The sequence below is a fragment of the Cibotium barometz genome, chromosome 1 (genome assembly GCF_041138505.1).
Source record: "Cibotium barometz isolate CiBa-2024 chromosome 1, ASM4113850v1, whole genome shotgun sequence".
NCBI lineage: Eukaryota > Viridiplantae > Streptophyta > Polypodiopsida > Cyatheales > Cibotiaceae > Cibotium > Cibotium barometz.
In genome coordinates this window covers 37,879,609-37,951,697 of record NC_141046.1, presented here as the reverse complement: position 1 = coordinate 37,951,697, position 72,089 = coordinate 37,879,609, and the positions used below count along the sequence as shown (strand labels likewise).

Genomic DNA, 72,089 nt, shown 5'->3' with positions numbered 1-72,089 from the left:
AACAAAATCTACATCAACTCCTTGCGTTGTATTGATTTCTCAAAGAGACACTTTCATTTGACAAAATAACACAAGAACAATACACCTAACAACACCTATGATGATAAAATAGGTCCAAATCACTACAACGCGATAGAGGCACATCAGACCTAATCGTCATACCCTCCTCGCGCTATAGTGATTTCTTGCACAGAGCATTTCATTTCACAAATTAGGCCATGGAAATAAGTCATAGATAACATACACGACACAGAACAATGTATAGGACAAGAAAGGATGTCCAAAATACTATAACGCGATATGGCTACATCAAAAAAAAATCGTAATTCATTCTTCGCGTCGTGGTGACTTGTCAGACATTGCCTTTCATTTGACCCAATATCTAATGAATGTAGGTAAAACATGATATATATGATTGAATATAACATTTAAGACCAAGAGTGATTGCTTGAAATCTCACCAAAGAATTACGCAAGAAAAATGTTAAAGTGATGGACGCTTGCTTGATAAATCAAAGAGATGGCGTAGATGAGGCACATCGGAGGAATACATGCAGTTGAAGGAGGCAGAACAAAACGGGGGAGTGAAAGACAAGGACACTTGACATTTATCAAGGAGATGAGTACCACATTTACCGAGGACAAGCACAACACACGTGCGAAAGAGCATATCCACACGTGCGAAGGACGTGGGGCCATACTCATGATGATTACGATCAATCATTTTTTGACACGTGTCATCAAACATGCGCAAAGCACATGGTGTGCCATTATGCATGTCCTGCCACGTGTACAGAACGTTAGTTTCCATGGATAAAGGTGACCAACATTCATTATTCGTTGCTTCTTGCTCTCGTGCAATTTTTCTCGCCAGCAGTCATCACCTTCACGTTGCTTCTTGCTTCCTACTACAGTCAACTTTGTTGGTTGCTTCTTGCTCTCCCAGTGAATTTCGTGGTATGTTTTCAAATATTTCATGTTTCAATTTGGTCGAAGTTGTATAATTGTTTTATAAATATTCCATCAAAGATTGCTGCTTTTAGATTTTTAAGAATTTAATTTATTTCTCCCAAATATTTCATCAAATCACTACAACGCGAAGAGGGGAGTCGGTGAGAACTCTCCCATCCATATCGCATTATAGTGATTTGTCCTACTGTCATTCTTGTAGTGATTTTTCTTACAATCGTCATTGCCTTTGAAATATTGCATCAAATCACTGTAACGTGAAGAGAGGGCTCCTAGGGAATTCTCCCACACGTATCGTGTTGCAGTGATTTTGGCACATTTTTCCTTGCAATTTCATTTTCTCACTAATATTTCATCAAATTACTACAACGCGACTAGAGATGTCGGTGAGATTTCTCCAATACTTATCGCGTTCTACTGATCTTGCCTAATCCTTTATTATCTTACACAGAACTTTCGTCGTCTCCTGACATATTTCCTGGCTTGTAGATGGAACCTTTCGGAAGATTGAGGTTGAGTCTAATGCTGGCCTTCAAGAAACCCCAAATGAAAAGTTGTTCAACTTCCTTTATAAAGTTCAACAGCATCATCGCCATCCTGAAATCTCACGCATGTTTAATTTTAATTTCTCCATCGAAGACATGATCGTTTCTGCTCGTTCGTATCTTGAGGAGAAAGGGTAGCAATTTCAGCAGACCACTTTGAGTGGTACAATCATGTTTGACGGCGTCCAGGTACGTGCACGTGAATGATATTGTGCCTTCAATAACCCCGAGACAAAAGTTAAACAGGGATGTTTTAAAGGTGCCAAATGAAAAGAAGAAGACACACAGTAAGTGCCCCATTCACAATCGCAAGTGTCATCTCGTTGCTTACCACTATGGATTTATCTGCTACCTGCATGTACTACTTGAGGATGAAGAAGTTACAAATGAAGAAATTGAGGAGAAGCCAGAGGAGCCTCCAAGAGCAAAAGATGAAGTTCAAGAGATTGCGGAGGAGATAAACTTGGCTGCGGAGAGGGACTTAAGTGAGCAGTTGGATATTGACATGCTTAGAAGAGGGACTTAAGTGAGCAGTTGGATATTGACATGCTTAGAAGAGAAGACACCTTAGTGGTTTACAGGTGTCTTCTCTTAGAAGAGGGACTTAAGTGAGCAGTTGGATATTGACATGCTTAGAAGAGAAGACACCTTAGTGGTTTACAGGTGATGAGCAGCCCTCTATGATAGAGGAAGTACGAGACATTCCAACCCCACTACTACCCACATTTCCTATTGGTGACAAAGAATATTTGTTAATTACAAATATTCAGCTGTCTTTGACATAAGGGAAGCCTATTGTCTGGCCATCATTGCATAGAATCTTGAGGAAGATGAAGATTTTGTGGATCCAAATTTGGACAAGTATCTCTTATTGGATTCAAATGTCAAGGAAAGTGAGTTCCATTTTGCTGCCAACACATTATCTCTATGATGTACAAGGATGCAAAAAGCTCTGAATCCAACCTTCCCCACTGGGGAATTTGAGGCTATTCAACAAAGACTTAATATTTCACACATGAGAAGGGAAGGGGCGTCCTCATTGGCGGTCCATGACACTAACTCAACAATCAATATATGGACAGATGATTTACTTATTAATGAGACAAAAATCAGAAGGTGTGTTTACTTGTTAATTACTTTTTATCGTGCTGAGTAGCTTATTCTATTTGTTGTGTTGGCTCATCGACAATATTGTTTTGCAGTTGGTTGTATTTGAGGATGAGTTTCTCGAGCATGGAGCAGGCAAACGGGTGGGAGGACTCGGAATGGACTCAGCACACTGGGAGAGTACATAAACCGACGATTGAAGTTTCCACAATTCATTATATTCCACAAGAAATTCTCAAAAGACAATGCAGAATTTCCTTTGTTTGCAATCAAGACATTATCCAGATACCTTGGGGCATATCCCGTCAAGTGGAATGCAGACAAAGTCTGCTTTTAGAGAAGCAGTTTAACATTGCGAATCTTTGGGCAGGGGCCCTGGAGTCTATGCACTAAGGAAACTTAACCCCTATACTGCTTATGGATTGGCGTGTGGGATTAAGGATCCCAATATGCTAAGTGATTATGGCAAAAGGGAGCTTCTCAGATTCATAAAATCGAGGGTTCCTCCAGTTTGCCAGGATGTTGCAGAGCCATCTTCAAAAAGGGAAAGGCTTCATGCACCCTAGGATGTTAGTGAGCAGGTTAAGGAGTAGTACTATATTCCTATCTCTTGTAATAATATTCTCTCTCGTGTAATGTCATGACAGTTTTACATATGATCATTTCTAAATTTGAAATGTTAATCATGGATCTATGGGTATCCAAATCTTCCCATTTCTTTGTTTTGTTCCTCGCCATTATGCAAGCTTAATACTTGCATTAGATCTCCTCCATATATCTTGTTTTCTTTCTTTATTCACAAGTTTTACTTCTTGATTAATTTGGGATGCTTTGAACTGCTGCTTCTTTTTGGCTTTGTGTACAAGCTTCCTATATGTCCACTAATGTAATTCCTCTAAGCTGTTAGCTTTTTCTGCTCCTCCACCATGTCTTGTATGATTGAAATACCCAAAGCATGCTTGATAATGTGTTTTCTCCATTCCTTGGGTTGACCATATTGATAAACTACCATACTTCTTTGCAAACCAAGGGGTATGATGGTGTATAATATGCTTCAAGAGAATTAAGCAGGGACTTTTTGAAGTGGCACCCTTTGACATATTGTGCATACATTTCAGAGTTTTAAGATCACCCGCCATATGCCACTCCACCTTATATTGTCCCATGCCTTCCACATCCAAGATTTTGCCATTTCTCTACTCGGTTGATGATCTCGGGTATCAATGTCTTAGGAAATACCCAATGCAGAACATTAAAATTCTCTGATTCTACTTGCAATACATAAGAAACATAGGAATGCAACCCCCATTAGTGTTTTCTATATGTAATTCTTTTTTCACAAACATATCCGAGTCTAATAAATTTTACCTCAAACAATCACAACGACAGTATATTGTTTTCAGATTGAACACTAAACCATCTAGGATCATCTTTTAGAATAGATGTATCAAGTGCCATGTTCATCAGTGTGATGGTAACCCTTTCTAACTTTCTCTCCTTCACAATTTGACACTCATCAAGCTTTAGCACAAATTTTAGGACAACATCATATTCTTCAGGAGTAACTTCAAACAATTGAACAGCATATGATTGTAAGGCCTCCAAGTCGTAGAAAATATTATTGTATCTATTGTAGACCACATCTCCTGTTGGTGCAGCATAGGTGTCTTCAATATGAAATGGGGTTTCTAATGCTTGCAGTACCTCTTCATTTACTTGTTTACGCATTTTTTTTATCAAAGAAGGATTTGGCAATAATGATCCTTTCATACTAGAATCCTTCATCTTTTCCTGCAAAGTCTTACAAATGGTTGAGTACCCTCTGTGTGATATACCAGCCTCATCAAGTATTGCTTGGATGTCCTGTGGATTGAGTTTATTCTCTTTGAAAAAGTCATCTATTTTCTTTTCTGAGACCTTCTTATATTTCTTCTCGTTCACAGTGCTTCTACATGCTGGCGATCTAAAAGAAGACTTAAATCTTTATCAGGGTGCAATAATGATGTGATATCATATTGAAATACAGAAATTGATATACATGAACATATGCAATAATGATTGCTATTCATAAAATATCACAATAGAAACAATAATCTAGTTAATAGAAAGGAGCTTACTTGATTGCATGTATTCTCTTCTTGATGCCACCACCTCCTAGCTTCATTTGCTCAATATCCCTTAGTTTTTTTGTCATCTACGGAGACCTAATGAGGTTTGCTTATGTCTTAATTCAAACATTTGTTTTTCAAGCCCTAAAATGGTTTCCTTATTGCTTAATAACTTCTGCACGCAATGCTCCATGGTTTTCTCTTCAAATGAATGTTCTCCTTCTCAAACAATCTCTTTCTAATTTAAGAACATTGCTTGTTGCTTCCAAATGATGTGTATATCCTAGGAGCCCATTATAGCCATCTCCAACAAAGTTAAGCAGAGATGTCGTATTCCTAAAAGGGTCTTTTGGATATAACCTCCCATCAATCCATAAATCTATGTTTTTCTTCCCTTGCATCCTCAACATTTATTTAGAAGCAGTACACAAAGTATTAGGTTTATTTTTCTTACTTAGAGGTTCATATTCATGTTCAAGCTCGATGTGCAAGTTGTAAATGTCTCTTTTCTCTATATTCCTCCTTACTCTTGATCCCTCTGCCATCCTCTTGATTCTCTCTGTGTTCCTCCTTGCTCTTGATTATTAGAAAAATCTGAATGGAAAGAGAAAGGTGCCAAAATAGTAAAAAGAAGTAAAGAGTAACTAATTTATAAGAAAAACCTTGATTTTGAAGGTACCAATGCCTGCAAACTTTGATATGTAAAACCTTCGAAATTTGAGGTAAAGTTTCTTATTGCAAGGAGGGAAGTCGAAAACCTTCGAAATTTGAGATGAAATTTCTTACAAGGGAACTCAAACTATTTTTGGTTCAAATTTCAAGAAATATTCTATTTCGGCTTGTACGTAGAGATTTTGAGATATAAGCCATTAAACTTGGAGGATTAGCCAATTCATTGTTAACGTAGTACATATAGTACATGAACAAATTGAAGACTTTGAGAACTGGCAATATTCTATCATTTAATAATAGAAATATATCTTTTATATCTCAAGAAAATGCTAAGAGAAAATACGCCAAAATCAATTTCATCTTATTTTTAGGCTTTTTGGATTATCTCTCTCTAAGCTTAGTTGGCACTTCTTAAAGGGCCCAAAGTTGAGTCCAAAATTCCGCTAATGAGCACTTCCATCATCCTGAAAACCCAAATTAGACTTTGCAGGCTTCTTTGCTAGTTTAGGAGAAACCTCCTCAAGGACAATATCCCCCTCTCCTAGATATGTGACCTCCTTGACTGCATACAACAATATTCATATCTAATATAAGCTAACAAACATGATAGGGAAAGCAACAAATGAGAAGACTACCAATGTACAGAGCACATGTCAACTGGTTCAAGGGTCTTCACATGCACAGCCTTGTTGATAGATTGCCTCCTTGTGTTAGTCATCCCCATCGTCTTACCATCTCCCACTACACTTCCATGAGAATATGTGACTAAAAAACGTCAAGAAAATAGATTAATCTTCAAATCCTTCAAAACAACAACATATCAAAACATATTAGTTCACATTCACATGCGTTGGCATGACCACATCCACAGCACTCACTAAACCCAGAAATGCCTATACTCTCCCACCATTCCACACGCGGAGCTAACAAAAAAGTCCAAGCCAGGATACGAGTGCTTCCATTAGCCTTATTCTGTAGCTCTGACACGCAAAGCTGAAATTCAATCTTTCTTTTTCCAAAGTTCTCTCTTCTTTGGCTTCCAAAGTAACCTGCCATAATCAAAGAAACATGAAATTTGTATGCACATCAGTATTAGCACCATAGAGTGCACCATAATCAAAGAAACATGAAATTTGTATGCACATCAGTATTAGCACCATGTGATTGAATCAAGCATATGTGCAAAGCTTCAAACTACCATGCAGAAGTAGTGAAGCACATCATTAAGCTAATGTGCTATGCTTTAAAGCACCATGCCCATTGAAACAAGCATTTATGCAGTGCTTCAAAGCACCATCTAGTATATCATCTTACATGTGCAGTGCCATTAAAAGCACCATGCAGATTAAATGAAGCATATGTGTAGTGCTTCAAAGAACCATGCAGTAGGGAAGCATATGTGCAGTAGTGCTCCAAAGCACCCTACAAATTGAGTCAAGCATATCATTGAGCTCATGTGATGTGCTTTAAAGCAACATGCTCATTAAAACAAGCATGTGTGCAGTGCTTTCAGAGCACTATCCAGCACATTCTCTTGCATGTGTAGTGCTTCAAAGCACCATGCACATTGTCAAGCATATGTGCAGTAGTGCTTCAAAGCACAATGCATATTGAGTCAAGCACATCATCTTGCATTATGCAGTGCTTCAAAGCACCATGCAGAAAGAAGCAAGCATATGTGTAGTGTTACAAAGCATCATGTAGATTGTATCAAGCACATCATTGAGCTCATGTGTTGTGCTTGAGAGCACTATGCACATAGAATCAAGCATTTGTGCAAGGCTTCAAAGCACCATCCAGCAGATTGACTCAGGCATGCAATGCTTCAAAGCACCATGTAGATTGAGTAAAGCACATCACTGAGGTCATGTGTTGTGCTTTAAAGCACCATGCTCTATCCAGCATTGCTTCAAAGCACTATCTAGCACATCATCTTGCATGTGTAGTGCTTCAAAGCACCAAATCAAACATTTGTGCAGCAGTGCTTCAAAGCTCAATGCATATTGATCATCTTGCAAGTGCAGTCTAAAGTGACATTCGCTTCTTCGATCTGACACCAAATCTGATATCTTCTAGCCCATGGAGACCACCATTTCATTAAGGGGATCTTCTTCTTCCTTTGATAAGGTGGCACACTTTTGTACAACAACCACCATAACTTGCACTTGGTTGCTATAGGTAGTCGGAGAGCAAGGAATTGACCCCATGGTGGAAGTACCCTGCAATCTCTTCAGAACCCTATTCTCCTTGAGCTGCCACCTATCCATCTTCCAAATGATTGTGCTTCTGCAACCAATTCATTGCTTCCTCTGCAAAGTGAGCCCAATTTATTTGTTCCGGTGTAACATTCGACCGCTCAAGTGCAAACCCCTTTGCAAAGTAGACACCCAACTCACCATTCTTACGAAGCTCCTGGTAGACATTCCAATGGAGGAGCATTAAATCCTCGTGGTACTCTTTTCTAACTTCATCATGCTTGATTTTCTGTCCAGGGCCAAGAATTGGACATGTAAACGTGACATTGGTCCAATCAGCTTGTGAAATCTCTCGAATCTATCGTGGGTCCCTTACCGACAGTTGACAGATCATGGATAGCTACAAAATCTACAGATGTCTTGCAAAATGTTCTCTGCAATGGATCAGCAATGGGAAGCCTCTTCTTGTGTGACCAGCCTGAGATGACTTGGTAGGCTTAGGCATCTTCTAAAAGAGGTATCCCTTGCTAAGTAACCCCTTGCAGTGCCTCTCTCTCTCTTTCTAGCTGAAAAAACATAGTGCATGTAGGAGAAATGGCCTGAAATGTTAGAGGGAGCTTGGAAGGAAGCATGCAGGGTGGGAAAAGCTTACCTCTACCTGTGAAAAACAAAACATGAAAAACTGAGTGGCACCCTACTCCATTGATGACAGTTACAAAGGTTCAGAGGTGCCCACGTCTTCAAATGAATGCCCCATCACTTTTTCCTAAGCCTGAAAGGCGCTTTTAAAATGTATCCTATAGTCTAGAAAAATGGCCTTTGTCAAAAAAAATTAAATTCTATCAGCCTTTTAAAAGGAAAAATAAAACCTTCAAAAGGTGCTGGATTTCCATGCTTGAAAGCCAAAATAGCATGACACCTTTCCTTGCTTTGACCCTCATGTATTGGATTTTTATCAGTGTCACAGACACAATGATAGGACACATACAAGATGCTAACACTTTAGCAGTTGCATGGCAGAACCTCGTGTAAATGTTCCAAACTAATATAAATGCAAGGAAGCTAAGATAAAACAAGTGCTGCATATTGTGGAAAAGAAAAGCATGTCTATCACAATGAGTATACTTTAAAGATCAAGGGCATTGTTGAATCCCTTGGTTCTATCAATGTAAAAGATGATGATTTGATGAGTCTCCATTTGAATTGGCAAAGATTATAAGCCATTCAAGACTTCCATTGCAATCAAAGAGAATGTTTCCAACTTTCAGGACTTGGTGTCTATGCTGATGATCATAGAAGAAAAGTCTCTAGGTGAGGACTCTTCTTCACAAAGCAAGAACACATCAGAACATGTCTTCTACTCTAATTCGGGTAGAGGTAGAGGTAGAGGTAGAGGTCATGGTCAAGGCTAAGGTGGTGGCCAACAAGGAAATCAAAATTCTACACAACAACAGTCCAATGATTTGCAGCACCAGCAATCATACACAGGCAGAAGAGGTGAGTCTAGAGGCAAGGGGAGCCAAAGAGGCCGAGGTGGTTGGAAAAGAAATCAGAGTGCTATTATTGTGGCAAAACAAGGCACATGCTGCTATAAAAAGCAGAATGATATTAAAAGTGGAAAGTTGCAGTAAGGCAACTATGCATCATCTAGTAAACAGGATGGTGATGATAAAGTGAGAAGATGTTTTTGATGCAGCACATGCTCAGTTCCACAACAAGAGATGTGTTAGGATCTCAAGATATATGGTATGTAGATTCTAGTGCCTCTAACCACATGACCAATCATGTGGTGAGTGGTTTAGAGATATGCAAAAAAATGAAAAAACTAGGTTATGTAGGAACATGTGATAATATTGCGCATCTCATTGCACATGTTGGTAAAGTGCCATTGTCTGCGGGCAGGATGGCAAAACGAAGTACTTGGCAGATGTATTTCATGTTCTAAATATTATAAAGAACATGGTTTCTATTAGACATATGATTGAGCAGGGTATGCAAGTGAGGTTTAATCCTCAAGGATGTTTTGTGGAAGACTTTAAAAATTAGTGTCGCTTGGTTGAAAAGGGTAATAGAAATTGCAAGATGTTTACTTTGGATGCGAACATGCCTGAGGTAAAGGCAACCATGTTACATGGAACACGTGTCATTGCAGATATTGATATATGGCACAAGCGCATTGGTCCTATGAATATACAACAACTGAAGTCTATGTAGGTTCCAAATATTGTTGTAGGTTTGCCAAAGTTTAAGGTTGATGGTATGCATAAAGTATGTGAAGCATGCCAACCTGGTAAGCATACCAAACATGCTTTCCGACATGAAAAGCATATCAGTGCAAGGCCATGTTATACATTCAGATGTATGGGGACCAACCACCAAGACTACAACAATTGCAAGTTGTAGGTATTATGTTACATTCATTGATGACCACACTAGGAAAGTGTGGGTTTACTACATGAAGGAGAAAAGTGAGGTGATTTCTCACTTTCAGAGATTTAAATTCTTGTCAAGAAGGAAAAAGGCATACAAATAAAGTGACTAAGATCAGATGGTGAGGGAGAATATTCATCTAATAAGTTCATTGATTTCTTGAGAAAGCAGGGAATAAAGAGACAGTTTACACGCCTGTACACTCCGCAACAAAATGGTGCTGCAGAAAGAAGAAATTGGCACATTGCAGAAGTGATACATGTCTTGATGGCTAAAAAGAATATGCCACATTATTTTTGGGTAGAAGATTAAGAATAGGACACCCACTGCAGGCAGCTGTTCATGGTATGAAGCCTGAATAGAAGTTTACAGGAATAAGACCGGATGTGTCTCACTTGAAAGTATTTGGGTGTATTGCATATGAGCATATTCTTGATGAAGTAAGAACAAAGTTGGATCTAAAGGAAGAGAAATGCATCTTTACTTGGTTATGCTATGGAGCAGAAGGGTTATAGATGTTATAACCCTACCACTTGTGAGATACGAGTAAGCAGAGATGTTGTCTTTGACGAGATGAGTAGCTGGTATGCATCAAAGGTGAACAGAAGATGCAGATGTAAGAAGTTTTGATGTTGCATCACATGTAGAGTAGCAAACATCGGTACTTAGTAGAGGACCTGGAGAGTCCTCTAGCAGTGGATTAGATGTTAGTTCATGGTCAGGCAAGTTGAGGACAGATGTAGGTACACATGTATCACGCAAAGGAAAGGAAAAGATAGATCAACCTTTTATTCCTGATCTATCAGGCAGGTCACTTATATATGTGGATAGTGATTCTAGCGACTCTGAGCACAACCTTATTGAGGAGCTTGGCATTTTGTCTGTAGTTACTCCTGGAGAACTAGGGCTGTTTTGAGGACACTTGGCAGTGATCCAGGGCTATTAAGGTTAGATACCCTGTTGATAGGTTGAGATATGATGGATATACAACCCATCATAATGCTTACATGGTTAAAGCAATACAAGAGTTAGAGCCCACTTGTTTTGAGCAGGCACTTGGAAATAAGAAATGGGAAGATGCCATGAATGAGGAAATGGAAGCATTGGATGGAAATGCAACATAAGAGTTAGTGCCATTGCCTAAGGAAAAGTAGGTATAAGGCAAGATTGGTTGCCAAGGGCTATGCATAGACTTATAGCACTGACTATGAGGAGACATTCAGCCCAATTGCAAGAACGGCAACTGTGAGAGCTAGCATTACCTTCTTGCATGGTAATTTGCAAGAAGAAGTATACATGATGCAGCCACTAGGTTATGAGAGTGATGCACACCCAAATTTTGTGTGCAGGTTACACAAAGCCTTGTATGGCTTGAAGCAGGCACCTAGAGCATGGTCAAACAAGATAAGAGTTAGTGCCATTGCCTAAGGAAAAGAAGGTAATTGGATGTGAGTGGGTGTATAAGGTCAAGCATAACGTTGATGGTTCATTGATGAGTGGGTATAAGGCAAGATTGGTTGCCAAGGGCTATGCACAGACTTATGGCATTGACTATGAGGAGACATTCAGCCCAATTGCAAGAACGGCAACTGTGAGAGCTAGCATTACCTTCTTGCATGGTAATTTGCAAGAAGAAGTATACATGATGAGAGAGTGATGCACACCCAGATTTTGTTTGCAGGTTACACAAAGCCTTGTATGGCTTGAAGCAGGCACCCAGAGCATGGTCAAACAAGATCAAGGAGTATCTTGTTACCATTGGATTTCAGATATCCAATGTAGATTTTTTGGCTTTATGTGAAACAACTAGATAAAGGGATCATGCTATTAGTCATCTATATTGTGGATGCCTTGATTATCACTGATGATAGTGATGTTGGCATACATGATGTCAAGAGGCTTTTGAAGCATAAGTTTGAGATGAAGGATTTGGGTGAGCCGCGGTATTTTTTGGCCATAGAGGTGGTGAGATCACCTCTTGGACATGTCCAAGTATGGTATGACAGGTTGTAAGCCTATTTTAGTCCCATTGGAGCAGATTACAAAGCTTTTCACAAATACAGGTGAGCTTTTGGAGGACCCCACTACGTACATGTGAGCTTTTGGAGGACCCTACTACGTACAGGCGAGATTTTGGAGGACCCCACTATGTATAGGCGCATAGTGGGTAGCTTAATCTACATGACCATTACTAGGCCAGAGTTGAGCTATGTTGTTGGACTTGTAAGTCAGTTTATGAAGGCCCCTAGGAAGCCACGCTTGGATGTGGCTAGATGGATGCTTAGGTACATAAAGTCCACACTTGATTATGGACTTTTCTATCAGGCTCATATACAGATACAACTACATGGGTACACAAATGTTGAGTGGGCTGGTAGTGTTGCAAACATGAGTTCAACTAGTGATTTTATGTTGTCATTTGGGAGTGTTGTGGTGAGTTAGAGCAGTAAGAATAGTTGCTTATTGAGTACAGAGGCAGAGTACATGGGTGCTGCTATGGCAGCTTGTGAGGTAGCTTGGTTTTAAAAGCTACTTGGTGATATGGGTCAGCCTATAGATAGGGCAGTTGTCATATATTGTGACAACATGAGTAGCATACGGTTGTCTAGTAACCCAATATACCATGATAAAACAAAGCACATTGAGGTACACACTATCACTTTGTGAGGGAGAAGGTTCTAGAGCAGGTGATGTAGATATGGTTTATGTCAGCATAGAGGATCGGGTGGCTGACATCTTCACGAAGGCATTGGGCCACAGAGAAGCTCCACATATTTAGGAGCTTACTTAGCGTGCAGTGCGCGTGGAGTTGAGCTTGAGGAGGAGTGTTGAGATATCGAGCTCAACTATGTTGGAATTAGGGTTGCAGGAATGCACACACAACTTCAAGAAGATGAGGAAGCTTGAGCACAACACAGTAGTGTATTATGAGTGCCAAAAATGAAAGATAACAAGCCCTAGAAGATAATGGGCGTATATACAATGCACGGGGGAAAAAACCTCCTAGTGAGGGAAAAAGTGCCCCGGCGGTCCTAAGTGTGTTCACACACATCACTACTATAATATGGTAACAAATCCCCCCTGGAGTGATGCGGTGAACAAGAGCTAGCACTCATGTATAGGGAAGTGTCTAGCTATGTGGACGAATCCACAAAAGGGAGTAAGCCCAAAGCTTTGCGAAAAGCTTCAAACTTCTCACGAGGCAGAGCCTTTGTGAAAAGGTCTGTAAGGTTATCCTGTGTTGGCACATAAGCCAAACTGATCTCTCCTGCAGAGAGTCTCTCCCTGACATAATGGTAGTGCACCTCAATGTGCTTCGTACGAGCATGGAACACTGGGTTCCGCGCAACTGCCAATGCGCTCTGACTGTCAGTGAAGATGGTGGTGGCAGATGGCTGCCCAACACCCAAATCAGCCATAAGGCGTCTGAGCCACACACACTCAACCGTAGCTGTGAAAGCTGCCCTGTACTCAGCTTCACAACTAGAAGTGGCCACAGTAGGCTGCTTCTTGCTCAACCATGATATGCATGAGCTTCCAAGCATGAAGCAAAAACCACTCGTGGACACGCGTGTGTCATAACAACCAGCCCAGTCAGAATCTGAAAAAGCATGTAAATCTGGCGGCAATGATCCCCCCTTGGGATAAAACAACCCAAGATGCCGAGTACCACTCAAATAGCGAAAGATACGCTTCACTGCCTGCCAATGCTTAATGCCTGGGCTATGCATAAATCTGCTCACCTGTGAGACTGCAAACTGAATGTCTGGCCTCGTAATGCATACATAAATGAGGCAACCAACAGCTGTCTGATAGAGTGTGACATCAAAGTGATCTCCAGCATCATGAAGACTCAACTTCAAACCTGTCTCCATAGGAGTAGCAATAGGCTTGCAGTCTTCAAGGCCAAATCTCCGCAACAATGTTTCAATATACTTTGTCTGACACAAAGCAATACCTCCATCACACTGTTTAAATTGTATCCCCAAATAATGATGCAAATGCCCCAAATCTGACATCTCAAAAGAGGCATTCAAATCAGCCTTAAAATCAGCAATATGACTCTCATTTGGTCCTGTGAGCAGCATGTCATCGACATAGAGAGCAATGATTAGATGTACACCATCCACACGTTTAGCATACAAAGTGCTTTCTGTTGGACTATTCTGAAACCCATGTGCAGTTAAATATGCATGTATTTTTTCATACCAAGCTCGTGGAGCTTGCTTTAAACCATATAAAGCCTTTTTTAACCTGCACACTTTGTTTTCCTGCCCTCTTTGAACAAAACCACGAGGCTGCGATACATACACCTCCTCATGCAAATCTCCATTTAAGAACGCAGTCTTTATGTCCAGCTGATGTACATTCCAACCATTATGAGCTGCTAATGCACAGATGCTACGAACAGTGGTCATACGACATGTGGGAGCAAAAGTCTCATCAAAATCAATGCCCTTCTCTTGAGCATAACCTTTTGCAACAAGCCTAGCCTTATGGCGATCCACTGTGCCATCAGGCTTACGCTTCAATTTGTATACCCACTTAGTGCCAATGGCCTTCTTGCCAGGAGGCAAGTCACATAAAGACCATGTACCATTCTTCATAATAGCATCGTATTCTGCTTGCATAGCAGCCATCCAATTTTCTGAACTTTGTGCCTCATCAAATGAAACAGGCTCACTTTCATCGCACATACTAGAAACAGCCAATGCATAACAATCTGACGCATAAGAGGCACCATGAGAGCCAGAACGAGTGCGACTAGACAAAGGGGCATCCAACTTGCTGTCACGCAAAGTCTGCACCAGCCATCTAGGCATATTCCTAGAGCCCTCAATCTCTTGTCTCTCATCCTCAAGTGCATCATGCACATCTGCATCAGATATAGGCTGATCTGTGCCATCATTTAAAACCTGCATAGGCTGAAAAACTGCCTCATGAGGTATTGCACTTGACTGTGCACCACTGAAAAGAGGCAACAATGTATCATAGACATCACGTGAGCTGATATCTGTCTCCTTAGTACATGAAACCAAGGGCTGAACTGCATCTTCCACAAATACAACATCACGGCTAACCAAAATGCGCTTTGTCTGTGGATGATACAAACGATAGCCTTTGCTCTCAGCACTATATCCAACAAAAATACATTTGACAGCTTTGTCATCCAATTTTCTGCGATGTTGCACAGGCACTAATGCATATGCCAGGCAACCAAAAACACGTAAATGGCCAACAGATGGCTTGCGGCCATGCCAAGCCTCATATGGAGTGACAACCTGTAATGCTTTGGTGGGACACCTGTTTAGTACATAAGTGGCACACATGACAGCCTCAAGCCAAAAACCATGTGGTAGACTTTGACTCTTAACCATACATCTTGCCATTTCCATGAGAGACCTGTTTTTTCTCTCAGCCACACCATTTTGCTGTGGTGTATACGGCACTGTACATTGGTGTTTTATCCCACGCTCAGCCAGAAATGCATTAAATTCTGAAGACATATACTCCCCCCCTCGATCTGAACGGAGGGTGCCCATTTTACTTTCTGACACATTTTCAGCCATAACCAAAAACTGTTTGAAGCACAAAAACACTTCGGACTTTGCCTTCAAAGGATATACCCATGCATGCCTGGTAAAATCATCAATGAAAGTCACGAAGTAAAGGTAGTTTCCAAATGATGGAGTTTGCATGGGACCACAAACATCACTGTGAACAAGCTGCAATCTGCGTTCAGCTCTCACTGATCCATCTTTGGGAAAGGAAGCACGCTGCATTTTACCCAATATGCAGCCCTCACAAACATGCTTGACAGGTGCCTCAAGCTTAGGCAAAGAAGACACCATTTCAGATTTCTGCAGGCGCAGCAAACTTGCAAAATTCAGATGACCAAAACGTGCATGCCACAGTTTTGCATTTGAAATAGCCTGCGTATCCATAATAGCACATGCTGAATCCTCTACACATTTGCCATCCATATTGAGCTTATACAGCCCTCGACATAGTGAACCAGATGCTACAATGATGTCACCACAAGAGAGATCATGAACAGTACATCTGTCATCCACAAATTTTACAACCAAACCTGTTTTGGCAAATGCGGAGACTGACAGCAGATTCTTTTTGATCCCTGGCACATACAATGCATCAAAAAGTGTAAAGGTGTTGCCATTTGCAACATTCAGCACAATCTGTCCAACTCCTTTAACGGGATAAGAGGAGTTATTGGCACAAGTGACAGTATTCCCTGTGGGAGCAGACTCAAGGAAAGTGAATAAACTGCGCTGCGAGGTTATATGCTTAGTGGCACCACTGTCAAAGTACCATACATCTGAATCTACTGCAGACATACATGTGTCATGCAAAGATGGGTCATAACTGCACTGCGCATTGAATGCCCATTCTGTATCTAGCACAACATTAGCAGATTCATTGTTAGAAGGAGAGGCATCTGCAACAGCCATACCAGCCTCTTTCTTCTTAGCCTCTTTCGCAGCCAGCTTAGGACACGCTTTGATGACATGATCATTTCCCTTACAGTACTTGCAAAATGTCTTCTGTTTGTCACCCTTCTTCTCATCTTTGTCTTCCTTCTTTGGTTGCGCAGCATTTGCAGATTTCTGCTTACTAGAAGAAAAGCCAGCTTTACCTTTCCCGCTTCTCTGACTAGCAACGAAAGCTTGATCTGCGACACGCATAATATTCCTGTTTTGCCTTGACTGGTCTTCTTGCAACAAAACAGAAACTAACTCCTCAAATGATAAGGCATTGGGATTGCCTTTCATCATCAAGCGAAGAGTGGAAGCAAAACCCTGATAAGAATCTGGTAGACCATTCAAAACAGTCTGCACAAGTGAACTGTCTGACAGGATTTCATCTGCAGAAATGAGCTGCTCTTTGAAATCCTTGATCTTTGTCAAAAAGCTATCCATAGAATCACCTTCGTTCATATGCTCACTCTCCAACTGTTTTCGGAGGTAAGCAACACGAGCCTCATTTCTTGCCTGATACAATGTGGCAAGTACATCCCAAGCATCCTTAGAAGTCCTGCAGGAGCGAATATGTGGGATAATGGTACGTTTGACAGACAGCGCAATCAAGGCATGAGCCTGCGCATCTCTACCATCCCAACGAATCTGCTCTGCTGAAAGTGGTGGTTCTCGAACAGCTGCTACAGCACTTGTGCCTGCACCATCATCAACAGTACCTGTTTCTGATGTGTTTGCAGCATTCCCAGCCACAATAGGACGTGCATCAATACCCTGCACAATGTTCCATAACCCCTTTGCTACCAATACATGTCGCATCATATATGCCCACAATGGATAGTTGGTGCCATCCAACTTATCCTCAGCAGCCAACATGCGGAATACATCATTGTTGTCAGCCATGGCCAATGACTGTACTACTAGATGTAAATGCTGTCTGTAAGAGGTAAACCTGTATAAAATCGACCTGTGCTATGTAGCACAGCCCAAAACAGACGAATGGGCACCTGTCCTGCAGATTTTAATCTTGACAGAAAATCTGCACAGTAGGACGATTTTGCCTGCGCAGTACTTGGAATGCAAAAACGGAGGGCGAAATGACCTCAGATCAAAATTCCGAAATGACCTCAGATCATATACTAACCTGCAGACGCTCGTGAAACCTCGTCGCAATCGGAGGAGATGAAGCGGCAGGTGCCGGTGATGCTGCCCGGGAGGAGGAAGCCTGCTCTGATACCAATTGTTGGAATTAGGGTTGCAGGAATGCACACACAACTTCAAGAAGATGAGGAAGCTTGAGCACAACACAGTAGTGTATTATGAGTGCCAAAAATGAAAGATAACAAGCCCTAGAAGATAATGGGCGTATATACAATGCACGGGGGAAAAAACCTCCTAGTGAGGGAAAAAGTGCCCCGGCGGTCCTAAGTGTGTTCACACACATCACTACTATAATATGGTAACAAACTAGTGCTATGTGGAAGACATTGATGACACGCCTGGGTGATAGCTTCAGCACTTATGCCACTAGAATGGTTGGTGAGATTATGGTTGATATGTCTCCAATGGATGACAGGCTATGTGGCCACCACTTTGGAGAACTAGAGCTATGGCATAGTTATAGCGCCAGATCATACGGTTAGATTTCCACTATGGACCAACCATTATATATTATTGTGGGAAAGTAATTTCCCTTTATGTATGCTCTTATCTTTTAGTTATATGGTTGTAGAAAAGATAAGAAGATGAAAGAAAATTCAGCCATCCATCTCTCTCGTGTCTTGCACTCTCTTGTGTGTGTATGTTTGCTTGCAAAGGAACTCAAGCTCGCTATGTCTTCCCCACATTCTCTTTAAGCTCCAATGCTCTTATTATTCTCGTTTATTTGGATTGCACCATTGGGTTCCGGGGTTTTAATTTCTATATGTATTAATCTTAAGCAAGCTTTGGGGGTTGTTTTGGGGGTAATAATAGATCTTCTTCCAATTCCCCATCAGAGGATGTGCAGGCACATCAAGTGGTTGATCCAAATGCCTATGACCCTATGAAACTTTCTTACCATGTGAGGAGGAGAAATGGGAGTATCATTGAGGATAGCAAGGGGAAGCATGTCATGGCATGCATGCATCATCTGGTAAATCTTGAGTTCAGACATATTGGGGAATTGATTGGAGAAATCAAGATAATGCAAAAAAGTAATACATTCTAAGTGTATTCAAGACATAATTTCATGTGCCACATCCCGACCTACAATTTAATGACCTTAAGATGCTGGATCATATATGACGACATGTGAGTCGTAGGAAATCATTGATTGCTAAGGCCATCAATCGTGGTGGCCTCAAGCTGGAAGGCAAAAAGGACATGCCGAGAAAACCCCGATCTATGCAAGAAACAAAGAGAAGCAGCCCAAGTATGACAACATAAAATATGGGCTTCTCATCTTGGATCGGGTGTGGAAGGCCATCTTTCTTTGCTCAATTTGTAAGTATTTGAAACCCTTAACAGTTTGTGTTCAAAACTTTGTTTTCAAAGAATTAAAGCTTATATAAATTGGTCTTTTTTAATGTGTGTTTAATGTAGGAAAATGTGGTGGGCGGTTCTCCTTCTCATGTGAGGAGTACAACTACTTATTGTAATGGGATGTCGGCTATGTTTTAATGGTTGCGTCAACAGGGTGTCGCTTTGAACTATGATGCTATGCCTGATATAAGTTACTTGTTTGAACAAGTTTTAAAAGTTCAAATTCTTTTGGTTTTAGAAGATTTTAGAAATTTATCTAATTTGTATTTTAATATTACTTAGTCTTATGTGATATAAGAAGATGAAGAAGAGGCAATATGCGAGGAGGACGAGGAGGATGAGTAGAGACCGGTCACCTTTGTCTTTTTGTATTCCCTGTTATGTAACTCCGGACCGTGTAGCTCGCCTTTTATGGCATTTTGGCAATTTCGATGTAACTCGCCTTCTATGGCATCTTTGACAAAGAAGATTTTCGGAGTTGCTATATTTCAAATTTTTTTCATATGTCGATATGTTTGTGTGTACAAATTAGATCCGTCTTCAATATATTTAATTAAAAATAAAATGGGATAGATTGGGGATAATGCTGTAATCTGCCCCCCCAAAAAAATTTATTTTCAGCGTCGTCGAGCGGCAAAAATAGTGGCGCTGTTATTTTTTAATGTCGCCACTTTAGCAATGATTATAGCGTCGTTTGTTTTTTTAATAGCACCACTCAACAAGACTAATAGCACGGGATATAATGGTGCTTATACCATGGGATATAGCAGTGCTTATAGCATGGATGATAACAACGCTTATAGTGTGGATGATAACGGCACTCATACCATGGGATATAGTAGCACTTATAGCGTGGATCATAACGGCAAATATAGCATCTAAAAAATAGTGGCACTTATGCCCCGACACTTTTCTAGTTCTTTTTATAAAAGCCATGCAAGAAACGCCTCTACCCCCTCTTTTTGTTGTAGTAAGAGCTCTTACACTATATGCATTTTGAGAGCTTCGTACATGCATGAAGAAGCTCTCATAATGCATTGAGCTCTTCTCTCTTATGCATGAAGCTGATTTGCTTGCATAGAGTGTAAGAGTGTAAGAGCTCTTACACTATATGCATGAAGAAGCTCTCATAATGCATTGAGCTCTTCTCTCATAATGCATTGAGCTCTTCTCTCTTATGCATTGAGCTCTTATGCATGAAGCTGATTTGCTTGCATAGAGTGTAAGAGCTCTTACACTATATGCATTTTGAGAGATTCATGCATAGATTTATTACATGAAGAAGCTCTCATAATGCATTGAGCTCTTATACATGAAGCTCACTATACATAGAGCTCTCACATGCACAGATTTATTACATGCATGAGCTCAATGTATAAGAGTTCTTATGTGCATAGAGCTCTCCATGATTACAAAGCTCTCACATGCATGAGCGCTCTCACATGCATGAGCAATGCATGCATGAGCTCACAATGAATAAGAGCTCACATGTAAGATCTCAATAGAAAATGTGGCCATGGGACTAAGAAGGTGATACAAGTGGTCAAAACACACCACGACGAGTTAACATTGATAATGACCTAAACATAATTGTTCTCTAAGTCCTCATCTCTCTGTGTAGTATGGGTCTAGTAGTTGGAGTCGGTATACATGGGGGATTAGTGGTCAAAACACACCACAACCAGTAAACATTGATACTAGCCTAGACGTAACCGCGCTGTCTAAGCCCTCATCTCTGATGGGTCTAGTAGTTGGAGTCAAAACACACCACAACCAGTAAACATTGATACTACCCTAGACGTAACCGCGCTGTCTAAGCCCTCATCTTTGAGTAATATGGGTCTAGTAGTTGGAGTCAAAACACACCACAACCAGTAAACATTGATACTACCCTAGACGTAACCGCGTTGTCTAAGCCCTCATCTTTGAGTAATATGGGTCTAGTAGTTGGAGTCAAAACACACCACAACCAGTAAACATTGATACTACCCTAGACGTAACCGCGCTGTCTAAGCCCTCATCTTTGAGTAATATGGGTCTAGTAGTTGGAGTCCGTACACAAGGGATTGGTCAAATGGCATCTCAACCTTTGCCTCCCTACCTATGACCACATCGATAGTTCCATCTTGCTATTGCCAACTTTGGCAATCCTCTCCCACCCCTTCTCATGTTTTCCTATCCTTTCCCTTTCCCCTTCCTCTCACTTCCGCATCCTCACACCCTATCTTCTCCCACCCTGTTTCCCCTATATGATTAATTCGTCAGGTTCTGGAATCCCCCTTGAGTTTGTTGCTTTTGTGGTAGGCAGAGCAGCTAGGATTCATATGCAAGGCCCTGTCACAACTCATTAGCTCCGATTGATTACTTAGGTGTCCTCGATTTTTGTTGCATTTGCAGACAGATGTTTTGTAGACGATGGGGCTCCTCATAGCCTGTCCCATGAGGCCTACACCTTAGGCCAACCCCATGATCTACCAGAACCCACCCCTCTCCATCAATACTCTCCATAGTGTTATGACAGGACCAACCCTGCAGCCCCTAGCCTCCCCACAGTTAGTACGATCAGCATAACAAGGTTGCACACCGTTTTAGCAGCAGCCAATAGTGAGAGTTGTCCAATAGAAGAGGGGGCCTTGAGGCACAATAGTACCTACTGGTTATTGTAACATAGGACTAGGATCTTGGTGAGGCAAGGTGGCCCCACCCATCTTATAAGAGGTCACTACAAGGGTCATTGCAAGGGTCACTACAAGGGTCACTTAGAAGGTTACTACAGCGTCACTACAAAGGGTCTCACTACAAGGTTACGGGGCCCTAGCAACAACAAAGTGTTACCGATATGAGCTACACCCATAGTAGCAACACATTTAACAAAAAATTACATTCCAATGTTGCTTTTTATTTAAGAATTTGGGAGTTGCTTAGCTACACTTTGTCACAAGCATATGCAATAGCTTTGTACTTCAAATTCCATACTACCTTTTTTTCCCAAGAATCTCTCGTCCTCTTCAGCCCCATTGTATAAAAACCCACACCCACTTTCTTGGCATGTTTGGTTGATGACACTTGTTTGCATTTTGGCATTGCCCCATGGATCCTAGCATTCCATTTGTTGGTTTTGCTTAGGCAGGAGGATTCAAACGAGTATGTTTTGGAGGATGCCATGGCCTCTATCACGCCAATGCTAGTACTGCTCAAATTTGTGATTTGATCGAGTCTATGCACGCTAGAGGTCTACCACAACAGGGAGATGGTGCTCAAATCTAGAAAAGATTAGGGATTACTTAAGCCTTAAACAAGGTTATAGGCCATGATTAATGGCTGATGAAGATGTACTCATATATAAAAAGGCACTCTTCTAATGGATTAAATATCTGAGCTTTGAGGTAAACCTCTTGCCTTGTCATTATCTCATCATTATATCTTATAAGTATGCTTCGCTTTTGTCATTGACTTTGTCATCTCTTTCTTGATTTCTAATATGCTAAGATGATTAGTTTAATTCATTTCTACACCCTAATCAACTCTAAATGCAAATGTCAAGTGGGTGCCGGGGTCGAAAACCTAATATTAAACCTTATTAGTGGAAGGCCAAAGGTTGAACCATAATCAATACATTATCAAAGTTGTTACTTTAGACTTTGAATGTCTATTGAAAGGTTTGTGGTCACTAGAGAGAGAGAGAGAGAGAGAGAGAGAGAGAGAGAGAGAGACAGAGAGAGAACCATGTTCTAACTCAAAAGAGAAGCATGCATGCAATACTTGAGAAAAAAAACTGACATTTGGATAATTAGTTTTTTCTTGGCAAACAAAAAAAAATTTCAAAAACCTTAACTATTACATATTAACCATGGACAACCAACTTCGCACAAGGAGAAAAAAAAATAAATCATGAATTTTTAAAAAATAAAAAAAATCCCATCAATTTGATCCTTTGGATTTCGGCTTGCATTCCTAATTTGACCCTTTATATTCCGACTTCCATTCCTACATGTTGCTTCTTAATATCTTTTACATACCGCAGCAACGCGCGGGTTGTGTACTAGTTTTAAATTAAGGTTTGAAAAATGTTTCCCTTGTTTTAAATTATATTTTGCCAAGTAACCCTCCTCTCTTCTTTTGAAATTTCTAGATTTTAGAAAATTATGGAATAATTACTAACGTATTGACATTAAATTAGTATGAGTTAAATAGTTTGATTTCAAGAAATGTCGAAAACATGGAGTGCGGTAAAGAACAAAGTGTAACAGATGCACTGCGCGCATATGAAGCGACCAAAGCTGAAAAGCATAAACACAATCCAACAAAAGCATGAACCACTCATGATTACACAGGTGAATCCAAAGCTCAGATCAGAGAGAGAGGCCGCCGGGCGGGCCTTGGCTGCGAATGGGCTAAACTTGCTGAAAGGCTAGCCCCAAGTTCAGACCCTTGCATCCTTGTGTGTGTGTGTGTGTGTGTGTGTGTGTGTGTGTGTGTGTGTGTGTGTGTGTGAGAGAGAGAGAGAGAGAGAGAGAGAGAGAGAGAACTACGTGAGCCTACATAAAATCAAGATTTCACTGTGACGCCGCCGAGGATGTCACTTTAGTCGTCTCAATACCCAAACATTATCCATATTAAGGCACCAAAGGATACACTCTGGAAGAAAAAAATATGTACTGTACTCCTAAATATGCACTCTCAGCCTAAATCAGTGCAACTTATGGAGATTATGTATTATATAATTGCAATGTGAAGGACAGGGATCAAGAGCTTTGGGAGAACTAACGGTTTTTACTGCAAAGAACAAATTGAAGTGTGCAATATTTACGAGAATGCTTTGAGAAGATTGGGAAAAAAACTTGCAATGCCGTAGAGAAAAATTGATCTAACATTAAACTACATGCAGATGATTAAGTAGGATGCGGTGATTTGCGTGGAGGGTTCATAACTCAATTTACTTACCTATGTGTTTTTGCATAATTACAAAAGCGGAAGTGCCCGACATAATTACAATGTCCTGACTGACTGTCTAATTTCAAGTGACGATTTTAAATGTGTCATGGGGGAATGCGTGGCTAGCTACTGTGACCTGAAGTGAGAGTGAACAAAGCCGCTGCACTCTCCAACTCATCATGCTCCAACGACTGTGGATCTTTGATAGATGACTCCGCGCTGCTGGTGAAAACACTCATGCATTAACTTACACCAAGTTAATATCATAGTACAAATCACTCAATCCTTTAAAAAAAATCAGTCATATATATAACTAAGAGTTTTGCAGGAACGCAGTATTGTCACTCAAAGCCTACACCTTGAAATCATGTATCATATCCTAGGTTAAACATAGCATACTAACAGACATTTATCATTGATGACTACTGTGGTTAAGGCAGAGTTTTGATACAAGTTTCTATGTCAGAAATTCCAGTTTGGTTGCTAGTACAAGTTTCTAGGTAATGAGAACTTTCAACCTGAGCGTATTGGTGAGGCTTAGTCATAAGTTTAGCTTAGCCAAATCATTATAACAACGAGACGGAAGAAGAGCGTTACCTGGATTCATAGGTCTCAGTTTTTGGAGCTGAATCATGATAAGAGTGCTGCTGCAGATCATAATCTACAAGTGATCTGGTGTCAAAGCTCGGCCGGACTTCGATGGAGGGCTTGGACAAGAGGCCACCTGCACTAGGAGGTGCATTGGTAGTGTCCACTGCGCTTTGCATGTGGGGGGAGGTGGCCATGTACTGGTAAAGCCAGCTAGGGGTCGTTGGGGAGGCACTAGAGGTGATTTGCTGCTGCCAGCTTTGATTCATGACACCGCTTGTAGTATGATTATGATGATGATTATTATTATTAGTGGTTGTACTAATAGTAGTGAGCTGATTAGAGAAGGACTGCAGCTGCTGCTGTTGGTGCTGATTGTAATAAGCTAGGGCTTGCTGCTGTTCTAGGATGTGGACTTGTGTCCTCACATACTCCAGCTCCTCTCTCAACATCTCGGCTTGGCTTTGGAGGAGTGTGATGATACCAAAGCAGCCATGGACAGGGTCACGGTCCCTCGCATCGGCCTCATACAATATCGATTTCATCGCATCGTTTCTCTTTGATGGGTCCACCTGCTTCAATATCCTCAGGGTGTTGCTCACCCCATACAGCTTGTGCACATTCAGGAACTGCTTTGGCTGATCGGGAGGGAAATACGGTGCCAAGGGACACTCAGGTGAGCACTTCCTCCTCTGGAACTTGCAAGCTGCACAAGCCTGCATCGTGCTTGTGTTCCCTGTCATTTCTTCTCTTGAGTCCCAACTTATTATGTAAATCTCCAAGAACTGTCTAATTCATATCTCCAGCAACACTACTGCATGCATTTTACTCTCATAATCACCTGCAATACATCCAACAATCGAAGTACACCATCATGATTCAATTCATAGACCAAGGTTGGCACACATCAAAATAAGTAGTAATAATTCATCCAGAAGGTTTTTCCAATGAGTAAAATCATCATATCAACATGGTTATTGTTAAGTACCATCCTTAAACGTTGGAGCTTCCATCATTACAATGCAAGTACATTACTATCAGTAATCCATCCATAAACTCAAGTCGGCACATATTAATGAAATTCCACTTACAACTGAGAACTCATGCATAAGTTTTTCCATTCGATAACATCATGATATCGACCTGATTATTATGAAATACCGACTGCACAGATGATCTTTCAAAAATCAAAACACAATCAATCAATTGAGGAATTCAACATCGAAAAAAATAGAAATACGTTACAAATAGTTGCATCAAAATTTTCATTATATCATAGACTATGTTAAAAGCTTCATGAAAAGATAATAGAAGGAATTTTCATTATGATCCAAAAAGAAAAAAAGAACGCAACACATGAATGCATGCAATCAATTCTACAAATATTAATAATTTATTAGTGTCAGAATTATCTCATCTAATCTACCCTAGATAAGATTAAGGTGCACTTAAAGAACGGTCATAAAATATTGAATCCTACTCGCTTCATATAAGTGCTGCAATTGAAATCATAAATGATTGTTAGAATAGAAACCTACGGCAAACTGCACGGCATTGCTCTAAGTAGCCGAGAATCCTGAGGATCGAACGTGAGAAAATCATTACGTAGTCATAATAATTTATTAAGCTGTATCACAAACTGTACTTAACGCATTGTTTCAACAATATACTGCTACAATGGTCTGTTACAGCCTGCAAAAAATGAATAGAACCTCCCAAGAAATTGTTTTACTAAGTTATTACGCTGTGAGCTCATAGAAAAACTGATTATAGATCAATAATCAACGGAAACCATTACTGAGAACAGCTTAACGAAAAGTTATTAATGAAGAGAAACAATTAACGCAAAAACTCTTAAATTACCTTGCACAACTTTATAGGAAGACAGTCCGATATTTTGCCGAAAGAGAAGCTGCTCAGATCGCGAGAGGTTTTTCCCGCTAATCCTGAACGACAATATGACGCCGAACCCTAAAGTGAATTTAAAAAAGAATGTGAAGGCAGTTTACGAGCACTTAAAAAGGATTACAGAAACTACTAAAAGTTCACGCTACGTAAAAACAGTACGCTAATTTTTATTCTCTCCACCGACTTTAAAAACTCTTTATTGAAAATGGGTAGAATTCACCAAAATAGCAGCTAAAACCGGAGTCGGTTACGTGCCAAGATGGAGACGATTCACCAAAATTCTGGCTAAAATAGTAGGTTTACAAAGTTGCCGAGCATATATGTAATATATATATATAAACATACATATATATATATGTATTTAGTTAATAAATTATATATATTATTATTATTTAGGTAATATAGATATATGTGTATTTAGTTGATAAATTATTTATTATTATTATGATTCGATTTCTTTCTAGGGTTTTGCTCATATAGGTTTATAGGTTTGTAAAAATCATTTTTGTGTGTGTGTGTGTGTGTTTTCGGACAACCCAATTCGATCATTGATGACTCTAAAACCCTAGTTCCTTCGAATAGTTAAGACTAGCTAAATCTAGAAGTGCTACTTAGAAGACAAGTCTTGGTCTCTAATCTTTATTAGTTTCGCAGGAACAGCCAAATGTAGCTGGAAAATAGCAGAGTAAAAATTAGTTAGTGGTGGTGGACACGTACACTAAATAGGATTAGGATGTAAAAGGATCGCTAAATCAAGAGCTTACCTGTGGTGGTGGGTAGACATGATTTTCTAAGCCGAGATTCCTGGGAAGGTTTGATTTTCCTTAATCCAGTGATTCCAATCAGCTACAGGCTCCAGAGAACATGGTTTTTACGAGAGACTGATCAGAGCATGGGCCATTCCAAGCTGCTTGTTAATCATTGGTCCGGCTTGCCTGCCTTCCATCAGAGGTGAGGCCATCATTCCACCCCTTGCTATTCTCGGCTTCCTCGTACTTACCCAAAGGCGTCTTGGTCAATTAAAACATTTTCCCGTGTAGTAGCACCTTGATTAAATGACTTCAACCCATTTTTAAGTGTTGATTGCATATTTTTTATATATACATATATAAAAGAGCACGTCATTCATTAGACTTAGTCAAGTCCATTCTCTCTCTCTCTCTCTCTCTCTCTCTCTCTCTCTCTCTCACACGGATAAACCTCCAAAGAGCATAGGGTTGAATCCGTGGCACCAAATTGCTAGATTACTATGACTGAATGGATTATTTATTTTTGCGAAGGATTGCCAGATTAAGCCTTGTTTTAGCAACAAATCATAGCGAGGACATGTGTCGAGTAGAGGTGGAACTTCTTCATCTCTTGCACGTAGAGACGGAACTTCTACATCTCTGCACGTAGACAAGCTCTCCATCATGTACCCACGATAAAAGTAGCACACGATTACTCTATCAGACATTATCGAACAATGATAAGAGAAGATCAATTATAAAGAAGCTTGTGGAGTTATCAATGCAACCAACAATCGTCAATGAAACATAACATATCTTCAATGGATTAAGAAGTGCTTGAAGCTGAAGATGCAAGGTAGGAATAACTTGATCACACATCACATGTCACAAAACCATCACTATTGCCCTTTATTGAAGGTTGCGTATTTTTTGTCAACACTTCTTGGTGACGAAAATAATGTTTTGATTCCCCCCACAACAAGAGAAGGGGATCATAGCTGCCCAAGATAGCCACATGAAGAGGAGAGAGAGTAGTGGGAGGGGACTTGGACGGCTACATGCTAGGGTGCGCAGTTCGAGTGCGCGGCTATGCACATGGCTATAGCCTCGCGCAGCTATACATACGACTATGGCTGCGTCCATAGATGCGTGTATAGCTGCGTACTGTGAAAAAAAAATCTAAAACTTCATGAGAGAGCATTCCAGAGAGCTCACAATATCCCCTTGAGAGGTTTTTTGGTGATACAATCAAACATGGACTTTATTAGGGTGAAACTTAGCCCCGCAGATCTTCCATCAAATCCATACATGCTAATTGGTCTATCATGTCTCATTGCAAGACCAACGAAAAGATCTATCCCATTGCTAGTGGACTCGACATCATCATCATTATGCTCGAATTCGATCGCTTCCTCATCATCTTGGATAGGGACACCTTCATCTTGATTAGTTGGTGGTATCTCGCATGCTCACTATAACAAACGAAGAGCATAGCCACGTGAAGAGCAACATAAATTGCAAAGGAGAAAAAAAAGTTCACGCGACTAAAAGTGCAGCTATTGACGCGGGCGGGTACCAGCATGTGGCTACAACATCGTCAATAACAACGTGTACAACAACGTTAATAACCGCATATATAGCAGTGACATAGCCATGTGTACACCAGTGTTTATATCAGGTATATAGCCATGCACGGCTATAACCGTGTACCGTTTGCAAAAAAATACGGAGACAGAATAGGAGAGATCTCAGGGGATATGTGTCCCCACAAATCTCTCCCATTCTGTCCTCGTTTTTTTTCTAATCACATTATTTAAACACTAGTTAACGATATTTAGAACACTTAAACACTAAACACTTAAAACATAAAAAATAATTGCAATAAGCCAAAAATATCATGGATTATATTGTAAATTCTAAATTACAAAGTTCATTACACCTAAATCCTAAAGTACATTTTGTTGAGCTCGTTGCACTAAATCAATAAGCTCACCACGAGCTATTATTTCTTATGTATAAGAGATAAGACAATTCTACCTCCACTCTATGATTGCTTCAGAAAGTTTGTCTTGGGCTTTGTTGATGTCGTCTTAAGTGCAACCGCCACCTTCTTGTATACCACAAACAAGATCTGCAACATACTGCTTTCTGCGCAAAGGGCAGTGTTGTATGCATCTTCATCGCTTTGGTACATAAGCAAAGTGATTAGTAGCACATCTAAAAAATCTTTACGCAAGCTCTATGCATAAAGCTTTACGCAAGCTCGATGCATAAAGCTTTATGTAAGCTTCATGCATAGAGCTGATACAAGCTTCTTGCATATACTCATAAACATGATCTCCACATGATGTGTAAGCGTTCGGGTTCTCATCATCATCACTAAATGCTTTCCACTTCGTTCTCCATGTCTTTATCGTCCTTTTGTTGGTGATGAGATTTCGAACGCTTGTAACATCATGTAGAAAAATTAATACATAGAGCTTGCAAGAAGTTTTATGCAAGCCTATGCATAAAGCTTTATGCAAGCCTAATGCATAGAGATTTATGCAAGCCTATAAAGCCTAATGCATAGAACTTTATGCAAGCCTAATGTATAGAGCTTTATACAAGCCTAATGCATAGAGCTTTATGGAAGCCTATGCATAAAACTTGCAAGCATATGCATAGAGCTTTATGCAAGCCTATGCATAAAGCTTGCAAGTTTATGCATAGAGCTTGAAAGCCTATGCATAAAGCTCTAAGCCTATGTATAGAGCTTGCAAGAAGCTTTATGCATACGCTTGCAAGCCTATGCATAAAGCTTGCAAGCCTATGCATAGAGCTTTATGCAAGCCTATGCATAAAGCTTGCAAACCTTTGCATAGGCTTTATGAATAGATCTTGAAAGCCTATGAAGAAATCTCTAATCCTATGCATAAATCTTGCAAGTCTATGCATAAAGCTTGTAAGCTTAAACTAAACCTAAACCCGATACCCAAGGGTGTAATAAGCTTAGAACTTGCGTAAACAATTAAAAGAGAAAGAGGTCTTACCTCTTTTTGTGAAGCTAGAGAAGAGGATTAGTGCAAGACCTACAAAACATAAGATTAAACACAATGATTATACTACATCAGAATGAGGGTCTAGCAGGCAAAAATAGCGACATTTTTATAACTAGAAAGGTAGGTAGATGTCAAGCTATTTTCGCTGCAACAATGGGATCGCGCTGAGCAGTGATATTTTGCTGCTATTTTTGTTGCTCAGCAGGCGAAAGCTCTGCACATTAAAAAAAAGAGCTGGGGCACAAGACTCCCCAGTCTGTCCCAACTCTTTTTTTATTAAAACGAAGTCACAGTTTCAATTTTATGACACAAACACAAACATAATAAACACATAGATTGTGGAGAATGCAATTGAGCCCAAAAAGTTATTATATCTTACAAAGGGTTGGGCCTTTCGCCATATATACATAAAGTGTTTACAAGGAAGAGGTATCTAATTGGAATCTTCATCAAATTTCGAGTGATCATCATCGTCATCTTCCTCGTCCTCTTCACTTTCTTTGTGAGCTTCATGCTCATAATCAGGATCCTCCTCTTCATCTTTCCCTTCATCCTACATACATGCCATCAAGCGCAAGGTAAGCAAGGGCATTAAAATACAATTGGACGTAGAAAAGAGAATGGTTTAGGCTCACTTACCTCATCTTCTTGAGTCTCCAAAATGGACTCATCGAAGCGTACGCCTTGCGTACGCACGCGTATGCATCCACGTCCACAATTGCGAACGGGGGGGCTCTGTACCCATAGTCATACTCCTCCTTTGTTGGGTCTAGCCCCAATTTTTAGGACACTCTATTTTTATTGTGGAAGAGTGTCGTGCTCTCTAAAAGCACACTTTGTATATTTTTGGGAGCTATGGCCTATTTTTGATGGAAAGCTAATAATAAAAATACTCTTGTGTGGGGAAGGCCACGCACAAGGGAGGGGGGAAGATTGCACCCAGCATGGTGTTGATGGTGATGTTTTTCTTTCTCTTGCCTTATGTTTTGTTATATGCTTTAATGTTCAATTTAATTCAAGTAGTTGTTTTAATATTTGATATATTTTATGAGTTTTTTATTATTCTCTTCAAGAAGATTAAAGGATTCAGTTTCAGTGGTATCAGAGCTTTGGTGTAATTTAATTTTCTTGAAGGCGGTCAAAAGAGGTGAAAGAGACAAAAACAGGGGTGATTTTGGTAATTTTCTTGAATTTAAATTAAAGAAGAACACGTTTAGGGATTTTTGTTTATGTATGGATGAAATAAAGCTTGTTTTTAACCATTGGGTAATCAATCTCCATCAATCTATTGCCCAAAGGGTAAAACTAGGTGGAAAACCATTAGTGGGTTTTCCAAAACCATAAAACCACCTTCCTCTTCACTAATCCTCTTCTTAATCTGTCTGTACGGATTGAAAGAGCAAGCAGAGGAGCATGGAGAGCCATAATCAGAATTGCTAAACCTTCCCTTTGCTCAGTTTCTATAATCAAGAGTGGGAGGTGATGGATTATTCTTAATTTTTTTCCATTAGTAAAAGCGCATCTCTCTGTGAGAAATGAGTAAAAGCCATATATATATATATATATATATATATATATATATATTTTCCAATCTCTCTCTCCCTCCTTCGTACCCGGGCGGCAGCGACTCCTATCTCCATCCGGCCGGCGGCGAACGCTGCGAATTCAGGGAGGGGAGGAATTTTCAGATTTGCGAACTCAAGGAGGCGCAGAATTTTACTCTTGCGCTGAATTGTTTTTTTTATTTTTCTCCTTGCGCGCTGCGCGGGTAGTGTCAAGAGGAGAGGTTTGGCCTTGATGATTAAGCTTTAATAAAGCTTAATAAAACCAACATAATATTGTTGGAATTAGGGTTGCAGGAATGCACACACAACTTCAAGAAGATGAGGAAGCTTGAGCACAACACAGTAGTGTATTATGAGTGCCAAAAATGAAAGATAACAAGCCCTAGAAGATAATGGGCGTATATACAATGCACGGGGGAAAAAACCTCCTAGTGAGGGAAAAAGTGCCCCGGCGGTCCTAAGTGTGTTCACACACATCACTACTATAATATGGTAACAAATCCCCCCTGGAGTGATGCGGTGAACAAGAGCTAGCACTCATGTATAGGGAAGTGTCTAGCTATGTGGACGAATCCACAAAAGGGAGTAAGCCCAAAGCTTTGCGAAAAGCTTCGAACTTCTCACGAGGCAGAGCCTTTGTGAAAAGGTCTGCAAGGTTATCCTGCGTTGGCACATAAGCCAAACTGATCTCTCCTGCAGAGAGTCTCTCCCTGACATAATGGTAGTGCACCTCAATGTGCTTCGTACGAGCATGGAACACTGGGTTCCGCGCAACTGCCAATGCGCTCTGACTGTCAGTGAAGATGGTGGTGGCAGATGGCTGCCCAACACCCAAATCAGCCATAAGGCGTCTGAGCCACACACACTCAACCGTAGCTGTGAAAGCTGCCCTGTACTCAGCTTCACAACTAGAAGTGGCCACAGTAGGCTGCTTCTTGCTCAACCATGATATGCATGAGCTTCCAAGCATGAAGCAAAAACCACTCGTGGACACGCGTGTGTCATAACAACCAGCCCAGTCAGAATCTGAAAAAGCATGTAAATCTGGCGGCAATGATCCCCCCTTGGGATAAAACAACCCAAGATGCCGAGTACCACTCAAATAGCGAAAGATACGCTTCACTGCCTGCCAATGCTTAATGCCTGGGCTATGCATAAATCTGCTCACCTGTGAGACTGCAAACTGAATGTCTGGCCTCGTAATGCATACATAAATGAGGCAACCAACAGCTGTCTGATAGAGTGTGACATCAAAGTGATCTCCAGCATCATGAAGACTCAACTTCAAACCTGTCTCCATTGGAGTAGCAATAGGCTTGCAGTCTTCAAGGCCAAATCTCCGCAACAATGTTTCAATATACTTTGTCTGACACAAAGCAATACCTCCATCACACTGCTTAAATTGTATCCCCAAATAATGATGCAAATGCCCCAAATCTGACATCTCAAAAGAGGCATTCAAATCAGCCTTAAAATCAGCAATATGACTCTCATTTGGTCCTGTGAGCAGCATGTCATCGACATAGAGAGCAATGATTAGATGTACACCATCCACACGTTTAGCATACAAAGTGCTTTCTGTTGGACTATTCTGAAACCCATGTGCAGTCAAATATGCATGTATTTTTTCATACCAAGCTCGTGGAGCTTGCTTTAAACCATATAAAGCCTTTTTTAACCTGCACACTTTGTTTTCCTGCCCTCTTTGAACAAAACCACGAGGCTGCGATACATACACCTCCTCATGCAAATCTCCATTTAAGAACGCAGTCTTTATGTCCAGCTGATGTACATTCCAACCATTATGAGCTGCTAATGCACAGATGCTACGAACAGTGGTCATACGACATGTGGGAGCAAAAGTCTCATCAAAATCAATGCCCTTCTCTTGAGCATAACCTTTTGCAACAAGCCTAGCCTTATGGCGATCCACTGTGCCATCAGGCTTACGCTTCAATTTGTATACCCACTTAGTGCCAATGGCCTTCTTGCCAGGGGGCAAGTTACATAAAGACCATGTACCATTCTTCATAATAGCATCGTATTCTGCTTGCATAGCAGCCATCCAATTTTCTGAACTTTGTGCCTCATCAAATGAAACAGGCTCACTTTCATCGCACATACTAGAAACAGCCAATGCATAACAATCTGACGCATAAGAGGCACCATGAGAGCCAGAACGAGTGCGACTAGACAAAGGGGCATCCAACTTGCTGTCACGCAAAGTCTGCACCAGCCATCTAGGCATATTCCTAGAGCCCTCAATCTCTTGTCTCTCATCCTCAAGTGCATCATGCACATCTGCATCAGATATAGGCTGATCTGTGCCATCATTTAAAACCTGCATAGGCTGAAAAACTGCCTCATGAGGTATTGCACTTGACTGTGCACCACTGAAAAGAGGCAACAATGTATCATAGACATCACGTGAGCTGATATCTGTCTCCTTAGTACATGAAACCAAGGGCTGAACTGCATCTTCCACAAATACAACATCACGGCTAACCAAAATGCGCTTTGTCTGTGGATGATACAAACGATAGCCTTTGCTCTCAGCACTATATCCAACAAAAATACATTTGACAGCTTTGTCATCCAATTTTCTGCGATGTTGCACAGGCACTAATGCATATGCCAGGCAACCAAAAACACGTAAATGGCCAACAGATGGCTTGCGACTATGCCAAGCCTCATATGGAGTGACAACCTGTAATGCTTTGGTGGGACACCTGTTTAGTACATAAGTGGCACACATGACAGCCTCAAGCCAAAAACCATGTGGTAGACTTTGACTCTTAACCATACATCTTGCCATTTCCATGAGAGACCTGTTTTTTCTCTCAGCCACACCATTTTGCTGTGGTGTATACGGCACTGTACATTGGTGTTTTATCCCACGCTCAGCCAGAAATGCATTAAATTCTGAAGACATATACTCCCCCCCTCGATCTGAACGGAGGGTGCCCATCTTACTTTCTGACACATTTTCAGCCATAACCAAAAACTGTTTGAAGCACAAAAACACTTCGGACTTTGCCTTCAAAGGATATACCCATGCATGCCTGGTAAAATCGTCAATGAAAGTCACGAAGTAAAGGTAGTTTCCAAATGATGGAGTTTGCATGGGTCCACAAACATCACTGTGAACAAGCTGCAATCTGCGTTCAGCTCTCACTGATCCATCTTTGGGAAAGGAAGCACGCTGCATTTTACCCAATATGCAGCCCTCACAAACATGCTTGACAGGTGCCTCAAGCTTAGGCAAAGAAGACACCATTTCAGATTTCTGCAGGCGCAGCAAACTTGCAAAATTCAGATGACCAAAACGTGCATGCCACAGTTTTGCATTTGAAATAGCCTGCGTATCCATAATAGCACATGCTGAATCCTCTACACATTTGCCATCCATATTGAGCTTATACAGCCCTCGACATAGTGAACCAGATGCTACAATGATGTCACCACAAGAGAGATCATGAACAGTACATCTGTCATCCACAAATTTTACAACCAAACCTGTTTTGGCAAATGCGGAGACTGACAGCAGATTCTTTTTGATCCCTGGCACATACAATGCATCAAAAAGTGTAAAGGTGTTGCCATTTGCAACATTCAGCACAATCTGTCCAACTCCTTTAACGGGATAAGAGGAGTTATTGGCACAAGTGACAGTATTCCCTGTGGGAGCAGACTCAAGGAAAGTGAATAAACTGCGCTGCGAGGTGATATGCTTAGTGGCACCACTGTCAAAGTACCATACATCTGAATCTACTGCAGACATACATGTGTCATGCAAAGATGGGTCATAACTGCACTGCGCATTGAATGCCCATTCTGTATCTAGCACAACATTAGCAGATTCATTGTTAGAAGGAGAGGCATCTGCAACAGCCATACCAGCCTCTTTCTTCTTAGCCTCTTTCGCAGCCAGCTTAGGACACGCTTTGATGACATGATCATTTCCCTTACAGTACTTGCAAAATGTCTTCTGTTTGTCACCCTTCTTCTCATCTTTGTCTTCCTTCTTTGGTTGCGCAGCATTTGCAGATTTCTGCTTACTAGAAGAAAAGCCAGCTTTACCTTTCCCGCTTCTCTGACTAGCAACGAAAGCTTGATCTGCGACACGCATAATATTCCTGTTTTGCCTTGACTGGTCTTCTTGCAGCAAAACAGAAACTAACTCCTCAAATGATAAGGCATTGGGATTGCCTTTCATCATCAAGCGAAGAGTGGAAGCAAAACCCTGATAAGAATCTGGTAGACCATTCAAAACAGTCTGCACAAGTGAACTGTCTGACAGGATTTCATCTGCAGAAATGAGCTGCTCTTTGAAATCCTTGATCTTTGTCAAAAAGCTATCCATAGAATCACCTTCGTTCATATGCTCACTCTCCAACTGTTTTCGGAGATAAGCAACACGAGCCTCATTTCTTGCCTGATACAATGTGGCAAGTACATCCCAAGCATCCTTAGAAGTCCTGCAGGAGCGAATATGTGGGATAATGGTACGTTTGACAGACAGCGCAATCAAGGCATGAGCCTGCGCATCTCTACCATCCCAACGAATCTGCTCTGCTGAAAGTGGTGGTTCTCGAACAGCTGCTACAGCACTTGTGCCTGCACCATCATCAACAGTACCTGTTTCTGATGTGTTTGCAGCATTCCCAGCCACAATAGGACGTGCATCAATACCCTGCACAATGTTCCATAACCCCTTTGCTACCAATACATGTCGCATCATATATGCCCACAATGGATAGTTGGTGCCATCCAACTTATCCTCAGCAGCCAACATGCGGAATACATCATTGTTGTCAGCCATGGCCAATGACTGTACTACTAGATGTAAATGCTGTCTGTAAGAGGTAAACCTGTATAAAATCGACCTGTGCTATGCAGCACAGCCCAAAACAGACGAATGGGCACCTGTCCTGCAGATTTTAATCTTGACAGAAAATCTGCACAGTAGGACGATTTTGCCTGCGCAGTACTTGGAATGCAAAAACGGAGGGCGAAATGACTTCAGATCAAAATTCTGAAATGACCAAGCCCTACGGGCTCTCCCACGGCATATACTAACCTGCAGACGCTCGTGAAACCTCGTCGCAATCGGAGGAGATGAAGCGGCAGGTGCCGGTGATGCTGCCCGGGAGGAGGAAGCCTGCTCTGATACCAATTGTTGGAATTAGGGTTGCAGGAATGCACACACAACTTCAAGAAGATGAGGAAGCTTGAGCACAACACAGTAGTGTATTATGAGTGCCAAAAATGAAAGATAACAAGCCCTAGAAGATAATGGGCGTATATACAATGCACGGGGGAAAAAACCTCCTAGTGAGGGAAAAAGTGCCCCGGCGGTCCTAAGTGTGTTCACACACATCACTACTATAATATGGTAACAAATATATATATATATATATATATTAAATTTCTTGTTGCTGTAATTTTTATTTTTTTATTTTTTTAAATCTCCCTCCTTCATCACACGGGCGCTGCGTAGATGAATAAATCATTAGCAAAGCTTTATAGAGATAAAGCTTCATAATAATATATAAAAATTAATTAATTTAAAAAAAAGCTTCATATTATTACTATTATTATTTTTCATTCCTCTTCTCAAAATTTGGGTTAGCTGAGCTAATAGTTTCAAGCTGAGAAATGCTTGAAAAAGCTTTTATTATAAAGCTTTGTTAAGTTTTTTTTCAAATAAGCTTAAAGCTTTACAAATGAGATCAATAAAATGTTTTACAAAGAAACTATTTTTTTGACTATTTCCATCATATTTTATGGAAAAGGATCCCATGTACATATAGTTAGTTTGGATTTCTTCTAAAGATTTTTAGAATTTACCTCAAGAGAACTTTTGAGACTTTAGTCAAATTCTTGTGAATAATGTTGTTTTCTAAATCCTCATGAAGTTCGAATAATATAAACAGCTTGTTAGTGAAGCTATCATTAAAATGTTGCTTTAACCTACGGCTAGTTTTCTAATTTTAAAGGGTATATGGATTATTTCTTGAAAAATTGTGCATTTGTGTATTGAGCTAACTTGGCAGGACTCACATCTAGTTCGACATTCCATATGAGATAAGAAACCCTATCTTTTCTCTTGTTTTAAATTTTTTCTATTCTTTTTAATTGTCAGAAAATGGGTGAATATCCGCACCACCGTCGTACTATTCAGGAACAGCTTGATTCTCTCTATATTCTTTTGAATCAAGAACGAGAGCATCGGGACAACTTTCAAAGAAAGATTGAACGACATCTGTCTAGAATGAACAAATATATTAAGAAGAAAGTTAAAACTGTGGAAGCATCTGACATGCATAGCCCGACCAATGACATCGTATCCAAGTATTGTCAAGTGTTTCAGGTGTAAGATGTTGGGACATTATGCTAAATCTTGCCCGACTAAAAAGAAGAACCAAATTGCACAAAAGGACGCTTGACACCGAAGAGGTTAACACACTCGACACATTAACCAAAGGTGGAGGTATGTGTAAAAAATTTATTTATTGTATACAATTTCTTGTTTGCTTTTGTATCTGTTTTCTGAATATTCTTTTCTTCTAGACCTAGTTAGAAAACTTTATCTCCTGAAAAGAATTTTAGATACCGTGACCTAACTAGAAAGATCGAGACAAGATTAGCAAAAGTTATTTTCAAGATCTAGTTGTCCAAATTCAAGTAAAAATGATTGCTAGACATTTCATAGAAGATTAAGACCAATTTGAAGATTCAAGAACCAAGCAAGTTTCTCCAGTCTTTGATTCAAGTTATCAATTGCTTCACCATCGAATTTAGTGATGATGAGAAAAGTAAAGAAATAGCTCTCAAGTGACTAGAAACCAAGCTTAAGTTGTATACCAATCACAATTACGAAGTTTATACCAATTCAAGTAAAGTTTTGTTTAAATTTTCAAGTGTTCTAGTTTAAGATTCAAAGTACAAGATTCTTTCTAGACCAAGAATTGCTCTAAGTCAAAGATATATTCAACCACAAGAATTAAACCCCTTAAGAACAAGATTTATTCAAGAATTGCAATCATGATTTAACTAAAGACTAATCTCTCAATTTTTATCCATTTAAGTATTTTTAATCTAAGCCAAGATTCATTACTAGTATATCAAGTTTTGCTATCAATCAGGGCGCAAGATGTCTATCTTTTTTCAAGTTCTGATTTCAAGTTTAAGATTAAGCTTAAGATCAAAATCCCCTTTTGATTTCATTGTTTACAAGTAAGATTCACAAATTCAAGAAATTATAAACTTATTCAAAGATTAAAATTTTTGAATTTAGTTAGACAATTACAAGATTAACATCAAGAACAAATCCCCAGAATTCATCAAGTTATTGACAGTAATGTAAGTGATTATTTTTCAATTTTAAGTTGATAAGAATTTCCATTTCGAACACCATATTGGGGAATATGGGAATTTTCCACAAGTTTGGGACACGTGGTCAAAAGTTTGGATTAACCATAACTTGAACACCACTAATCCAAAATGAGCGCTTTATAGCTCTTTAGATTCCATTTTTCAAGCGCTTTCCAACGATAGGTCATATGATAGGGTTTTGAGAAACTTACAAACATGTTATCCATATCCCCTTTTTTAAGTATTCAAAAATGGGAATTGGGAAATTCCCAAATTCACTAATATGGTGTTTTCGACCTAATTCATTTTTTGGAATAAAACTTGTAATCTAATTTTGAGGATAGAGAAAAGTTATGGTAGAATGAAAGTTTCAGAGAGAATTAGCTACTCCGTCTCAAACTTCTGTTCTTAAGGTAGTAGTGTCGTGTGGAATTAATCTGTGGTATGGGACATTAGATTGGTTTCACATGGCTACACCAGTCGTATCTATGTCTTCTATCTTTCACCAGCGAGTGTTTGTATGTGGAACGTACCTCTGTGGAATAGGACACTTAGATACATTTCACATGCGTTCACTTGTTTGGTTTTATTTTCAGAAATTGTTTGATGTGATGATCTTGTCCTCCATTTGTGCCATGAAGCCATCCACTCATTGATTGCGTAACTGAGGACAGTTGATTCCCAACAGGGGGGACTGTTATGATCCATGTTAATTAAATATCTTTTGACATTCAAAAACCATCCTCAAGAAGATGCAAAATGGATGCCGAGAAATTTTTTCGAGCTTATTCTGAGATCCTTCATTCTTTTCAAACTCAGCAAACCTGCAATTGAGGACAATTGCAAACTCAAGCAAGAGGGATGTTATGAGAATATATTTTAAGTTCTCTTTAAGAATATTATTTTTCCCTCTTGAGTAATTTGGGGATGCCTAGGTTACTCTTGCGTCATGCCGGCTAGGTTAATATCGTGGGTGACACCACTAAAAATATTAATACGTGCAGTATATGACGTATGCTTGGGGCCGGCCGTCTATGATTATTTCAGTTAGGTTTGTATTGGCAGGGTGATCCCTAGAAGTACTTACGCCTGGTAGTCATGAGTTGGTTATGATTTGTGCCTGTTTAATATTTGTGGGATTAATTTAATTATTAATTGGGATTATATTTTCAGGTGAAGAAGATTACGAGGATTGATAAATAATGTTGAGGAGAATGTTTCTTATGTGCATCCCATTTATTTTTACAAGCATAGCTTGTAACCTTAGTAGTTGATTTTTTCATTTTGATACATTGAGAAAAATACATTTATAGTGTTGAATTTATTAAAACCCAAAGGCTTTACCCTAGCCCCAATTTTTAGGACACTCTATTTTATTGTGGAAGAGTGTCGTGCTCTCTAAAAGCACACTTTGTATATTTTTGGGGGCTATGGCCTATTTTTGATGGAAAGCTAATAATAAAAATACTCTTGTGTGGGGAAGGCCACGCACAAGGGGGGGGGGAGATTGCACCCACAGCATGGTGTTGATGGTGATGTTTTTCTTTCTCTTGCCTTATGTTTTGTTATATGCTTTAATGTTCAATTTAATTCAAGTAGTTGTTTTAATGTTTGATATATTTTATGAGTTTTTGATTATTCTCTTCAAGAAGATTAAAGGATTCAGTTTCAGCTCGCCTGCATATAAAATTAAAATATAAGACTAATAGAATGCATAAAAGATTAACTTTGTGTATGTGAAAAGATTTGATGGAACCATACTTGTGTCTGAGAGTAAACTGAGACCAAGCTTGCTGCCCATATCGTTCATTTATAATAGATAGCAGATTTGCCACATCAGGTTCTTGTGAGACGGATCGATCAACATTGCTGCTACATACATGCATAAGGCAACAAAACACAAATGCTGTAACAAATGCCATACTTAAGTCTTAGAAAAAAAATATACATATGATATTAGAACATCGTTAAGACCTCCTACAATACTCCTTAGACAAGCAGGGTGGACAGTGCCCCTTTCGGATGATATTTTCTGAGAACTTTCCACACGCTCCCCACTGTTAAAGCCAAAGGCAACTCCTTCCTCTTTTACAAGAGAAGTATAGTGAGAAGATCGAGGGCTCCCCCTCCACTATAACCACCTACTGACATAAGTAGCATTCTAGATGGCATATAACAATGCCCCATATCTCTATGCATAAGGCTATGCATACCCTATGCATGGCCTATGCATAGCATATGCATACCCTTATACATAGCTTATGCATCCCCTCATCTTATGTGGGCATTTACTCATTTTTGGGTATTTTCTTTTATTCATTGGATTTATCTCCTCCCCACACTTGGATTAATCCAATTGGTCCATAGGAACCTTAATTGGACCATAATCCAAAAATTTTTGAAAATCTAGACCCTTAGACTAAGGTCCTTTATACATATTTTCAATTAATTCCAATTGCACCTTGGAACGTTCTTTTTGAATTTCTGTTTCGGGGAAACCATTTTAGACACTAGGAGGATTTTTATATCCAAAAATATCTCAATTTTGGATTATCTCTCTCTAGATATTTTCTCTCTCCATGCCAAAACAGGGTAAAACAAGATCTTTCTTTTATTTTAGAGAGGAAAATAATTACAAGATTAGGAGGGGAGGTTCTTACTTGTAAGATTCCTCCCCCAACCCCCTTTTTGATGTCTAGTATCTTCCCCTGTAATCAATCCCTCTTCAGAAATATAAAGACCTTGTTTCTAACTGTTTTAACCTAGAGAGAGAAAATATTCTAGAGAGAGAATATTCATATTTTTAATATTTTTGGATAGAAAATTATCTCATCTTATTAAAATGAGTTCCCCTGAAACAGAAATTCAAAAAGAACTTTCCAATATGCAATTAGAATTTATTGGAAATGGGTATAAAGGACCTTAGTCTAAGGGTCTAGATTTTTAAAAAAATTTGGATTATGGTCCAATTAAGGTTCCTATGGGCCAATAGCATCAATCCATGTGTAGGGAGGAGATAAATCCAAATTGTAAAAGAAGATACCCAAAAATGAGTAAATGCTCACATAAGATGAAGAGTTGAAAATATACAAGGTTTATTAGTAAAAAACTATGAGCAATATTAAAAATATGAGATATTTTGGGTATAATGATTCCATTTTGAGAAAAATTGAGATATTTCATCTCTCCTCTCTCCTCATTCAAGTCTAGTTCCAAGAAGTTAGCTTAACTGACCTAAAAATGGTCAAAAAGTGACCAAACTGACTTGGAAAATTCTAGAATCAATTTGTTTGGTTAGGAGCTCAATTTTTCCTATAAATAGAAGCCTTCACTTGTTGAAAAAAATATAGTGTCTTATGCTTTGTTACTCTACTCCACCTAGGCCAAGAACTGTGAATTCTTTAATAATTCACTAGTTTTTGACACTTCTCTCTTTCTTCAATCCCCATTGGTGGCTCCATCAACATACTAAACCAATTGATTGGTTGGGGGCCTCTACCGTGAACAAAGAATCAAGCAAATTGTAAGGTAAGTATGGTGAATTTTGATCTTTTCTATAATTTCTCAATGTTTCTCTCTTCTCAACCCCTCTCAAGCTTGAGAAGCTTAATTGGTATGGTTTTTGAGATGCTATTGAAGTTAATTAATTAATGATAGTAAAGAATTACATAAATTTTTATTTATGTTTAATTCTAATGGTTTTTTCTCTCTCTCACTTAAGAAATGGTCATACTCATGACCCATTCTCAATCCAAATGAAGCTTTTCATAAAGCTTTTTCTTAATCCAAGATTAATCTATGGTTGAGAATAAATTAATAGTTTTTTTATCTATGCTTTTAGTTTATGATAATTTTGATTTAATCCATTAAGGGTTAATGATCCAATTAGGGATCATTCTAATCATTCCCTTAAAGATAACCTATCTTTTAAAATAATTGAGATTTATTAGTTATAGTAGCGGAGCTATGACAAAATTTTATAAAAATTTACACATAAAATAATTTCATTTCAAAGCATGAAAAGAGGATTTCCTACCATATTCTAGGAATTATCATCCTAGATTAATTGAAAGAATTTCATAGTAATCATATAAAAAAAATTTATATTATGCATAAAAGATAAATATATTATTATAAAAGTGTTACTTTTAACATAATTGAATTTTATGCATAGAGGTATGCATAAAAGATGAATATTTTATTATAAAAGAGTTACTTTTAGCATAATTGATTTTCATGCATAGCGGTATGCATAGGAGATGAATATTTTATTATAAAAGAGTTACTTTTAGTATAATTGATTTTCATGCATAGAGGTATGCATAGGAGATGAATATTTTATTATAAAAGAGTTACTTTTAGCATAATTGAAATTCATGCATAGAGGTATGCATAAGAGATGAATATTTTATTATAAAAGAGTAATTTTTAACATAATTGAATTTCATGCATAGAGGTATGCATAAGAGATGAGTTAGGATGTGATAAGATGAGTTAAGAAGTGATAGGATGTGTATGGGATGAGGTAAGAAGTGTATGTGATGGGATAAGATGTATATGGGTTGTGATAGGATGAGAATATGGATGTAAATGTGGATGTGTATGTATGGATGTATGTATGTAGATGTGAGTGTGAATGTGGATGTATGGATGTAAATGAGGATGTCGATGTAGATGCATGGATGGGATGTGGATGTATGCATGTAGATGTGAATGTAAGCATATAGATGTGGATGTATGGATGTGAATGAGCATGTAGATGTGGATGTATGGATGAGGATGCATGAATGTGCATGTAGATGTGGATGTGAAAATAGATGCATGGATGTAGATGTGGATGTATGGATGTGGATGTGGATATGGATATATATATGGATGTGGATATGGATATATGTATGGATGTGAATATGTGATATGTGATGTGAAGGAATCTGAAGTGATGAGATGGAAAATGATGTGATGGGATGAGTACACATATAATTGGAATGTGGAATAAGCAATGTGGATTGATGAGGGATAATGTGGAAAAATGAGAGTTAATATAGAAACTGTATTTTGTGACTGTTTGTAAATGTTGTTTGTAAATGATTGTTTTATGTCAAGAATGCTGGGAAAGCATTTTGACCATCTTGTGATTAAGGTCGTGGAGACCTAACTGATAAAGTTGCAACTGCTGACGGAGAGTCAATGGAGGACGTCTCGCGTAGCAAGGTCGGCCGAGGTCTTGACCAGCCTCGGTGTGATTAAAATGGTGAGCTTCCGGTACGGTGGATGAGGGGCCAAGGAAGCGGCCTATGAGTGAAGCGCTAGGTCACCTGCGAGACGAAGGATCCTAGAGGGTGCTGACCATATGGCGCTCGGGCTCTGGGTCGCCCAGGATACCCACGCGTGCGTCGAGGAAGATATTGGAACAAGGAGTAAGAGTTGTTTTCTGAAATCGGGCATGGATCTGGTTGACTGACCTTGTTGGTCCTCAACGGATGAGTCCATGGCTCTTTATATGGATCTGTTGGTTGATCTTGCTGATCTTCAACGAGAGTCCATCTTGATAAGTGATTATATTGCCGAGTATTATGGGCTAGGAACTATTGAAACGGCCCCTGAGTGGACAGGTGGTGAGCGTTCTAGTTGCCAATGATGCCATAGATACTCTGATGAAGGAATGATGGGAAATTGAATTAACCGGATAATTTGGAAGATGGTGATCAGTGATACTATGGTTTTATTAAAGGATTGTTTTAAAACTAGTTGAATCTGTGAAAAGGCAATTTCATAATGGGTGTGAGTGGTGTGACTAGTTTTATTTTGCATGAACTTCTGGCTAGGGGGCCTTGGAACTCTTTTCCTTGGTACCCGGGACAAAACCTAACCAAATTCTTAATTGGATCCCATCACTACAGTGGTTGGGCGGTTGGCTAACCCATGGGACTGGATGGGGTTAGGCTGGACTGATGGATCCGTAAATCGAGACTCAAATTCTGTTACTACGATAGATAAAGCAAATCCCGGATAGTAATTGTTCTATGGATAGGAATCAACGGCTGTAGCCTTTTGAGATGTTGAATTAGAGTAGGATTGTTTAGTTAAGAAAAGATTGAATGTGAAATATGAGGTACTATGAGTAAACACTTTTGTCCCATAGACTTGGTGCATATGACACCATTTTCCCTTGCTTACTATTAATGTGATTTTACATGCTAACTAAAGCACTTGAAGAATAGCAAAAAAGTAAAAGAGGGGATGGTATAGATAAGCCAGACACGCATGCAGAACACTTTCTCTCCCCTCTAGTGTTGTATCATAGAACTCACAGGACATACATACACACATAACACACATAACACACACAGGACATACATACACACATAACACACACACACACACACACACACACACACACACACAAATATCTCCCCTCCCCCAATGTTGTATCATAGAAATCACACATACACACACAAAACACTTTCTCTCCCCTCTAGTGTTGTATCATAGAACTCTACCAAATCTAGTAGTGATGAGTAGCCCTTCAGCAACAACTGATTCAAGTTCCTAATTTTGATTCAAGTTCCTAATTTTGAGCACACAAACCTGTTGGCTATTTGTAGTATTTTGTATTAAGCCAAATTGAAACGCTGGGGATACAAGGCCTACAATCATACTTTTAATGGGCATTTTGAGAGAGAGTTTAAATTATGTATGCCCATGTGAAATCTATATAATAGAGGCCAAGACTAGTATTTTTTTTAAGATTTGAAGCAACAAAGGGTTTGGATGGGAGAGCATAGCAAGCTATGTATGTCCATGAAATGTATACAATAGAGACTAAGACTAGTATTTTAAAAAGGAGGATTTGAAGCAACAGAGAGATCGGATGAGAGATCATAGCAAGCTATGCTAATTGTGGAAGTGATGTGTGGGAAAGTTGAAATGTAGGAAGAGTTCAAGACCAAGAAGAGAGCTATTCTAGTGTGCTTTTTTCATATGTAAGGGGTGGTATACCTTGCTTAACTTGGGTTTGCACCCTTTACCATTGCTCAACTTACTTATAAAATAAATGTATATATCATTTTAAACGAGGGTTGATTACTAAGGTAGTATAATTATGTATGCTAGATAAGTATATTACTACATTAAATGAAGAATGTGGTTTTTAAGTCCATTGAGTAAGTACACATGTATCTATGGCACAGTTGAGGACAACTATGATATAAGAGGAAGGGAATGTAACTATTTGGACCTTCATGCTCTTTTCTCATAATAAAACTCATGCCGGGACACATGGACACGATGATTAACACATGGAAACAAGGTTCCTAAAGTTGGAATTGGAATGCTCTTTTCTCATAATAAAACTCATGCCGGGACACACGGACAGGATAATGAACACATGGAAACAAGGTTCCTAAAGTTGAAATTGGAAAAAGCACTTATCTGGGTCAAAAAGCAAGAAAAGCAAAAGTTAAACATTGTTGACCAAAAAGCTGAGGGTCGGCTTACAAACACCATACTTATAGTCGCCGCTCTGGTAAACATTCTAACACTCAGGATGAAGGAAGAGGAAGAGATATCAAAAGTGCAGGAAGACAGCCGGAAGCTACAAGATGCCATAACATCGCGGAGGGCCAAATACGATGGACTGCAGGATTTGGCCAAACACCAGCACTTTATCGAACAGAACGATGCAGATCAAGAGGACCCTGAAGAGAGGACGCTTGCAAAGAAGCTCGCCTCCTATAATGCTCCGAAATCTCCTCTCTCCAGTCTGTCCAGCACAAGGGGTGGCTCTGCAGACGAGGGTTTCTGCTTCAAAAAGCCCCAGAGAGTCATCGACAGGGAAGACGAGTACAAGAGAAAAAGGCTCAATCGGATTATCTCGCCCACTCGCGTTGATGCCTTTGCCATTGGGGACAAAACCCCTAACCCTAGCCAAAGAACCTACGCGGATGTTATGCGAGAAGAGGCCCTCGCCAGACAGGAGCATGAGACTCGCCTCTTAATCGAGAAAAAAGAGCGTGAGGTTAAAGTTGCCTCTGCACAGTTAAGTACATCGCTTCTTGGTCATAAGCGTCCTAGTATGTGCTATCATGGCGATGACCATAATGATGCAAAAAGGATAAAGCAAGATGGTGGCCATACAAGGGTAAAATCTGGAACCAGCGAGCGTGGCAGGAGCCATGAGCAAGATGTCTGCAGTAGGCAGCATGACGGTGGAAAATTTAGGGTTTCTGAATGGGATGCACCCAACGCCACCCCCCAGCCTGCAAGATGGGATGCTGCCCTCGAAGTCACCCCCCGTCCTTCATGGAGAAACCGGTGGGACAAGACACCCATTCCAGGCACAACCCCAAGTGGTGGAGTGACCCCTGGAATGGGGTGGGATATCACGCCACGCCACTGCAGCATGCTCACAACATCGACCCCAAAGAAGCAGAGGTGTAGATGGGACGAAACCCCGGCTGTCATGATGAGTGGTGCAACAACACACATGTCAGGTGGTGGTATCACCCCTGCAGGCGGGATAGGGCTCGCTACACCCACACTATCATTCCAATTGGCCATAGAAAATTACAAACTAATGAGATTGGAAAAGGAAATCGACCAGCGGAATCAGCCACTCTCTGATGAGGAGCTAGATTCCATTATCCCACAAAGCGGATACAAGCTACTAGAGCCACCTGCCTCCTATGTGCCCATCAGAACACCGGCTAGAAAGCTCCTAGCCACCCCAACACCGGTGGGGACACCATTTTATGAGATTCCCGATGAAAATAGGTATCAACAGTTTGACGTGCTCAGACAAACACCGAAGAATCTGCCTTTCATGAAACCCGAAGATTATCAGTTCTTTGGGTCTCTTCTCTCGGAGGAAGACGATGGGAACCTGTCAGCAGAAGAGCACAAGGAACGCAAGATTCAAAAGCTGCTTTTCAAGGTGAAGAGTGGTAATCCCTCACAAAGGAAATCTACTATGCGGCAGCTGACCGACAAAGCCAGAGACTTTGGTGCTGGTCCTCTTTTTCATCAGATTCTGCCAGTGCTCACTTCCCCTACTATTGAGGATCAAGAAAGGCATCTTCTTGTCAGGGTTATAAACAGGGTGCTGTACAAACTGGACGGTTTGGTAGGGCCATACGTGCACAAAATCATTGTGGTTATTCAGCCTATGTTACTTGATGAGGACTACTATGCACGTGTGGAGGGGAGGGAGATCATCTCAAATCTTAGCAAAGCAGCTGGGCTAGCAGCCATGATTGTTGCGATGAAACCCGATATAGATCATGTGGAGGAGTATGTTCGGAATGTTACGGCAAGGGCTTTTAGTGTGGTTGCCTCATCTTTGGGCATCCCAGCACTGCTGCCTTTCCTTAAAGCCGTCTGCATTAGTAAAAAATCATGGCAAGCTCGACACACAGGTATCAAGATTGTGCAGCAAATTGCTATCCTGATGGGATGTGCCGTTCTTCCACATTTGAGCTCATTAGTGAAAGCTATTGAGCACGGTCTGGAAGATGCAGACAGGAAGGTGAAGACTATAACAGCCCTTGCAGTTGCTGCGCTTGCAGAAGCAGCGGCCCCATATGGCATAGAGAGTTTTTCTCCGGTTCTGAAGCCACTTTTGACAAATGTGAAGTTACTCAGAGGAAAGGTCCTTGCTGCTTTTCTAAAGGCAATAGGATTCATCATTCCTCTCATGGAAGCAGAGCATGCTAATCTCTATACAAGTAATGTGATGCCATATTTAATCAGAGAGTTCAAGTCTCCGGATGAAGAGATGAAGAAGATAGTGCTGCAAGTGATCAAGCAGTGCGTAAGCATGGGGGGGATCAATGCAGAATACATCAGGGATGAGATTCTCCCAGAGTTCTTTCAAAATTTCTGGACCAGAAGGATGGCCTTGGACCAAAGGAACTATAAAGAGGTTGTGGAGACCACAGTGGAGATTTCCAATAAAGTAGGTGCAGCTCATATTGTTGAAAGGCTTGTGGAAGACCTGAGAGATGATAGTGAAGGCTACCGGAGAATGGTGATGGAGACTATACAGAAAGTGGTTTCAAACCTTGGGACTTCCAGCATAGGTTTCCGTCTGGAAGAGTTACTGATTGACGGAATCTTGTATACCTTTCAGGAGCAAAAGAGTGATAGTGCTCATGTGATGCTTAATGTTTTTGGTGAGGTGGTGAATGCTTTGGGCCTGCGTGCCAAGCCCTATTTGCCCCAGATATGTGGAACCATCAAGTGGCGGCTGAACAACAAGGACTCAAAAGTCAGGGAACAAGCTGCTGATCTTATTTCTAGGATTGCACCTATCATGAAACAATGTGGGGAGGAGAATTTGATGGGTCATCTTGGTGTGGTGCTATACGAGTACTTGGGAGAAGAGTTCCCTGAAGTTCTAGGGTCCATCTTGGGTGCCCTAAAGGCTATTGTCAATGTGATTGGAATGACACAGATGACTCCTCCAATCAAGGACTTGCTCCCTCGCCTGGCACTGATTTTAAAGAACAGGCATGAGAAAGTCCAGGAGAATTGCATAGATCTAGTTGGCCGAATCGCTGACAGAGGGTCGGAATTTGTGTCAGGCAAGCAGTGGATGAGAATATGCTTTGAGCTTTTGGACATGTTGAAGGCACATAAGAAGGGGATCAGGAGGGCCACTGTGAATACATTCGGGTACATTGCCAAAGCTATCGGTCCATGTGACGTTCTGGCCACACTTTTGAACAACTTGAAGGTGCAAGAGCGACAGAATCGAGTCTGCACCACAGTGGCTATTGCGATTGTTGCAGAATCGTGTGCCCCTTTCACCGTGATACCAGCACTCATGAATGAATACAGGGTCCCTGAATTGAATATACAGAATGGGGTGCTAAAGTCTTTCTCATTCTTGTTTGAGTATATTGGGGAGATGGGAAGGGACTACATCTACTCTGTGGCTCCTCTTCTACAAGATGCTTTCATAGACCAAGATCTGGTACACAGGCAGACTGCGGCATCAGCAGTAAAGCATATAGCACTTGGAGTTCAGGGGCTTGGTTGTGAAGATGTGCTGGTGCATCTCCTCAACTTTGTGTGGCCCAATATCTTTGAAACTTCTCCACATGTGATCAATGCTGTCACAGAAGCTATCGAGGCAATGCGAGTGGCCTTGGGAGCTGCAGTCATTTTCAATTACTGTCTGCAAGGCCTTTTCCATCCAGCACGAAAGGTTCGGGAAGCTTACTGGAAAATCTACAACTCCTTGTACGTAGGTTCCCAAGATAGTTTGGTAGCATTTTATCCAAATCTAGAGCTTGAAAGTAGCAGGACTCAGCTGGCAGTGTTTGTCTAAATGCTGCGACTGAGTAACCTGATTGCTACATGGTATCAGATATGTACATTTATAAGATACTTAATTTAATGCTCTTTTCAGTAAGTTGTCTAGCAATATTGACTCCTTTCTAGGAACAATTATGGGTAGAAATACGAGTTTTCTGCATATGTGATTTTCTGTTATGAATCCTGCTCTCACTGTTGATGGGAGTTTTGATTGGATTCATGACGTTTTACATGTAAGCTTGCTCTGGGTTCACCATACATATAACTTGAGTTCGAGGGGTATTTAAAAATCTTCTCCCGTAAATTTTGAGATCATAAATAGAGAATAAACTATTTTTCTTGTTGGGAAAACCTCATCGGACTGGGATACATCTCAAGCTCCAGGGCTTGTCTTATTAACACGCTAGAAAGGATACCAGGCCTGCCGTCCCGGCACTTTTTGGGGCTCCGACAGGTTCCAACACTTTTTTTTCAAATTCCACGCTATATGAGACATTAACATACTTATTTTCGACAACGCTAGAGCACCGAGGTGGTCTAATGTAGTGGTAAGGTCGTAGGCTTGGTAGAGGCAGGTTTATGTGTCGAATCTTGCTCAGGGAGTTTAAACCTTTTACATCACTCGTGTTAAGAGTGTGCTTGCATGCTCTATGTGTGTGTGTGTGTGTGTGTGTGTGCGTGCATGCGTGCGTGTGTACGTGGTAGAGTGTGCTCGCATGCTCTATGTGTGTGTGTGTTTGTGCATGCGTGTATGTGTGTGTGTGTGTAAGAGTGAGTATGTATGTGTGCGCGCACGCGCTAGAGAGAGTGTAGGAGAGAGAGTGATGGCCGGAAACTGGAACCAGCAAAGATGGTTGACTGCCGGAAAAGGAGGGTTGAAAAAGAAGGGGCCCTCCGAAATAGAATAGGACAAACTCTGGAGCTTGAGATCTATCCACGGCCCACATCAATGGGCACCTCCACTTCTCTAGATGCGACGGGAGGATGCACAGAATGAACCTTTCACTTGTATTGCCAGATTCTACATGGACAAGTGCACTTGCAGTGGCAGAGGCATGATTGGCATTACTACAGGCACCACTCTCTCATATCAGGACCCATTCTCCTTTACCTAAAGGATCCCTGGAGTCCAAAGAGGCAGCAGTGTCACCATTTGGTCCCTTCATCAGTCTTGATCAATGTTTCACGCACTAAGCGGAACCAAGGTATGAACGGGGATTTTCCACAGAAGAAAGCTAGAGCATTTTACTCGCATCGTTTGGCCTGAAAGATGGCCATACAGCATGAGCAGCATGGGATTTTATTCAATAAAGTGGCTTATAATGTTTATAAGTCGGTGTGTTCACACATCATTAAAGTTTGGCCGGACATATTATTATTTGGGCGTGGATTTATGGACATGCGGGACAGCTTGTAGCCCAAAAAGTCAATAAAAGCCTAGGCGCTCACCTTTTATGAGATATTTTTAAAGATGGCAAGTTTGGTCATTTATAGAGTGATTGGCTAAATAAAGCACAAATTTGGATATTTTTAGCAGCGAAGGCCACTTTTGGCAAAAGGAAAAGGAAAAGGAAAAGCCCTATTTTTGTAGGCCGACACTATCAAAAGGGGCTGGGAGGGCAAGGAGGAAAAGGGGCTGGCTGCTCTTAGAGAGATGCACTCAAGTACAGGGCAGCATCAGTAGAGTGTTTTCTCTTCTTGCTTCTCTCTTTGAGCTGGCCGACAGCCGTGGGGCTACTGTTTCTTCTGGCTGCCTACAGGTTCAGAATGATCTCTCTTTTTCTCTCTCTCGACTGGCTGCAGAGCTGCAGGTCGTACAGCAGCAGCGCTTCTTCTTCTTCTGCTGCTGGCTGTCCTCAACCTGCCGACAACAGAAGTGGCCGTACAGCTCTGAGCCTTCATCCTGCAGTTTGCTCTCCCAAGCTGGTCGTACAGAATGCTTCTCTCTCTACACAAGTCGTGTAGTGTTGAGTTATTTCCTTGGATTCCCTTGCACGGAACAGTCTATGATGAAGATGACTGGTCAAATACAAGGATTGTTTGGGGGCAGTTTTGGTGATTGTTTGGGACTGATTTGAGGCTTTGATTTGGTCTGGCTTTTGAGTAGAGCTTGGTCAGAGTCTCTTACATGCTATGTGAAAAAGCTAATCTATATCTGGGAAGCAGATTTGAAGGCTGTTTTGGGACAGATTTTCGTGTTGTTTTTACCTTGACTCTGGATAGTTTATTTGGGCAAGATTTGTGCTGATGCTTTGTGGAAAATCCGGTGCTGATTGCACCCGCACCTTGGTATCTTGTAAAAGCTTCTCTGTGAATAAAGTTGTTCCTATGGTGGGCCAGCTGTTCCGGCTCAGTGCGGTGTTATTGTATTTTATATTGTTCTTTCGTTGGGATATCATGCTCTGTGTATTTGAAGTGTTGGTCTATTGTTCCAGGACCCCCTCCCCCCCCCCCCCCCCATCGTGTGACAAGCAGAGTGTCCGCGTCCCAGAGAACTTGGTTCAAGCTCCCCAAACTGGCACGCAGATCAAGAGATCTCAGGAGCTCTCTCTTTCAGGCAGGGCTCAACTGCATTGGATCTCAACCTTGGTCTTGATAAGATCACCTATTTCTTCCAAAGGGCAGCCCAGGACACAGCTCATCTTGTTCCAGGAGCAGCCGCAGAGCCTTCACAAAAGCCTTGCCTCTCTTTAGTGCCTCCAAGAGCAGACCCCGGGTGCCTGGCTGCAGTCCTAGATGAAGACAACCTGCACAGAGATTCTGAGGAGAGGAGGGTGGAGTTCCGCTATCATGCCCGAGCATCTTTCTGGACCCAGGTAAGCGACAACCACTCCAGGTTTTTTAATCTATCAAGCCCCCACCATCACAATTCACAAAGACGGGATCCACAAGTTGAGGAGTTTAGCTGGTACCATCAAGTCAAACCTGCCCCAGGCCGGTTTCATTCAGCATAGGGGCATCCTGGATAACATCTTCACCTGCTTGGAGGCAACCACCACAGCTCGTATTCACTAGGAGGATATGGCAGTGCTACTCTTGGATTTGAAAAAAGCCTAAGAAAGAATAGATTGGGTGATGAGCAGCTTTCTGGCCTTCACAGCCTTCGTCTCTCCCCATCAGGTCCCACGAGGAGCTTCTTCACTATGAGTTTGCAGATGACACAACCGCCTACCTTTCAAGAGCAGAAGGGAATCTTTAGATATTTGGGCTTGCCATTGAGGACTTCTCTCTAGCTTCAAGTGCTCAAATCAACTGGCACAAGTCATGTGGTTTTGGGTTGGATCTTCACCCACCATGAATTGGCACCCAATCGAGTCTTTTCAGTGGATTTCCAAGAGCACCCTGGTCAAATATTTGGGATGTCAAGTGGAGATAGATATCTCGCCTGAGCAATAGCTTGCCCCTCTTCTTTTGAGCATTCAGAAGAAACTCCTCTCCGGCTATCCCTCACTAGCCACGTGGTTGTGGCCAACCAGGAGGTGCTCATGGCTACCATGTGGTTCTTGGAAACCAAGAGTTGCCCACACTGCCTATGATGTATCCCATACTACACCACGTGAGAGCTTGGCGGCTGGCCAACAAATATGCCCAGTGTGTCCCTTCCTCAAGGGCTGCTAGTACCCTCTGAGCCACACACATCCGCATGGGCTTGCCGAGGATCTGGCATGCTAAGGCAGGTCCCGCTCTGCCTAACCAGCCCTCCAATCTTCCACAAAAGACAAGCTTGGGGGAGTTGAAGATAGGAGGGGTCTCTTTAGACTATACATACCCTTTCATGTTCCACACTGCCTTTGCATGCGGGATAACTTGGCATCCCTTTTTCCATCTTGCAATTCCCCACTACTCATGCAAAATTTGCACCTCCAACACCCCCTCTAATCGAGCACGGAGGTAAGTGGCCCAGGACCATGAATCGGGACTCTGATACCATGTTGGCAAATACGAGTTGCCACAGCACCCATGATGTGTCCAATACCACACCACATTAGAGCTTGGCGGCTCGTGCCTAGTGTGCCCCTTCTGCGAGGGTCGCTAGCACCCTTGGAGTCACACATCCACATGGGCCTGCGGAGGCTCTCAAATGCTAAGGTAGGTCCCCACTCTGCCTAACCAGCCCTCCAATTGTCCAAAAAAAACAAGCTTGGGGGAGTTCAAGATAGGAGGGGTCCCTTTGGACTATATATGCCCTTTCGTCTTCCACATTGCCTTTGCATGTGGGATTACTTGGCATCCCTTTTTCCATCTTGTAATCGACACTACCCATGCGAGATTTGCACCTCCAGTAGTAGTACATTACTTTTTGTTGGGCATCCTTCAGGGTCATGAACTTTCTTTGGGCAAGGACAAATGGTCCACCCGTGCAGGCCAAGGTGGCTCGCAAGGTGATTATCCAAACTCGTCATCGGGGTGGCGTGGCATCATTGATCCTACTATTCAGAGCACAACCTTGTTGGGCAAGTTGGTCGTTCGAGGCCTTCAGCCAAGTGGTGAGTCCTAACAGGCTTTTCTTGTTGCAGGGATTTCGCCCCACCCCCCCCTCCCCGCTCCCCCCCTGTCGATGGCCCCTAGACCCCTAGTGTGCAATGGATCTTAACGGAGGCCCGTTCTCGTGGTCTCGGATCCTCCTTTGAGGACCACTTTGCAACCAGTTTGATCAAAGCTTGGGGACACCTCAAGCCTAGCCTCTCTCAGTTGCCTCTAATTACACACATTAGGGAAAAAGGGAGCTCATTTTGGGGCCTTTTACGGTTTGGAAAAATAAGCTCTCAACCAATGAACAGAGGGCCAACGTAACGTTGGAAATTCACAAAAATAAAAGAAAATAGATAAAAGAAACAATATTTTATGTAGGTACAAGCGTGCTACATTAATGTGGAGATTGGTTTTTTATTCTCACAAGATCTTTGGACATGAAGATAGAATCTAGTCTGACATTTTCTCTGACAAGGGCCTTCCCGCTTCCACCTCCCTTTGAACTTTGAATTGTTGTGCTGCCTTTCCTTCGAAAGGTCTACCATTCTACACCACTACCTCATTGTGCAGTAACCTCTTCTTTTCCAAAACTGCTCCCTTGATCCAGTTTGGCTTAGAGTAAGATGTTTCTTGTCAACTATCTGTCTGCCTACTTTCTCTTTCTTGAAACTTCACTTTGTTATCTTGTTTACATTACTTTGCTGTGGTTACAGATTCACAAGGTATCCATGGTGAATAAAAACTATGGTCGTTCTTGTGGAAGACGTTCTGTGGATGATAATGCTATGAAGGCAGAATTATACCACACATCCTTACCCCGTCGACCTGCTTCTTCTATTTCTTCGGTAGACAATTCAAGTACAGTCAAAACGGAAGGAACTTGGGAAAGGTTTACTGTTTCGAAAGGAGCATGGGTGCTCATGCAACCTAGAAAAAGAAAGAGACCCCAGACAAAAAATATTTTCTTGGCATCATGGAAGGGAAGAGTACGAGATTTTAAAATCACCAGAGGAAAGATATCGGTGAAAGAAGTTTTGATTCAGCATGTGTACATGCATAAAGAACTTGTCTTGCGAGACTATCCAAATGATCTTCCGCAACACAGGCCTAATTGTATGTTTTTCTATTGTGGTTTGGTTCTTTATGAGGTGCATGGATTTTTAAGACAAAGCTTTCTTTCTTTGCTTATTGATATTCTTGTGATATTTTATTTCAGATTTATACCCTTCATCGTATGAGACATGGCAAAACATCGATTGTATTCTGGGATTTATAGATGTTTTGCATGGATCAATAGGAGAACAACAATACGAAGGTCGATGTGCAACAGAGCTAGCTCAATCCGGTATATTTTTTACTGATCATTTTTATCAGTTGCTGGACAATGCAAACACACATGGTGTGTTAAGAAAACAAGACCTTCCAGCATGGAATTCAGTGGATTGGCCTCTCCCACATTTTAGTGTTACAGAGGCATACAGAGCCAAGCTTTTCAAAGAAGTACAGAAAGCTCTTAGGCCCAATATTGCCACAAGGATAATAAAAATTTCTTTGTGCATGCCTCTCACAGTTTTTGTAGACTTGTTTAATACCTTTCCAGTGAAGGTTTCAAAAACAATGTTCACAGTTAAAGCAACAAGTCTGGCATGCATGCCACAATTTTTGGATAAAGGTTGGGATAAGAAGACATGTAGTTCAGTGTTTTGTGAGGTTGTCCAACCTTCTATGCAACTGAAGTACATGGTTGCATCACAAAATTTCATTTTTTCTTTTTATTATAAGCGCAGTCGAATGCTAGGTACAAAACTAGTCCCTATGGATCAAGATGAAGATTCTTTTGGTGCAGAAAATAAACTTCTTGATATTGATGTTGTTGAGAATGGTGATGTGCTAGTCAATATCACATTAAGACAATGCTGCTCCCTAGCTCAATTGCGCAATGACATTCTATTTGAGACAGAAGGTTCTATTTCAAAGGACTTTTCATTTATCTACAACAATAAGAAGGTATACCATGTGACTTATCCTAGTCTCATTAAGCACTGCTATTAGTTTACTTTACCCTATTGTTTCATATTGCTTTTTTGCAGGTGCTCAAAAGAAGAGAGAGATCAATAAAATGCAAAGACATTGAAAATTTTAAAATTGAGATAACACAGACTCCATAAACAAAGGTATTATATTCAGAAATGTAAAATTCTGTACAGAAGTGTTTAATTACATATGTAGAACATATTCTTGACAACAATTTTCTATTTATCTACAGGTTGATCTAGAGGCTGCTCTACATGGTCCAACCTCACCGTATCATCTTTATTTGGAGAATCTACTTTCTGTTGCTCCATCTTGTCGTGTACAGTCTCTTGGTGCTGCTCCATTGTCTCCTCTACTACCCTTGGAGCATCTGTTTGCTGTTGCTCCATCATTTCCTCAATAACATCAGCAGCAACAGGTCCTTGTTCTTGTGGCTTCTCCTCATCAGCACTAGGTCCTTGTTCTTGTGGCACCACATCTGCATCATCTGTGTCGTCAAGGTGTATGACACCTTCTCGGACTTTAGAGCTCTCACCTAACTCGACAGTAGCTGGTACAATAGGTTTGGGGAAGGCATACTTCAAAAACTTCCAAATTATATCAGCTCTGAAACTATACACGTAGCTCGAGTTGAAGCTATCTTCTCTCATCTGCAATGAGATATGATGATTTAGAACACTTTGTACCAATATCAAATTTTTTGAAGCTAAATGAAAATTATTTTTTCTTACAAGCTCTGGCTGTCCTATCTCAAAATAGCTTGAAAGTATATATTTGGCACTAATCAGCACTCTCCAGCCACAGCTACTTGAATCATCTTGTTGTGGTGTCTGGATAGTTGGAAAGATATGTTAGAAACTGTTAATGTCTGAACAAAATAAAATTATTCAATAAGTTCAAAGGCATAGCATGAAATAGACATCAGTAGAGGGAGCAACTTTCTACCTCTAAATCTATTGGCTCTATTGAATCCAAAAGATTGACATTAGGAGGACACTGATCCAATGCATCTAGAAGTCTTCTAATACAACTGCAATACATATAATTCAGTTAGTTTGCATTAAATCCAAATAATGAAGTTTAAAGTTAAAAATAGCACACAAACCACTTACAATTTAACCTCTCTGTGTGTGTTTCTAAGAGAGTTGAATAAAAAGCATTGCTTCTGCTGGATGTCAATAGAAGCAAAGCTCCAGTGGTCACTGCATAAGGAAAAAAGCATTAAGAAATCAAAGGCTACAAGAGTACTCAATCTTGAAGGAAAATCCCAAAAGAAGCAGCCACACACATACTTGTTATGGTATGGAAGTAGCAAAATATCAACATGATCAAAATCACAGTGTCTGAACCAATTGGAAATATCCATGGGAGTTTCCTTTGGATCTCTTAACTTGAAGGAAATTGCAGGATCAATAATATAAACTGTATGCTGTACAGCATGGTTCAGTCAGCTTCTCATCATGCTACATTGGACAAAACAATAATTAAGGTAAGGTGTAAGGGAGGAGGTACAATAAGGATTGTTTTGCAAACAAATGTAAAATAAAAGACACTTACTAGAGCATTGCAAGAATGATAGTATCTGAGCAATACTCATTCTTATGAGCCAATGCTGCCAAGCATGCTCTTGTCAAGTCAAAATTATTCTCTGAAAAATCATCTTCAATATGGACAACTATGTTAGGGCCCAGCTCCTGCAACCTTCTCTGTATCTGTAGCTCCATCTGTACAGTCTCCACATTTATAGCAGACTTGGATTCCTCTATTTGCTGCTTCAGTGACTCCTCATAAGCAGCTTTCCCTCTGGTGCTCATTGAGTGGGTCACTTCAACAACCTTCACCTTGTCTGCCTTCAATTTCCTTGTAGGTGGAATTAATAATATGTCTCTCATTTTAATGTCCTGCCATTCCACAGGATGGACCAGCTTGTCATACCTCCACCTCACTCTGGACAATGTGTTGAAGTCCTTGGCCATCAGAGTTACCCTGTGAGCATGGGCTGCTACAAGCATTGCATCTTCAAAGTACTTCTCCAGGTAATCCTCTGCCATTTCCTGTAAGGAAAGAATGGCAGTCCTGTTCCACCTGAAACCAAGGTGCCAGCTATCACAGATTTCTCTCACTAGCCTCTGAAAAGGTGCCTTGGGGATTGCAAAGCCTATAGCTTTTTGCTGTTTCCTGATCTCCTTTAGCACACCAGCAGAATGCTTTAACCTCTTGGACTTTTGCTGTAGCATGCTCATTGGCTTCCCCTTCCTGCCATGTGCAACTCTTCCTTTTGTAGGCACACTAGATTCCTTGACATCAGCCCCAGCTGCTGCTGCTGCAAGCCCTGGCCCCTTGCCAGACCTCCTTGCAGTTGCCTTGGTTCTTGCCATCACTCTGAAAAGGTCCATACAAAGCAATAGTAAAAGATAAGAAACATGGAGAACATAGAATGATTAAAGAAGGTGATGACAACTTGGATGAAGCAAAATTGAACAATTTGCAACAAAAGGCGATTATGAAGATTTGAAATTTGTAACAGCTCAGAATCGCGTTTTTCTGCAAATGCTTGAAACAACATGCTTTTGCATTCATATGATGAATTCTCTATCTTTCCAACTACAAACAATATGTATTGTGTTTATAGAAGAGCTATGCAGGCCTGAAATGGGTGGATAAAGAAGCATTTTAAAATCTGCAACAAAATGCGATTTGCACTATTTTGAGATTTTTAAAATCCCCTCCTCGCGTTTTGCTACAAATTCTAGAGACAACATACTTCAGCATGCCTTTAGTCATTTCAGTGTGTATGCAGCTTGGTGCAACATAGATTGAGCCTATGGACATCAAGAAGTGATCAAACTTCATTCAACAGGGCCAAATAAAAAGTCTTCCTGCTTCTACATGTAGTGGAGAAAATCTAAAAAATGCATATAATATTTATCATAATATGTAACCTACATCACATCAATCAATTTCTTACCCTAATATACTATTAAACAAGAAGGAGAGGAAAAAGATTTTCTTACTAACCTGGAAGCTATCCGCAAGTGTTCTATGCTGATGATGAGTATCCTGTGCTGGGTGTGAACCTCTGCTGCTGCTGGTCTGGATGTTGATAGTGTGGAGTAGGGAGGTAGAGATGCAAGAGAACTGAGTTAGGAGAGTAGATTATTACAAAATACAAATAATGGAGTTATTAATACCACACGTGTGAGATATAGTCGTTTTTTAACACGTGTGGGTCCCACCAAATCTTTTGGGATTTGAAATTTGTGGGTCACTTTTTGCCTTGGAACTTGTGCCAATCATGATTTCATAATTAGATCCATTAACACTTTTCCCTCCCCGTATTCCATCCCTGCCAGCACCCTCCCATCATCCTCTTCTCTCCCACTTTGACCACTTTCTACCCAACACACTCCATCCACTCTGCAACCTGTCTGAAGACCACTACCATTACCAAATCTCTAGGTTACCAGTGCTACAGCTCAGTTTTGGAAGAGAGCAGGACAATCTCCAGGGCTATTCCATCAGTATGGAAGAGGAAAAGAAAGGTCAGAGATCTATACCATTTCCAATGTTTTCTGACATATATTTCTTCCATCTATAGAATTCTTAAATCTCAGTGCCTAGAAATCTGGCAGATCACCCTAGGATTTGATTAGAGATGGATATGAGTAGGATTTAGAATTTTGCAACAAAATGCGATTAGAGAGGTTTATGTTTTCCAAATGCTCCAAATCGCGTTTTGCTGCAAATTCTGATATTTGTTCTGGTTTTTATTTTTTCTCCTTCTTTTAATCTCTTTTGCATTGGGGAATTCCTCTTTGCATCATTTACTGTCCTGAACATTGTGAGATATCCCTAACATTTGATTGGAAATGGATGTCAGTAAAAATTCAGAATTTGCAACAAAATGCGAGGAGAGCACTTTACATTTTTCAAATGGGTCTGCATCGCGTTTTGTTGCAAAGTCTTGTGTCTCTTTTGGTTTTTACTGTTTGCTCATTGTTTTGCTTTCTATGTCCATGGAGATGTCTTTCTTGATGATGAGAAATGTTTTTGCTTTGGAACAGTTGATCCTCAGGCCCCTCCTTTCAAGAGGAAGTTGGACTTCTCTGCTGCTATACTCAGACCACAGCAATCACCAGGTGATTCATGTGTGCTGATGAAGAGTTTTGTTTGGTGATATCCTATACTTTATCTGATTGCATATGTGAGCATATAGAATTCATGTTATATAAATTTTGCTTCAGGCAAAAGCAAGAGACTAGAGCAGAAAGGTGAGTCTTCCCTTTCAAAACAAAGGGAACCAGAAGAGGACAAATCTCCACATTTGCTCCTATTTGACTTTCTTCACAAGTGCAAGGCTCAAAGGAACTTCCACATATACCACAGTATTTTCAACAGGGAGTTCACTATGAGCTCTCTTTTGGACCATCACAGAGATTTCCTTTCAGACCATTGGGATACCTTCAAACAACTGACAGAGGCAGGAAGGATTGTGGAAGGTGAAAAGGTTTTTGTGCATTTAAATCATATTGTATCCATTGAGAAGCTGAGGTATCATGTGAATAGAAGGTTTGACAGCCTGCCTGAGGAATATAAATTCAGTTGTAACTTGCACACCAGAAAGTGTAGAGTGCTTGAGGAAAACATGGCATTCCTTATGTACATTGTCTTTCAACAGCAATCTCTAGAAGAGCAAGGGCAGGAGACTGAAGAAGAAGATATATCTGTGGCAGAGGTAAAAGAGAATATTCCTATGGCAACAGATATAGCAGAGCAGGAAGAAGATATCAACCTCGAGGATGAGGGGCTGCAAGTGGCTGCTCTTGACCTTGTTCAACTAAGGACTGAGACTCTTAGGGCAGCACAGCCAGTTGAAGACTTTGATGTTCAGAGCAGCAACTATGCAGTGCCCATGCTTCCAGGTGTCTTGATTGGTGGTAAAGATTATGTTTTCCTCCATGATATAGAGTGTATGTTCAATTTGAGGGAGGACTATGCCATTTCCCTTATTGCCCAGGCTTCAAGGCTTGACAAGGAGGTTGGCATAGAGGATGACCATTCACTGCTAGCTTTGGAAACAACCTTTGATCCTGCAGAGGCCCTTACTATTTGTTTCAAAGAGGCTGAAAGTTTCCAAGAGCCAGATGAAGCTGCCTTCCAGCTCACCCAGGAAGCTATGAATCTCTCATCACTTCATAAGGAAAAACTTAAAGAAGAGGCTGGACTGGAGGGGAGAGGAATAAATCTTTGGAAAGATGAACTTCTTGTTGCTGATGAAAATGAGAGGGTATGATATTATTATCAAATCAAATACTTTATGTTGTGTTTAAATGTTTTGTAGTTATGTATCATTGTCTCACTATAATCTTTTGATACATGGCAGCTACAAATTGAGGATGACACATTCCTCCAGAGATCAAGTGGAAGCAGGCCAGCTGGGTTTGGCAAAATGTCAAGCCTAGCTCATTATATTCATGATCTAGGTAGTGCTAAGATCTTGATTTACCATAGGCAGTTGAGCAACAATGGAGAAGCCATTGTTTACTTCTTTAAATGTTTGTCTAGGGTATTAGGTGGACATGATCTTCCATGGCAAAAGGAAAAGATCATTTTAATAGAGAGGTTGTCCGCCATAGATATATTTGGGGATTATGTGAATAAGCAGGCCTCTAGGGCCTCTTACTTTTTGTCTTACACTTCTTATGCATTAGCATGTGGTGTTAAGGAGCCCAAATGTCTAGAGGGCTATGGAAAACACAAGCTCATAAGGTTCCGAGAGCCACCCATGATTGCATCAGGCCACACAATCCAAGAAGAAGAACACGTGGAGATAGCTGAAGACAAGGATACCCCTCTCACACAAGCAACAGAGGCAAGCATTGATAAACAGAAAGTCGACATCAAGCCAATAAGGAAGAAAAAGAGTCCAATCAAGTTCAAAAAGAGAGTTCCGACTCGCAAGCCTTGGGAGTAATAGGATTTAGTCATCAAATATAGCACAAACATTATGTTGAAGTTGAACTGATTTGTACAAAGTCTTTGATCCTCATCAGTTCCTTGTCCGTACGGACGATCAGTACCCTTTTGCATTTGTCCCATCATTGTACGACACTTCAGTACTCTTCCCACACTCAAAAGCTTCTAAAAGTGTTTGACACTCAGTATTTTATTGGTAAGGATCAACAGTATGTCTAGCATAATTAAGTAGTATTGATTGAATTTTTTGTGTGTTAATATATGGATGTATTGATGCTTGTTAATATAGATCACATGTTTCACAAAAGACTTACTTTTGATAGAGTCTCAAAACATATAGGCATTACACCAAGAGTCACTTGTTCCACAGAATAAAAATCTATTGATTGAGTTTGAAAACATGTGGATATAATACCAATAAGTTACAAACTGCTATTCATGTTTACTTGTCCATTTATGGTTTCTAAATATCTTCGAATCCCTCCACTGTCTATGTCTCTCTGCTGCCATTGAATTGTCCAAAGTTTGTCTTCGTCTTTGCTTTTGGGCTAGAATAAAAGCAAGCTTGACTTTGGAGCTAGCAACTTTTCTTTTAGCATGCAGCCTTTGTAGAATGCCTCGGTAAAACCATTGGAAGACTTCCTTCAGACTATTTGCCTTTTGACTCCCTCCATAGTGTTGTGTGTGTCTGAAAAATGCATTACGTGCCATGTAGTGAGACTTCTCCATGCCTTGGGTAGACCAAATTGCTGGGCATCCATACTTTTTGACAAAATAGGGAAGGTGGTTGTAGATAATATGCTGTTTTCACAAAGACATAAGAATGCATAGTAAGTTATAAAAGAAAAGAGGATCACACTTAAGTAAAAGAAGAAGACATCACTTTACCATGTAGTGAGTTATATTGCAGGCTGTCCATGCGTCTTTCATTGACTTCCCAAAATGTTTTATTGCCTCTTCAAAGTTCTTGTAATCACTCTTTGTCCATGTTACATTGTCACAGAACATGAAGAGTTGATCAAGAGATCTCCACACCTCTGCCTTCACATTTCGTGCTTCCCCATCTGCCTCATGATCTTTCACGGCATTATGGACTTGCTTCCACAATCCATAACTAATCCTTGAAATTGTTTTACCTTGCCTTACTTGCTTACTATTGTGTTTGGGTCGAGACAAGAATCTTCTTGCCTTAACACCACCAATAGAGGGCTTGATTGGTACCTCCTTGCCAGTGCTAGACTTTTTAAAATCCTTTGTGATATGAACATCACCTCCATGCAGACCTATATCGGATAACACTTTTTCCAATGCATGAAGAGCATTCTTTCTATTTCTTTCGGGACGGAGTTTCCAAGCAAATCCAATATACAAAAATACCAATTTCTCAATAATTCGACATAGAGCATGCAATGTGCATATGTGAACATTACATAGTGGAATGTCAAGAATGGCCTTGAAGTCAGGGTCAACTTTATCTCTATTAGGTGCTCTCTTCCACCATTTAGAATCCATTACTTGCGCTGATTCTTTGCAGTAAAGACAAGGAGACTTTGAGTTACCTCCTTTACTAACGTTATACATGCACTTAAGTGTTTTAAGATCCCCCGCCATGTGCCACTCTACTTGAAAATCACCTTTTCCTGCAACATGGAGATTCTCTCCTTGCACCTGTCTTTTAATTATTCTTGGTATTTCCGTGTGGTGAAACACCCAATCTAGTGTTTCATGGTCTTCTGTCTTTACCTGTGATTATACAAAACAAAAGTCTTACTATAAAAGATTTGAAAACATTGACTAAAATCAAGTACGAAATAAAAAATGATCATACCTGGAATGAGCCCAACCACCATATGTGTTTCTCCGACTGCACACTAAAATACTTCGAACTCGCTTCATTCAATGATGTATCAAGTGCTCCATTTATCAATGTGATAGTAATCCTTTCCATTTTCTTTTCCTTTACAACCTCACACTCATCCAGTTTGATAACAAATTTTAAAATGCCTTTGCACTCTTCAAATGTTATTCCATAAAACTCGACCATTCTTCTTTGAAGTTGTTGTAGATCTACAAATATATTGTTCCAAGGGTCATACACAGTGGTTCCTTTAGCACCATGAAATATATCTTCAATATGGATATATGGTCCAATAAACTCATCTATACTTTCATTCAAATGACCTCTTATCTTCCACACTGTTGCTGGATTTGGCAGTAAAACTCGTTTAATCCTTTGATCTCTCAAAGTTGAGGATATCGCATGGAAAATCGAACTATATCCCTTCCTGCTAACTCCACTAACATCAAGAGCCTCTTGGATTGTAGTACCATCAACTTGATTATTGGATATAAAGTCCTCTACAACATTGCGTTTGATTGTTTTGTATTTTTTTTCTTCAATCAAACCTTTTGCTACACCACAAGAAAGCAATCCTTTCATTTGTTTAACTGGAAGAAGGTTGGGATCCATATTTTCTTTTGCAGGCTCCAATAATTTCCTATAGTAACAATATAGTAACAACACAATATGCCTATATTATTCAACACTTCCAATCCTGTTTTGCAATAATGGACAAAATACATATAGTCATTTGAGAGCATTTTTGAGTTTAAAAAATAAGAAATTGCAAACTAACCTTGCTTCCTGAATTCTTCGCTTGCATCCACCAGTCCCAGCCTTCAAATTTGCAATGTTTTTAATCTTCCTACTTCGTTGTCTGTCTCCAAGCATGGTTCTCTTCCTTCTTGATCTTGTTAACTCTTTTTTACTCTTTGAATGCTCCTCAATTTCATTCTGCAACTGCTGCTCCAATTTTGCACGAATAGCTATCTCTTGAATCCTGGCTTCCTTTTCTTGTAGGTACATTGTTTTATATGTTTCTGCAAATGCAGACTGTGCTGAAATATAACCAAGAAGTCCATTTTGTCCATCGCCCGCAAACCTCAATAGTGTGGTTGGATTGACAAATGGAGGTGTAGAGTTTTGTACTGGACATTTTGGATATATACTTCCATCACACCATAAGTCAATATGTTGGAGCCCTTCTCTTCTCATATTTTCCCGTTGTTGAGCATTTAGCACCGTATCCTTTCGTCTTTTTTGTGCTGGAGCATATTGTTCTTCTAAGTCGATGTGAAGATGATATAATCGCTTCTTCTGAGATTGTACTTCACTAGTATCGGCCATTTTTGTGCTTCTGAGGTTGCAAAGTTGGCTTCTCAATCTCATAGTCTTTTTGTAACATGAATTGTGGAAGTGTGGCAGTATCCATACAATCATTAAGTTCAGTGATGGATTCTTTATGAGAGGCCTGCACACGTCGTCAAAAGAGATGCGAAATCTTCGAGAAACAAAAAAAATTAAGGAGATATTTAATGCAAAATCGTGTTAGTTAGACAAAAGATTATCTTATTCTTTTCTGAACTGACAGTTCAGTGGTCCTTACTGACAGTTCTGAGCCACGTTTCCATATTTTATTATTTTTGAGATCTTTTAGGAGAGAAATAAATCGAAAAATAGTGAATTTCTTACAGGGCCCCAAAATGAGCTCCGTTTTTCCCTAATGTGAGGAGAGACACCACCAGCCTTTGATTTGAAACTCCCTCTACAGATGCCTTGCATGGGATCCACGGTAGAGACCAAATTACCCTCACCATCGACTCAGCCATACCCCTCGACTAGCAGACCCCCCTATGAGTTATTCCACATATGCTATGAGTAGTGCCACATGTGAACATGGGCTAACCAAGGACACTTTTCTCCCTTTGGGTTTTTTCCCTTGGATATTAGGTGTGAAAGGACACCACATTTGTATTTTGATATTGTGGAGTCAAGACTCAACTCTCTTGCTCCACACATCGTATCTCATCTTCTTAGTGTGAGCATCAATCACCATCTCTCTCTTGAGAGTGCTTTGTGTGCCTCTTTTCTGTGCAACCCTAACCTAACAACCATCGACTTAGCCATACCCCTTTACTGGCAGAACCCCCTCTAGGGTACCCATCATCCCCCGAAAAGTTAGGGTAATCTATGCTCTTACAAGGCTTTCGATCACAAATTAGCGACAATACAATTATACATTTTAGTTATAATCTTAGTATTTGATGATAAATCTTGATTACTTTGAGCATTGTAACTTGGTCATTCAAGTACAAGAATACAAATCTCAAGGAGAGTGTATTTATCCCTTTCTTAAATCTAAAACATGAAAAATAATTGATTAGTCACATTAAACTACCATGTTTATGATGGGGTAGATTTGTATATGGTGAGAGAGAGAGAGAGAGAGAGAGCGCATTGATTAGTCACATTAAACTACCATGTTTATGATGGGGTAGATTTGTATATGGTGAGAGAGAGAGAGAGAGAGAGAGAGAGAGAGAGAGAGAGCGCAAATAGTTGTATGATGGGTTATATATTTATGAGTGGTATGAGACCGTGAATAATACTCTGTGTGTGTGTGTATGTGTGAGAGAGAGAGAGAGAGAGAGAGAGAGAGAGAGAGAGAGAGAGAGAGAGAGAGAGAGAGAGAGAGACCATGAATAGTTGTATGATGGGTTATATATTTATAACATGGTGTGAAGGGCCTATGAAACCATGAATAGTACCACGATACCATGGGTATATATAGTGCCATAGAAAAACTAAAAAAGAGCATAAAATCTAAAAACTAAAATAAGACTCTATAAGCCTTCTAATGTTAGATGTGGCTATGGGGACAAGGGCATGTCATGTCATCGAAGAATCTCATGGATCTGTTTCTATGTGATGGAGATCCTTAGTGCTCTAGGTCGGGGATGCCTCTAGTACGTAAGATGTTGCGTGCGTGCTCACTGATGGCTCCTTTCTCTAGAACTCTCTGGGAGACATGAATATAGCCCCTATGTATGACTGATATGAGCTAATGTTGATGTAGGGTCATTGTGGTTGACGTGTGGGGGTGTGTCACGTAGGCTGTAATGCCTATGACCGACGCAGACCGGATGGCCACACGGGGCTTTAGCGTCAACGCCTCGGTCGGAGCATCGAGGACATGGCCATCCAGGGTTCAGTGGGAGAGGACGCCCATGCGGAGTCACGGTGGGCGGCCAGGCTAGTGTGGACGGCAGGCCACACACTATATAGCCTGGGGGATGAGGGGCAATCCTCATTCTTCCTCTATGGCTGGGTGGTGAGCCAGAGGCCGTCCCCTCCTGTGGTAACGCCCGTAGTGGTGTTACGGTGATCTAACATTGGTATCAGAGCAACGGGTCAGGGTCCGTGCATGACCGGGGACCGAAGCCCACTCAATGGTTTTCAACCATTGAATAAAATCTTATCCTTATCTCCACAATCGAGTGTGTGGAGGGAGGCAGCCATAGCTGGAAGGAAGGGTTCTCTCTCTCTCTCTCTCTCTCTCTCTCTCTCTCTCCGTTGCACACACCAAAGCGCTCCATTGCAGGTAAGCAATTTCATTTTTTTTTGCTTTGGAGCTTGTCTGCGAAAGAAGAGTTTTTCGTCTCGTGTAGAGAGAGAGGTCGGTTGTGAAGAGAGAGAGGCGGCTGGAGCTTTTCGTCTAATGTAGAAAGAGAGGTCGACTGCGAAGAGAGAGAACGACTGTCTGGTGTGTGGAGGGAACCGGCGCTAGTAAAGAGGCCAGCCAGGCCAGTGCAGCAGCGGCCAGCCCACAAGAGGCCAGCCAGGCCAGCGCCAGCGGGCGGCGGCCAGCTAGGCCATAACCGGCGGCGGCAGCCAGGCACTACAGCTAGTCAATTCTTTATCATAAGTGTTGTACTTGCACTCGGGGGGTCTAAGTTTGCTACTCTCAAATGCTATGGGGCTAAAAGCTCAAGTTCTCTCTCTCTCTCTCTCTCTCTCTCTCTCTCTCTCTCTCTCTCTCTCTCTCACACACACACACACACACACACACACACACACACACACACGAGTCCATCTTGCATTAATACTGCCCCTATGCCTGTACCACTAGCATCAGTCCACAAAACAATAAAGAAAGGTCTAGCAAAGTCTGGTAATTGCAGAATTGATGCTTTAGTGAGTGTTTCTTTTAAAGCATTAAAAGATTTTTTGAGTTTATCAATCCACACATACTTGTTTGTTTTCTTTAAAAGAAAAGTGAGATAATGAGAAATGTAAGCAAAATTCTTTACAAAACGTCTATAGTAACTGCACAAACCAAGAAATGATTGTTCATGAATATCTTTGGGTCTCGGCCAATTCACTATAGTCTCTATCTTTTTGGGGTCCACACAAATACCATCAGCACAAACAATGTGACCAAGGTATTTAATCTCTGTCTGAAAGAAAGAGCTCTTCTCAGGATTGAGATACAACTCATTCTCTTTTAAGAGATTAAACACTATCTCTAGATGTTTCTCATGCTCAGCAATACTATCACTGAATATAAGAATATCATTGAAGAAAACTACCACAAAGTTCTGATATTTAAGGAAGATGCAGTTCATCATGCAGCTAAAAGTAGCCGGAGCATTAGTGAGTCCAAAGGGCATCACTAAGAACTCATAATGACCTGTCTGTGTCCAAAGGGCATCACTAAGAACTCATAATGACCTGTCTGTGTCCTAAAAGCAGTCTTGCATATATCTTCCTCTACCATCCTCACTTGGTGGTATCCGGATTTCAGGTCCATTTTACTGAATACCTTTGCTCCTCGCAATCTATCTAGAAGATCGTCCACTCGAGGAATAGGATATCTGTTTTTTATTGTGATTTTATTCAGGGCTCTATGGTCAATGAATAGACGGTAGGTTCCATTCTTCTTTTTGACTAGAATAACTGGAGCTCCGTAGGGTGAACTACTAGGCCTGATCATTTTCATCTCTAAAAGGTCTTCTATCTGTCTCGCTGAATTTCTTTCTGCTCAATCTGATTTACTCTATAAGGTGCCTTGCACAACAAGGATGTATACTACCAGGAATAATGTGAATCTTATGGTCTTCATGTCTACAGCTAGGCAAGCCAGGGGGTAGGTCATCAAGAAAACAATCAGAAAACTGAGAAAGGAAGAATCATTCGAGGTGTCCTTGGGAGGTGGTTCATGAGCAGTAATCTCATTCACAAAGACGAGAAATGTCTTCTCCCTCTTCTTCAGTGCTCTCTTAGCCTGGGTATGGCTAAGGAAAGGTGCACTCCTGTCTTCCATCATTCCCCTAATACACAAATGTTGATCATTGAACATGAACATGAATGTGTGTCATAATCAATATATGAATTATACTGGTGTCGCCACACCCATGGCGTGCCAAGTATTATCTACACCTTGTAGTGGTGCAACAAAAAAAGTTTGTTTTTCCTCATAAGGTGAAAGTGATATTGTTGAATTTCTTACTTCTTTAGTGTAGTTATATTTTTGATTTTGAAAAGCAGACTTAACCTTATAATGAGATGTAGTGATTTCAAGATTAAGTGCCTTTACCATCTTTTCAGAAATGAAATCGTGTGTTCTCCTGTCATCATGCAAGACTGTGATAGATTCATTCTTAATCTTTCCTTTCATTTTCAACAACATATGTGGTGTGGACTTAGGTCATGAAGATTTAGACTTAACCCGTGAAGATTAAGGCTTACCTCCTGGATCTGAGAGATCTTCGTCTTCGGAGTTACCCTCTTGCTCGGGCAAATAGTCGTCATCCTCCTCTTCGATCATGTTGACACTAGCTTTTGGTGTATTCTTCTTCTTCTCCGGGCACTCAAATGCCACATGGCCTTCCTTGTTGCATTTGAAACACCAGATTTGACGCTTGGACTCCTCTTTGTTGTCTTCGAAAGATTGTTGATCTTCTTACTTTTCGATTCGTTGCTTTCTTTGTTCTTGAATTGACCAAAGTTGCGGCGCCATCCTTGAGTCCTGTCAAAAGATTTAGATGAAGAAACTTGTTTTTGAGATTTAATGGCTAAAGAGATTGTTGAACTGAGAGAATGCGGATGAAACATGTTCACTCGGCCCTAATGTGAGGTTTCAATCCCGCTATAAAATTCCTCTTCTGGTCCTTCTCATGCACTTTCTCAATGGCTTTAAGTTGTAGGAGAACCTGCCAAAACTTGTGTACATACATTTGAATAGTCTCTTTCTCCAACTGACATAAGCCATCCCACTGCTGTCTACTCGTGGCCTTGTATTGTGGTGGAAAAAAGTTTTTCTTAATTGCCTTCTAAAATTATTTCTAAGTACAAGGCTTATGATGGCCTATCTTGGTAGCATTCCACCACAACGCAGCTCCTTCTATAAGATGATTAGTAGCACATTTGACTTTATCTTTTTCAGAGAAGTCTTCCTCGAAAAAGTAATCTAACTAATTGAGCTAAGAGAGAACTAACTTGGCGTCCTTCTTCCCATCATAATTTTGGAAGGAAAAGGCCTTCCATATAATCTTCTTCTCCTTTCTAGAATCTTGGGCTCTAAGGGTAGCCTCCACCATACATCGGATTTCATCACCCGAATCAGACTCTGCCCCTCTACTCCTCTTTCTCAACTTCCTCTCCAACTTCTCCCTCTTTTCTCTCTCCTCTAAAATCTGAGCTTGAAGAGCTAGCAACTGTTCCTCCACAATTGGGGGTTGCGGATTCATTGTAACAGAGGTAATGAAGTCGAGAGATAGAGAAATTGATTAATTAATGATAGAAATAATTCAACAAAGATGATAAATGATGATAATACTTATCGTTAAAACCGAAATTTGCAAAGAGTCAAGTCGATTCGAGATTCAAGCGCACCGATGATACTCGTATTCTCCCGGACAATACCGTCGTCGATCAGAAACCACACACACTTGCTGAGGTAATGAAGTCGAGAGATAGAGAAATTGATTAATTAATGATAGAAATAATTCAACAAAGATGATAAATGATGATAATACTTATTGTTGAACCCGAAATTTGCAAAGAATCAAGTCGATTCGAGATTCAAGCGCACCGATGATACTCGTATTCTCCCGGACAATACCGTCGATCAGAAACCACACACACTTGCTCGGCTGTAGAGAATTTGTTGAAGCCTTTGATTCGTCCAAAATGGCCAAATGAATTTTTGAAAGCTTTGCCAATTAAAATTTTTCCCTCAAGGCGTGGCAAGAAAAAATTAATTTT

At 40.6% G+C, this 72,089-nt stretch overlaps 1 protein-coding gene, 1 long non-coding RNA gene and 1 pseudogene across 3 annotated transcripts; 1 reads left to right on the top strand and 2 right to left on the bottom strand.

The window, feature by feature from the left end:
• Nucleotides 1-24,026: 24,026 nt before the first annotated feature.
• LOC147641961 (uncharacterized) lies at nucleotides 24,027-25,608 on the bottom strand. The gene is made up of 2 exons (XM_086821745.1): nucleotides 24,575-25,608; nucleotides 24,027-24,196 (listed from the first exon to the last, which is right to left on the bottom strand). The coding sequence occupies exons 1-2, from the start codon at nucleotides 25,306-25,308 to the stop codon at nucleotides 24,100-24,102; spliced, it is 831 nt and encodes a 276-aa protein (XP_086677871.1). The 5' UTR covers nucleotides 25,309-25,608; the 3' UTR covers nucleotides 24,027-24,099.
• Nucleotides 25,609-46,723: 21,115 nt separating this feature from the next.
• On the top strand, nucleotides 46,724-50,597 carry LOC147641960 (uncharacterized; annotated as a pseudogene). Its single transcript, XR_015266492.1, has one exon. The product of XR_015266492.1 is annotated as an uncharacterized LOC147641960 (transcript).
• Nucleotides 50,598-57,509: 6,912 nt separating this feature from the next.
• LOC147641959 (uncharacterized) lies at nucleotides 57,510-58,278 on the bottom strand. Its single transcript, XR_015269390.1, has 3 exons — nucleotides 57,953-58,278; nucleotides 57,739-57,837; nucleotides 57,510-57,657 (listed from the first exon to the last, which is right to left on the bottom strand). It is a non-coding gene; the product is annotated as an uncharacterized LOC147641959 (long non-coding RNA).
• Nucleotides 58,279-72,089: the final 13,811 nt, after the last annotated feature.

Excerpts from the sequence above, each read along its gene's own strand:
- LOC147641961 (XM_086821745.1), bottom strand. The coding sequence starts at position 25,308 with ATGACAGGGAACACAAGCACGATGCAGGCTTGTGCAGCTTGCAAGTTC. Across the intron at positions 24,197-24,574 it reads ACTGAGACCTATGAATCCAG|CGCGGAGTCATCTATCAAAG; the intron begins GTAACGCTCTTC and ends TTTCACCAGCAG.